The following is a 72,089-nucleotide window of genomic DNA, read 5'->3' as shown; positions in this document are numbered from 1 at the left end:
ATGTTCTTTATAATGAAAATTCACTTAACCTAAGCCCTCTTTTGGTATAGCAAAGAGCACTAGTCTCCAAACAAACTGGTAATTTGTACAAGTCCCTTATCAGTTCTGTGATACTTAGCTTGCAGCTGTGAGGTAATTCACAGTCCTTCTTCTTTCACAAAGTGAAACACACTTTGCTCTGGTTTAGTTTCAAAGCGGGGGGAAATCAGCACACAAAAAGTCAAAGTCAGTAAAGCAGTCCCGAAACACAACGATCAGATAATCCTCCACAATGGCCAAACCCACAGGCTGCTATTTATAGCAGCCTCACTAATTACCACAGCCCCACCCAACCACAGGTGGCCTCATTTTCTTTGATAATAATCTCTCAGTTGTTGTTGCCTATGCATCGCTCTCCGCATGCGTGGCTGTATCATTAACTCTTGTTCTGAATCCAAGGAGGAGCTAGATAATTGATCTCCTTCTGAGCTGTCTGCCCCACTCTCCTCCTCCCTGTCACTCATGTCTTCTTGGTCAGAGGAGCCTTCATCAGCAGATTCCATGGGGGGGGGGCAAAACAGGCCTGCAGCATGTGGATGTCTCCCCCACATCCACAGTCCTTGGGGCAGGAGCAGGGCCAGAGCTAACCACAACAAAACGTAAACTTGAAACTTGAATAGTGTGAGTGGTGGGTTCCTCTTAGCTACTTACTGGCACATTGTGTTTGCATCTTGAGTAATCGGGTGCTCGCATGCATGCACGCATGCACCCCCTAGCACAATTTTGCTTCCACGCATGCACAGGAAGGGGGAAAGTGCCAACGTCTCATGGGGGGGATGCTTGCGCATGCGCGATTTCAATGCTTTTTTGCTTCTGTGCAAAAATTTGAAAAAAAGATGACGCTGCGCGATGGACAGGCAAAGATGGCGCGGGAGACATCGCATAAAGCTACTCAAACATTGCACCCTAGCACACCGGTAGGAACCCACCACTGGATAGTTTGTATATTATTACAGATAGTCTTCGACTTACAATCATGCATTTAGTGAGCATTTAAAGTTACAGCCGCACTGAAAAGAAGTGCTTTATGATCGTTTTTCACATTTGTGACTGTTGCAGCATCTCTATGGTTACATGATCAAATTTCAAATGCTTGGCAATTGACTTAAATTGATGTTGGTTGCAGTGTCCAGGGTCATGCGATCATCTTTGGCAGCCTTCTCACAGGCAAGAAACCAGATTCACTTAACAAGCTTATTACTAACTGTAGTGATTCACTTAACAACTGTGGCAGGAAAGATTGTAAAAATGGGGCAAAACTATAACAACTTAGCAACGTAACAACATAACAACAATCTCACTTAGCAACATAAACTTTGAATTCAATTGTGATCCTTAGCCAAGGACCATCTATATCTGCATGTGAAAATAGATCAAAACCAAAAATCTCTGAGTCTTCGGAGAGGGGCAGAATTATTATTTTATTATTATTCTTTATTAGATTTGTATGCCGCCCCTCTCCGAAGACTTGGGGCGGCTCACAACAATAATTGAAACAATATAACTATGAAACAAATCTAATATTAAAAAATAAAACATATCTAAAACCCCAGCAATTAAAACCATACAACACAGACATACCAAACATAAAATATAAAAGCCTGGGGGAGGATGTCTCAATTCCCCCATGCCTGGCGATAAAGGTGGGTCTTGAGTAATTTGTGAAAGACAAGGAGGGTGGGGGCAGTTCTAATTTCTGGGGGGAGTTGATTCCAGAGGGCCGGGGCCACCACAGAGAAGGCTCTTCCCCTGGGACCCGCCAAATGACATTGCTTTGTCGACGGGACCCGGAGAAGGCCAACTCTGTGGGACCTTATTGGCCGCTTGGATTCGTGCAGTAGAAGGTGGTTCCGGAGGTATTCTAGTCCACTGCCATGTAGGGCTTTAAAGGTCATTACCAACACTTTGAATTGTGACTGGAAACTGATCGGCAGCCAATGCAGGCCACGGAGTGCTGCAGAAACGTGGGCGAAAATAATAATAATAATAATAATAATAATAATAATAATGATAATGATAATGATGATAATAATAATAATCTTAAAACCTGTCAGTCGATCAGTCAGTCAGTCAGTCAGTCTGCCTATCTGTCTGACATTTTCACTAAATGCCAAATGGTTTCTAAATCTATGTTAAAAATTGTTCTCTAACATTACAAAATGTAACAAAATCTAGGCATTAATAATAATAATAATAATAATGATAATAATAATTTAATTTATTTAATTTATTTATAATTTATTATATTTGTATGCCGCCCCTCTCCGAAAACTTGGGGTGGCTAAAACTTAATAAGAACATAGTAGATGTACTAGCATAGCAATTTTTATATATTTTATGGGATAGGTATTCTATTTTCCTCAAAACTATATTGTGGGGTACAGAATGCTAACTTTCATTGTAGATATTGTAGCATTTTCAGTATTGTGAATTATTTGATGACACTTTTTTATATTTATTTATTAAACAAATTTATATGGCAAATTTCTCCAATCTCTTCCCTCCACCTTTAAAGGGAGTATAGTGTGTTTTCCATGAAGTTACTGAACAATATGAACATCAGAGCTTAAATGAAAGAATTATTAGAGATAATGTAATTGTTTTGGAATTCCTTTGTGAGATAGAGTGGTAGTGGTAAACGCTTTGATTGCTTTGCTCCAAATGGGCATTATTGCTAGAAAGAAATAATTTGGCACTTCATTCAAACACAGTTATCAGTTAAGACTCCTTTCCCCCATGATACTATGAATTGCAGGATAATTTTTGGTTTTCAAAGACGACTTTTTTCAACCTTGAAGAAAACAATCAAGATCATTTGCAGGTTTATTCACTGTTAAACAGATAGTGGATAAAATGCTATTTCCATCCTGCCAAATGGCAAAATAACTTTTAGCAAACCTGTTAAATATGCGCTGAGGTAAATGTAAATAGTTGAAATGGTTGGTGCGTTCTGATTGGCTAAGAGTTTGACAGCAGGATTTTAGTGGGAAAAATAAAGTATAAAAGGAGTGCACTGGCACTGTTTATTCCAGTTGCGTTCTTACTTGAAGTCACTTGCAAAAAGAGCTGTCCTGCCTTTACAAATAAAAAGAGCTTTAAGAACTGACTGTCTCAGTATTTTTCAAAACCCCTGCACTTCCCACAGAGGGCAGTTGCTTGCTGGGACTGGCACATTTTGTGTGGCTCAATTTTGATAAGATCAGGCTTCCTTCTTGCCTTCCTGTGTTCATCTAACAGGGAGTATGCAGGCAGTCCTTGTTCACACTGTCTAGGTCCATGATGGAGAACCTATGACATGCCTGCCACAGATGGCACGTGGAGCCATATCTGCTGGCGCGCGAGCAGTTGCCCTAGCTCAGTTCCATGTGTATGCGTGTGCCCGTCAGCTGCTTTTTGACTCATGCAGAGGCTTTGGGAGGTTGATTTTGGCCTCCGGAGGGTCTCCGGTTGGGGGTGTTTTTGCCCTCCCAAAGCTCCAAGAAAGCTTCTGGACAAAAAATGGGCCTACCAGACCCACTGGAAGTCGGGAAACAGGGGATTGCGGAAGTTTTTGCCCTCCTGAAGCTCCAAGAAAGCTTCTGGGCAAAAACTGGGCCTACCGGACCCACTGGAAGTCAGGAAACGGGGGCATGTGCAGGGAGGTGGGGCGAGTGGGGGGCTTTGAATTATGGGTGTGGGCACATATGCGTGTGCGACAGTATGCACATGTACTATTTTGGCACCTGAGGGAAAAAAGTTTAGTTTAGTTTAGTTTATTTAGATTTGTATGCCGCCCCTCTCCAAAGACTCGGGGTGGCTAACAACAATAAAAAAAACCAATGTAACAAATCTAATATTAAAAAAGTAATCTAAAAAACCCCCAATTTAAGAGACCAATCATACCAACAAACATACCATGTATAAATTCTATAAGCCTAGGGGGGAGGGAGAAAAAATTTCCAATTCCCCCATGCCTGATGACAGAGGTGGGTTTTAAGGAGCTTGCAAAAGGCAAGGAGGGTGGGGGCAACTCTGATATCTGGGGATAGCTGGTTCCAGAGGGTTGGGGCTGCCACAAAGAAGGCTCTTCTCCTGGGTCCCACCAAATGACATTGTTTAGTCGACAGGACCCGGAAAGGCCAACTCTGTGGGACCTAACCGGTCGCTGGGATTCGTGCGGCAGAAGGTGGTCCCGGAGATATTCTGGTCCGGTGCCATAAAGGGCTTTATAGGTCATAACCAACACTTTGAATTGTGACTGGAAACTGATCGGCAACCAATGCAGATTGCGGAGTGTTGGTGTAACATGGGCATATCTTGGGAAGCCCATGATTGCTCTCGCAGCTGCATTCTGCATGATCTGAAGTTTCCGAACACTTTTCAAAGGTTCGCCATGACTGGTCTAGGTGATCTCCACATCCTCCAGCTTCCCTATCCAAGAGTAGGACTCTGAGGGTGAACGACTTCTGCAACTGTGGCACACAGATCTAGCCGAGACAAGGAGGCATCTTGACAGCTGCCCTAGAGCCATGCTTTTTAGTTGCTCCTTTGCTGTCCGTTCCACTTCTTCATCTCCCTCACCTTCCTAGTTCTCTTTCTTCTTCCCTGCTGGCTCCAAACCTCGGCCCTTCACTGAGCCTCAGCCTCTCCAGATTAGAGCTCTCCAGGGACCTGGTCTTTTGAAAAGAGGAAAGAATGAAAAAAAAAAGGGAGGGCAAGAAAGAAAGAGAACGAACCGAAGAATGAAAACAGACCCCAGGGGCAATAGTCCCTCGAGCCATCTCACTGCATTACAATGAATATGGACTCTATTAAGCTCCGTTCTGCCTGTTAGCGTTTCCCAGGGCAACAGAGCTCCCATATGGCAAGCATGCAGCAGATTAGGGTAGGCCTCTGGGTCTCATTGAAGACGTGGGGCTTGACTGGCAGTTGAACTCCCTCCCCCCTTCTCCTCACACTTGACACTGCCTGTGTTTATCTAAAGCGGGGTGGAAGGGTGGCATTTGGAAGGTTATTGTGCAGGGCAGTGAGAGATAGGAGGGGAGAATATCTTCTGGGGGGAGGAGGAGAGGAAGGAGGAACCTGGGTAGGGGGGCATTGGGAAAGAGGGAGGTGAGAGGTTGCTGAAGGAGGCAAGAAAGAGAGAAAGTTGCGATGGCGGTCACGGCAGCAGCAAACCCTTCATAAATATTCAGGAAGGATATTGAATAGGGAGAGGAGAAATAAAGCAGATGGAATTCATGTTAAAGAACAGTCTCAATCGCTCTCCAAAAACAAGAAAAGAGGACTGCTTTAAAGGAGCACAGGGAACGACGTTTATCCAATTAGCAGGGTTGTCAAATTGAATTTATACAGAATTGAAGAGGGGGGGAGAGGAGTGAAAATTAAGTGTGTGAGGTTGTGAGGGGAGCAATATCTAGAAGAAAGGATGTATGTAAGGAGAACTTACTCTTTACCGAGCTGCTGCAGTTTCAGATTATGGAGGAGCAGGCAGGATGAGGGGATGAGCTACACGTCCCATTTTACTATGAGGGTCTCTCTAGATAGGGTAGAATGATAGAAAAGGGTTAGCTTTGCTTTCTATTAAGGATTCTTTATATCTTGAGAATACTGTGGTGGATTTGGGGCTATATGTTAGAGCAGTGTTTTTCAACCAGTGTGCCGTGAGACATGGTCAGGTGTGCTGCGAAGCTCAGAGAGAGAAATAAAGCAAGAAACAGAGAAAAAAAGAGAAAGAAAGCAAGAGAGAGAGAGAGAGAGAAAGAGAGAGAGAGAAAGAGCAAGAGAGAGAGAAAGAGAACAAGAGAGAGAGAAAGAAAGAGAGAGAGAAAGAGAACAAGAGAAAGAAAGAAAGAGAGAGAGGAAGAGAGAGAAAGAAAGCAAGATAGAGAGAGAAAGAGAGGGAGGGAAGGAGAGAGAGAGAAAGACATAGAGGTAGGGAGGGAGGGAGAGAGAAAGAGCAAAAAAGAAAGGAAGGAAGAGAAAGAAAGAGGGATGGAGAGAGAGAAAGAAAGAGGATGGAAGGGAGAGAAAGAGGGAGAGAGAAATAGAGTGAAAGGGAGGAAGAGAGAGCATTTTTTTGTCCAAACGTTTTTTATCCCCCCCTCCCCCCGCCCCACTCAATATGCCCAGGGTTTCGTAAATGTAAAAAATGTGCCGCGGCTCAAAAAAGGTTGAAAATCACTGTGTTAGAGTGTGGATGAGACAAACCATCATTTATAAATGTTTCTTGGTGGCAGTACTTTCTAGCCAGGAGATTGCTTGGCAAAGAAGAAAACCAAATGCTGTCGCTTTAAATCAAGACTCTCAAAACTTAACCAGATGGCTGGCTGAGGAATTCTGGGAGTTGAAGTCCACAAGTCTTAATGTTGCAAACTTTGGAGACTCCTGTTTTAAATTGAAAAGCCTTTGGAAGCTGTTCTGAAGGAGGTTTTTAATTACAGAAGCAAAGTGACATTCAGCAGTGGATAAAAGGAAGGATTCTTATATGGTTCTATGTTTTTGAGGTTTTGGGGTTTGAGCAATATGGGCTTTGTTTTTCTAAAAGGAAAAGCCACGCTCACAAAATAACCCATGCCCACAGAACCAGTGGGGGGGGAATCACATTTAACCCTGGTTGAGCAGGTCATTCAGGAACAGGGGTTCTCAACCTGGGGGTCGGGACCCCTTTGAGGGTTGAATGACTGTTTCACAGGGGGCGCCTAAGACCATGGGGAAAGACAAATTTCCCATAGTGTTAGGAATGAAAGCTTCTATTATGGCGCCTTGGAACATATTTTTACAATCCAACCAATCAGGTGTTTACAGTGGGAGTGTTCCTCTGACCTTCCTGCCAATCAGCTTAAAGCTCTGTTGGGAGAATTGGTGCTAGACTTATGGTTGGGGGTCACCACAACATGAGGAACTATATTAAGGGGTCGCGGCATTAAAAAGGTTGAGAATCATTGTTCTCTAAGATTATGTAATTGTATTTGAAGCAGCGGTGGGTTGCTACCGGTTCAGCCCAGATTGGCGAACAGATAGTGGTGGCGGCAGGAGGCTCCGCCCAACCACCCTGGACGCCTCTGTGCATGTGCAGAAGCAGCGTGTGTGTGCATGAGCAAACCAGTAGCGACGAGATTTACAACCAACTATAGTTCTTGAGCGAGAAGAAGTTGCAGATCCTACCAATTAAAGCAGTGTTTTACAACCTTGGCAACTTGAAGATATTTGGACTTCAATTCCCAGAATTCCCCAGCCAGCGATTGCTGGCTGGGGAATTCTGGAAGTTGAAGTCCAGATATCTCCAAGTTGCCAAGGTTGGGAAACACTGAATTAAAGGATGCAATCTTTTCAGCTGCTGTGCTGCCCTATAAAACATCTTTCACCCTACGTTTGCAGAGGCCCTAACCCTGCTGACCTTTCAAAAGTTCTTAAGATATGAATGTGTACTTGGACATGCAGGTTGAAGTGTTAATGGGCACCAATCATGTGTACTTATTGTTTGTAATACTAGTTTGCATCCTTAGCCTCTATATGTGTTCCTGCGTTTTATATTATACTATCCGTATTATGTTTTATGTTGTTTTTAAATGTTGTAAACAGCCTGTAGAGTCCGTTTCGGAGTGAGCGCCACATAAATGCAACAAATAAATTAATAGACATTGTGAGATTGATGTCTATATAATTCCTATAAATATATAGCTGTAGTGAGACATTGGCTTTGTTTCCACAAACTAATAATAATATGTTTAAATTATTTTAGGCTTAGCTTTATGGGCAGAGCACTTCCTTTTTCCTGTATTTATTAGGAAAATTTATTTGGTTTCCCAATTCACTGTGACTTTGGGCAGTTTACTAGACAAAACTCTAAATGCAAAATTCAATAAATCCCATCTCCCTGGGGACAACAATGAAAGAAACCACTTTATGGGCTTTGTATCACCTTGGGGTCCTCAAGGCTGCTTGCAGAACCATGCCTTCTGTACCTTTTGAATGAGTTTCAAGGTGTTCTGCCGGCGTGTTTCAACCGCCCATAATTACAGGGTAATTAGTCCAGGAAGACACACACCACATGATAAAAGTAAAATCCAAAAGTTTTTATAAACAGAAAAACAGAAACAGCTCTCTTTTTAAATGTCAAAGAGATTTTCTGGTACACACAAGGCACAGGTTAAATGCAATCCAATTGCTCACCCAATATCTGGGAAATTGAGTCCAATTCTAAAGTCCAGAGAGTCCACACACAATCTTGAACAACACAAAAACCACGATCTTGACGAAACAATGGATCAGATAAACTGCCATGAGGCTAAAACACCAAGCTGCACTTTTATCTGTAGCACTAATTACAGCAGCCCCACCCAACCACAGGTGGCCTCATTTTCTCTTGTAATAATCCTTCAGTTGTTGTCTCCTATGCATCACTCTGCGCATGCGTGGATGTGTCATTAATTCTTGTTCAGAATCCAAGGATGATACAGATGATTGATCTCCTCCCGGGCTGTCTGCCAAACTCCCCTCTTCCCTGTCACTCATGCTTCCTTGGTCAGAGGAGGCTTCGTCGGCAGATTCCATCGGGAGCAAAACAGGCCTGCAGCATGTGGATTTTCCCCCCACATCCACCTGCACATTCCTTGGGGCAGGAGCTGGGCCAGAGCTAACCACAACACAAGGTGTTGGGCTAATCTTATCTTTGCAGGGATATGATGTTCCACAGGCAGGGAGCCACCAAGGAGTAGGTGTCCTTCAGGCCCTGCTATCTTTTTCTTTAATTTTTTCATATTTTTTGCTTCATGCACAGAAGCAAAACCTCATGAATCAAAATCTCACGAGGGGGCAATGTTTTGCTTCTGTGCATGTGCGGAAGTAAAAAATTGCCAAAATCTCACACACACATGCTTTTCCTCGTGAGATTTTGCTTCTGCACAGAAAGCAAAAAATACGAAAAAATAAAGAAAAAAGATGGCGGCACCCAAAGGACTGGCTTTTGTCACATTTTTCCTTCTGTGCATTTTTAGCTTCGTGTGAATGCACAGAAAGAAAATCACACTGGGGACGAATGCATGTATAGCACACACCGCACGCAAGACAACCCAAGCTCCGTGCGTGGTGCACCGGTAGCAACCGATAACAGCAATCCACCCCGGGTGACAGGTATGCAAATCATGATTTCCCAAAACCAAATAGGCCACTTCATTTCGACCAATTGAAGCTTCTGGATACTTTTTAGAAGCAACAGGATTCTTCCCATGTTCCATTGTTTTATTCATTTATGGTAACTTGTTTTCCTGCAGACATTTGTTCTGAACGAGATTGTACAACTTTGCCCTTTTACACTTTATTTATAGGATTCACAAGAATCTATTTTTACTTTTGGGATTTTTTTCCCCCACACACTTCCTTGCTGACAGTAAAGAACTGAAGTTGACAAGAGTTGAATAGCAAAACAGCAATCTGAAACATCTTCTTGAACTTCTAAAATCAGCCATAATCTCAAGGCAAGAAAGAAAGATAAAGGCTTTGGAATGGCTTCACAGTTCCCAGATTGTTATTATTGAAAATCTATGGGAGGATCCCAAACACGCTGTGCATGCAAGGAAATCTACAAATGGAAATATTACTTTTGTGAAATGTGTCAAAAGTAGTGATGGGCAAACACAACGGTGTTTGGGTTCAGCAAGTTCGGCCGAACCCGAACCCAAAAGGGGAATCCCAGCAAGAGATTCCAGGGGCGGAGCTTTGACGTCACGTATACCGGCAGGTTGCTAAGGATACCAAGGTAATCACTTCCTGGATTCCATGGAATCCAGGAAGTGATCACTTTGGCGTCCTTAGCAACCTGTCGGTGACGTCAAAGCTCCGAACGCCGAACACGACCCCGAACTTTGCCCGAAGTTTCAAAAAATTTTGGGTTCGTGTTCAGCATACTGAACACCGCAAAATTCAGTATGCACCTGAATTGTGCGAGTTCGGTTCGCCCATCACTAGTCAAAAGTAATGACTGAAAGCTGTACAAATGTTTGTACTACTTATTTTACTGTTAGATTATTCCGAATCTATAAACAATTTGCACATAAATAGTTGTTTAACTTTGTTACATGTAGACATTGTGTCAGATTCTATTCATATTGGAATTCATTGAAACATACTACTTGACCATAAGTATGTATACTTTTCATTTATTCTTCATTTTATCTGTTTTTATAAAGTTCCGTCAGTATTTGATGAAATAATTAACAATAACAATAACAATAATAATTTATTAGATTTGTATGCCGCCCCTCTCCGAGGACTCGGAGAGGGGCTCACAACAACAATAATACAGTATAATACAAATCCAATATTAGACTAATTTAAAAACCCATTATTACTAAAAACATTCAATTCTACACAATCACACTATGCTCTCAATCTATGTCTACAATATCACTGCACTTATTTTTTTAAAACCATTATATTTTGAGTAAAATACAATCCGATTTACAGATAATCTTAATTCATAATAGATTACACTTGGTGTTAAATCAAACGGGTATCATGTTAATGCTTAGTTTCAGATTTCTAATAATAATAATTAAAGAATTATTAAGGAAAAAAATCCAACCACTGAAATATTTTAAAAGTCCATTGATTTGAATGGAAATTTTAGAATGTATTAAACATGTTCCTTTGCTCTTTCTATAATTAATGGAACACATATTGAGTTTTCCATCTCTTGAGCTCCTGGTCCTTTTATAAAGCCAACTTCATCTCCTTTTCCTTATAGGACTCTAATCTGCTTTAGATAATCTATTTTTCTAACATGTAAAATAAAGGATATTATATGATGCTTTATACCAGTGGTCCTCAACCTTTCTAATGCCACGACCCCTTAATACAGTTCCTCATGCTGTGGTGACCTCCAACTATAAGTCTAGCGCCAAGTCTTCCAACAGAGCTTTAAGCTGATTGGCAGGAAGGTCAGAGGGACACCCCCACTGTAAACGCCTGATTGGTTGAATTGTAAAAATATGTTCCAAGGTGCCAGAATATAAGCTTTATTTCCTAACACCATGGGAAATTTGTTTTTTCCATGTTCTTAGGCGAGCCGTGTGAAATGGTTGTCCGACCCCCAAAGGGGTCCCGACCCCAAGGTTGAGAACCACTGCTTTATAAAGTCTGTTAAATCTCATTAGGAAGTATCTACTAATGTATCTCAAATGTTGACATCTTTGCAGTCTTTGGATATACCCCTTCAATCTTTGATCTTCTGTGGGTTAGTTACAGTCTCTTCATTGACATCTGTAGTATATCAGTTTGGGACCTTATTCTGAGTTCAGAATAAGTTCAGAATCAGTGATGCAGCTGTTGTATTCCCTGAGTACTTAGTGTACTTAATGTACTTCATGGAGACATGAAGATCCTTATAAAGGTAATCCACAATTTATGACTGTTTGATGCACCTCACAAAAGCTACTTATCATCTGATTTCAAAGCTATGACAGGTGTAACCCCCTTCACCCCATGGTCATGTGATCCTATTTTAGGCACTTGGCAGGTGTTGTGGTTGGCTCTGGCCCAGCTCCTGCCCCAGGGAATGTGGAGGTGGAGGCAGGGGAAATGTCAACATGTCCTCGTCCTGTTTTGTTGCCTGCAGAGTCAGGAAGTGCAGTTTCCTCGGACGAAGAAGAACAGGGTGGGGGGTGACTTGGAAGAGGGGGGCTTGGCACACAGCCCAGGAAGCCAATCGCCATTATGTTCAGTAAATTTGGATGAGGAAGTGTTAGACCCACGCAGGCGCAGACTTATGCATTGAAGAGAACAATTGAGGAAATATTACAGGAGATAAGAGAGGCCACCTGTGTTTGGGTGGGGCTCCAGTAATTAGAGCTGCTGCTATAAATAGCAGCGTGCTAGTTTGTCCGTTGTGGAAGATTATCTGATTGCAGTTCTTCAGGATCGTGCCTCGCTGTTTCTGAACTTTGGGGATTTTTGACGCCTTTGACACCAAAGCAGAGTAAAGTGTGTTTCACTTTGTGGGAAGAAGGAGGGCTGTGACGTTTCTTCACAGCTACTAGCTAAGTACTTATGGACTGATTAAAGGACTTGTACAACCTACAAGGTTGTTTTGGGGAAGAGTGCTCTTTGCAATTCAAAAAGGGTGCTTTGTTTCTTTTGAATTTTGTGATAAAGGACATTGTTATGAATTTTCAAATTTGTGTGTGTCTGAAATTTGTACCCATGAATTTTCGGGAGGCTTCTACCAGAAAGCCCGGCAGAACAGCAACTGATTCACCTTTACGACTATTTATTGCATCATTTGGCCACATGACTATGATTTTTAATACTTTTGGCTGTTTTCTGATCAAAAAAAAGATCCCATTGGGTAAAATGGATTCACTTTATGGCTCTAGCATAACGACTACTGCAAAAAATGTAAAATTAGATCTGGTTATGTGATGACCTGCTAAATGACCACAACATATTACAACATATTACTGTAATTTAGGGCTCAATTACAATCGCGGACTACCTGTATTGCTTTTCTTTACTTCAAGGTTTATTTCAGTCCACACAGTCTAAACCAGGGGTCTCCAATCTTGGCAACTTTAAGATTTATGGACTTCAGAACTCTTCATCCGGCAAATTCTGGGAGTTAAAGTCCATAAGACTTAACATTGATCAGGTTCTAAACCAGTTAACCTGATAGCTTTGCTTAAAAGGAAAAACTGGAGTTATGTATTTAGTTCTAAGATCTTTTGTTCTGCCATATTCGAAATCCTGGTTAGAATGGCAATGTAACTGTCACTCCAGGTACAAATTCTTCATCTGGAAAAATAGCAACTTCCAGATATCTCAGATGTCATGTAAAAAGAGGTGGGAAAGTTAAAATTACCAGCCTTTGGATATGTACTAGGAATTAGTTCCAGTCAACAGAGTTCAACTTAAATCAGAATAAATATGCAATTTATGTTGCATATTTATTGATACAAGAGGGATTTAAATTTAGCTAACTTGTCCCAATGACTTTAATTAGGTATATATTTTTAATTATGATAGGGTTTTTAGTTTTTTAATATTAGATTTGTGCCATTATAATATTGTTTTTATCGTTGTTGTGTGCCGCCCCGAGTCTTCGGAGGGGGGCGGCATACAAATATAATAAATTATTGTTATTATTAATTATTATTATTATTTTATTAATGTAGTTAAATTTAGCATGTATCGATCAGATTTTAGTTTGGCATGTACATTGATAAACAAACAAACAATAATTGTCTGTTTAAAGTAGAGGTCTTCAAACTAGGCAACTTTAAGACTTGTGGACTTCAACTACTAGAATTCTCCAGCCAGCTATGCAGCTGGAGAATTCTGGAATTTGAAGTCCACAAGTCTTAAAATTACCAAGTTTGGGGACACCTGGTTTAAAGTGACCTATCTTAGGAGCTTCCTAGAATTTAGAGAATAGTAGTTCAATATACCTGTAGAACGCCTGTTGTAGAAACAAAGGCACCTGAGGGAATAGTCACTGACTTCAAAATTCTGGGCATACCCAGGTGACCTCTGCTCACAATTTTTATATATACATGCAGTGTAAGAAGTTAAAAAAGGAATGGGACATTCCCTGATCAGGCTTACTATTGACTATCACCAAGGTTGCTTTTAGTGGAGAAGGCTATCTCTAGGTCAAATGTTTTTGACCCCTTTCTTTTCAAGTAGATTTCTCTCTAATATTCTATTGTTTTTCTCTTTTTTTCTCCTTCTCTCTGTATAAAAAAAAGAGCCAAGGAAATATTTTCATTTGTATTTCTGTTTAAATCAAAATATTGTTTACAGTGATAGCCAAATAAAAAGGTAACAAAACTTGGCAAACAGTTGCATTCTGCTTGATTAGACATAGATTTATTTATAACTGAAAATATTAAGATATTCGATCGGTCGGATGAATTTTATTTATTATTTTATTTTATTTTATTTTATTTTATTTTATTTTATTTTATTTTATTTTATTTTATTTTATTTTATTTTATTTTATTTTATTTTATTTTATTTTATTTTATTTTATTTTATTATTTTATTTTATTTTATTTTATTTTAAACAATTTGTATGCCTCCCATCTCCCGTGGGACTCTAAGCAGCTCACAACAAAGATTAAAACATATAAATAATACTAAAAGCTCTAAAAAACAATCTAAAAACCATTTGAATCATACAGTTAAAAACCAATCATACCATTTATGGCTGGGTCTCAATGGTACACCATCAGATCAATGGCCCCAGGTCTGCTGGAAGGGCCAGGTCTTTACAGCTTTTCGGAAGGCCAGTAGGGTGGGAGTAGTCCGGATCTTAGGAGGTAGCTGGGTCCAGAGAGTCAGACCAGCCACAGAGAAGGCCCTCCCCCGCGGGCCAGCCAGCTGACATTGTTTAGCTGATGGGACCCGAAGAAGACAAACCCTGTAAGCCCTTATCGGTCACTGGGAGCAATGTGGTAGGAGACAGTCTCGTAGATAGTCTGGCCCTAAGATTTATATAAGCGATAAATACATGGTTCATATCTTGTATTCATATAGTAGATTATGGTTATGAAATCCTATGAGGAAAACTCTTTTTATGTATATTTAGCACTGGAGTGGTTTTTGGAAAATTGCTAAAAGCAGGATGTGTAGTAGGGCAAATAGGATAAAATTAATTAAACAATAAATGGGCAGAATTCAGGAATATTTACTGAAACAGGAATTTACTGTTAGTGATCAAAACAGTAGCTATTGACTTAGATTGATCAAAACAAAAAAAATCATCAAAGAGGACGCTCAAAACAAATGTTCTAAATACACCGCTCAAAAAAAAAAGGGAACACTTAAACAACACAATATAACTCCAAGTAAACTTCTGTGAAATCAAACTGTCCACTTAGGAAGCAACACTGATTGACAATCAATTACACATGCTGCTGTGCACATTCAACTTTGTCCAGAACAAAGTATTCAATGAGAATATTTCATTCATTCAGATTTAGGATGTGCTATTTGAATGTTCCCTTTATTTTTTTTGAGCAGTATATATTGTACTATTGTAAAATTCTTAAATATCTGAAAATGGTTTTCGTACAAATAGTCCTTGATTTATGACCGGTCATATCACATCTGGATCTATCTGGGTGGTACTTAGGACCCAGATTCAAAGTTCCAATGGTCATTTCTATCATCACATAACTGCATATCAGGTACTCCATAACCACATAGCATTTATGGATGCTTGCAGCATCCCACGGTCACATAAATGCATCCTATGACAGCTTTGCAGAAAATAGACATTTACTTCCGATTTATATTCATAATGAACTATTAGTTCACTTGACAACCACAATTCAACCATAATGATTTGCTTAATGACCATCTCAAACAGTTTGTAAAGTTAGGTCAGTCATGTAACTGATCTGTTTTACAATATCCTGAATTACTACCGTGATCGGCAGGCTCTACGAGACTACCTATAGCATTTTGTTAATTCAACAAATGTTTCTTGCATACATACTTATAAATCAGAATCATCATGCTAATATTTTTTTCAAATTTTGAATTTTAGGCTATTCTTTTTCAGGATAAACAACACTGTGCAAAAGAAATTAAAGCTAGGAGATAGAGGAAGAAAAAAGCATTTAACTAGATACAATACCCAATAATATACATTCATTATGTTTTTCCATACTTTTTTATTCTGTAAGCCATCTTTACTTCCATTGTATTGATAAACCACACCAGGTCTTCATTTTATTCTTTAAACTTTGAGGTTTAATCACAACTTTCCTGGGCTCTCTTTATTTTCCTTCATATATTTCCTTTTGCAATTATTGTACCTCTTTTACACTGATTCCTCTTATTTTAATCAGTATTATTTGTTCTAAATAATATTCATATTGTTGTATCACATGCAATCCCACTAAATTCAGTTTTGTGTTTCTTTTGACATACCCCCAAATCAGACAGGGAAATAATTAGGCAATAAAAAGTGAACGAGGCATTCAAGCAGGATAAAGTGATTTCAGAGAAACTATTTGTTTTTGCCGTTACTAGAGAAGATATCTGGCCTGTATTGACTTTCTCAAGAAGAGAATTAAAACAGTTAAAGCAAATTAAGTTTACAAGAGGAGATATTACAGAACAACTTGAAATACTACATAGTTAGAAAGCACCAAGCCCTGTTGGCATCCACTCAATAGATCTTAAAGAATTCAGATATGAAATTGTTGATCTTTTAGCAAAAATTATCTAACCCTCAAGTCATGCTCAGTGTTGGAGACTTGGAAGATAGCCAATTCAACAACAATAACTTTAAAAAAAAGAATCTAGGGGGAGATTTAAGAAAATTATATTGATTGATTGATTGATTGATTGATTTTGTTGATTGATTGGATTGGTATGCCGCCCCTCTCCATACACTTGGGGCGGCTAACAACAATGATAAAAACAGCATGTAACAATCCAATCCAATACTAAAATAACTAAAAAAAAACTTATTATAAAAACCAAACATACATACAGACAAACCATGCGTAAATTGTAAAGGCCTAGGGGGAAAGAATATCTCAATTCCCCCATGCCTGACAGCAGAGATGGGTCTTAAGAACTTTATGAAAGGCGAGGAGGTTGGGGGCAATTCTAATCTCTGGGAGGAGTTGGTTCCAAAGGGCCGGGGCTGCCACAGATAAGGCTCTTCCCCTGGGTCCTGCCAAATGACATTGTTTAGTTGACAGGACCCGGAGGAGACCCACTCTGTGGGACCTAACTGGTTGCTGGGATTCGTGCAGCAGAAGGCAGTCCCTGAGATAATCTGGTCCGGTGCCATGAAGGGCTTTATAGGTCATAATCAATACTATGCCAGTCAGCTCGGCCATCTAAAGATTTGAAGTAGCCATGTAGAAGAAATCTTCCTTGCCAAAGGAAAATCGGTATGGATTCTGGAAAGATAAATATTGCTTCACAATGGATTAGTTTTTTTCAGAGTTCAACAGGTATCTCAATTGAGGTAATGATGGGCTATGAGCTGGAACGCTGAATTGCGCTCGCTGCCACAGCTTGTAAATGCTTGCGGAACCATCGTAATTTTGCTTCTCCACCTCCGTATGCAATTTTGCTACCTCCACAGATGGAGAAGCAAAATCGCGCTGCCCACCCCCCCAAGCAATTTAGCATTCCGGCTCATAGCCCACCGCTGGATAGAGGTAACCTATTTGCACTACATATTTGAATTTTAAAAAAAAACAATTGATAGATTTCTTCATTAAAGAATTTTAAGTATATTTAGCAGCTATGGAGTCAATGGAGAGGAGCGACATACAAATTTAATAAATAATAACAATAACAATAATAATAATAATAATAATAATAATAATAATAATAATAGGACCTAATTTTTTAATGGATTGGTAATGAAGTAAAAAAGAAAAGATTTAAACATAAATAAACAATAGGAACAAAAAGATCCATTTCCTTAGTGAAAAGAAACAAGTAGAGCTTTTGAAGAATCTGTCCTGAACCATGAATATCTGTAGGAGGAACAAGAGGCAAATGACAAAATGTATTCATAACATTTTATACAAATATGTAAGCACTGGAGTTTATGATGCGATACATTTTGTCAACTTCATGCTATCCTGGTTGGGAACAGTTCTTTTTAAATTTTTAATCAATGATTTCAACCAGAGATATGCAGCTGTTTGTACTGAAATGGAAAAGATGTTTGGGAGGGGGTTAAAGCGCATGCACACACACACACACACACACACACACACACACATTCTTTATATAATGATTGGATTAAATACAGTTGATTATTAATTCTTACATTGTTAGCTACTGTTTCCTTTCATTGTATTTCAAATTGGCAATGCTGGAAGACCACACACAAGTTGTGGTCAGCAATACAATTCCCCTACATTTTGTTTAATACATTGTTTTATTTTATCTCTTCCTTTCCTATTCAGGTTGATCCATGAAGTTGAATTTCTATTATTAAGTGCTCTGTGATAGCTTATGGGAACTCCGGCTGGTATTTTTTGGTCCATATTCCTCTGCGTGGGATGACAATGATACCAGAGGGGGAAAGACTAATTATTGCTATTCTGTGTTTGCTTTTGACATCTGCTAACTGCATTACAAATTTGGGTGAGTATTTCCCCTATTTTTTTTATCTGTGCAGCTGATCATTTTCAGGTCCTTGATTTTATTTGTATTTTTTTGTTTGCAATTTTAAAAGAACCATGGTTTTATGTTTTGATACTTATGAATGTCTACTGTTGCATACACTGCCTATCACTTAATCAATTTCTTATCAATTTCCTGACTATTCTGCCTATGTATAATTAATTTGTTTACATTCATTAATTACTAAATGAGCTCCTCAGTGAGCAACCAAACACATTTTTTCTAATTCAAAAGTATTAGTAATCTGATTGTCAAATGGGGATGACAAAATGACAAGAGATTGTCAGTTTATTATTTGATTTTATTTGATTTTGATTTTATTTTATTGGATTTGTATGCCGCCCCTTTCCATAGACTCAGGGCGGCTAACAACAGTAGTAAAACAGCATATGACAATCCAATATTAAAAGAGTTAAAAACCCTTATTGCAAAACCAAACATACATACAGACATACCATGCATAAAATTGTAAAGGCCTAGGGGGAAAGAGTGTCTCAGTTCCCCCATGCCTGGCAGCAGAGGTGGGTTTTAAGAAGCTTACGAAAGGCAAGGAGGGTGGGAGCAATTCTAATCTCTGGGGGGAGTTGGTTCCAGAGGGCCGGGGCCGCCACAGAGAAGGCTCTTCCCCTGGGTCCCGCCAAGCGACATTGTTTAGTTGACGGGACCCAGAGAAGACCCACTCTGTGGGACCTAACTGGTCGCTGGGATTCGTGCAGCAGAAGGCGGTCCCTGAGATAATCTGGTCCGGTGCCATGAAGGGCTTTATATGAACTGTTCTGGGGAATATACATAACATTGCTTAAAAATAAGATACTGAACCAAGGTTTTTGGTATGATAATACATATTTACTTTTACTCCTAGTTTGCTTACATTAACATGAAAGCAAATGTAATTATTGTGGAGCAACATGTTCTCCGTCTCCCAAAGATTTAGAGTGGACTCATGTGTAAAGTTGATTGCTTAAGGACAGGTGAGACGCAAAACAATGGAGTAGGAGATGGCTGAACATGCCAGTATTTACTTGCATAGACATTCAGCATTACAGTATTATTTAGATTAGGATCATATATATCGGAAAGTTTAGTATTTCAGTAGATGCTTTCACATTTTCTTGCCAAAAAAATGACTAGCTCTTGAATGCCATAAAGCCTTAAACTTGTAATTTCTTGTGCAGGGAAAGTCAAATAGCTAAGTAATTAAAGTGGAAGTAGCTGATCTACTTTATCAGGACTTTACCTGTCTTCCTTTGCAGGTGATTCTCTTCATGTCTCTGTCCAACCTGATTCTATTGTCCAGAAGCATGGTGGCTTGGTGACTCTGGGGTGTGTGGTTGAGCCTTTGGGAATAAACGTTACTTGGAGACTGAATGGAAAGGAGCTGCTTCAATCAGATGATAATGTTCTAGGAATCCATATTGATCAAAGATTGCTCACCATTGCTGCCTTAAACGATCACACAGTGGGTCGATACCAGTGCATAGCCCGCATGTCTGAAGGTGTTGTTGCCAGTGTTCCTGCCACAGTAACATTAGCCAGTAAGTAGTTTTGAATGTGTTTTTGTCAAAATATGTCCGTTTGTTTGTTTGTTTGTTTGTTTGTTTGTTCGTTCGTTTATTTATTTATTTATTTGGATTTATATGCCGCCCCTCTCCGAGGACTCGGGGCGGCTCACAGCAGTATAGAAAAACAGGAAACAATAATAACAATCCAATTATACCTTAAAAAACAATCTTAAAATTCTAATTAAAAACTATCAATATCATTCATTCAGCAGTCAAACTAAGCATTCATCGGTCAGGGGGGAAGGTCTAAGGAACCCCAGGCCTGGCGGCAAAGATGAGTTTTTAAACTTTTTCAGAAGGCAAGGAGGGTGGGAGCAGTATGAATCTCTGGGGGGAGCTGATTCCAGAGGGCCGGGGACCCCACAGAGAAGGCTCTTCCCCTAGGTCCTGCTAGCCGACATTATTTGGTCGATGGGACCCTAAGGAGACCAACACTGTGGGACCTCACCAGTCGCTGGGATTCATGCGGCAGAAGGTGGTCTCGGAGATAATCTGGTCCTATGCCATGTAGGGCTTTATAGGTCATAACCAACCCTCTGAATTGTGTCCGGAAACAAATTGGTAGCCAATGCAGTCCCCGGAGTGATGGTGAGATATGGGCATTTCTTGGAAGGCCCAAGACTGCTCGCGCAGGTGCATTTTGGACAAGGGAACATAGTTATATTGCTGTAGGTGTTAGATGAAATTGGCATCTCTTAAAGGAAGAATTTAAATTCTGTCCTTCAGTTGGATATTGATGTCCATATCACAGTGATGGTGAACCTTTTTTTCCTTGGGTGCAGAAAGAGCTTGTGCATGCGCTATCGTGCATGCGTGAGTGCATGGGGAGGGCAAAAACAACTTCCCCCATCGCCCGCTGGAGGCCAGAAATGACCTGTTTTCCAACTTCTGCTGGGCCCAGTAGGCTCGTGTTTCGCCCTCCCCAGGCTCCAAAGGCTTCCCTGGAGCCGGGGGAGAGTAAAAACACCCTCCCACTTCCCCCCAGAGGCTCTGTAGAAGCCAAAACGCCCTCCCCGAGCCTTTATGCAAGCCAAAAATCAGCTGACCGGCACACACATGGACATTAGAGCTGAGCTAGGGCAACGATTCACATGCCAGCAGATGTTTATTTATTTATTTATTTATTTATTTATTAGATTTGTATGCCCCCCCTCTCCGCAGACTCGGGGTGGCTAACAACAGTAAAAAAGACAATATAAACAAATCTAATATTAAAAGTAATTTAAAAAACCCCAATTTAAGAAAAACCAATCGTACATACAGATATACCATGCATAAATTTTATAAGCCTAGGGGGAAGGGAATATCTCAATCCCCCCATGCCTGACAATAGAGGTGGGTTTTGAGGAGCTTACGAAAGGCAAGGAGGGTGGGGACAACTCTGATATCTGGGGGGAGTTGGTTCCAGAGGGTTGGGGCCGCCACAGAGAAGGCTCTTCCCCTGGGCCCCACCAAACAACATTGTTTAGTCGACGGGACCCGGAGAAGGCCAACTCTGTGGGACCTAACTGGTCGCTGGGATTCGTGCGACAGAAGACGGTCCCGGGGATATTCTGATCCGATGCCATGAAGGGCTTTATAGATCATAACCAACACTTTGAATTGTGACCGGAAACCGATCGGCAACCAATGCAGACTGCGGAGTGTTGGTGTAACATGGGCATATTTGGGAAAGCCCATGATTGCTCTCACAGCTGCATTCTGCATGATCTGAAGTTTCCGAACACTTTTCAAAGGTAGCCTCATGTAGAGAGTGTTACAGTAGTCAAGCCTCGAGGTGATGAGGGCATGAGTGACTGTGAGCAGTGACCCCCGGTCCAAATAGTGCCACCTGTGGCACCCGTGCCACAGGTTCGCCATCACTGCCATATCAAAATATGGCCTTTGTCAACAATGCTTATCAGATTGGCCAGAGGAAATGTGTGTAAACAGCAATATATAACAATGATAATCTTAATCTGTAGGAGGACAGATCCAAGTTGAATATTAGAGGAGAGGGGGTGGAAACTTCCAGAAATGGGCAGTTCCTGTACTGAACATGGTATTGGATTTGATAGTCTAAATCAGCAGCCCCCAACCTTTTGGGTACCAGAGACTGGTTCTGTGAGGAGATGTTTATACGTGGGCTGGAGAGGATGGGATTTCTCATGCTGCCTGCAGCCCAAGGATGGGACTTCACTTGTTTGCATGGTCCAGTTTCTGGCATGCCACAACACCATGCTTGTGACCAGGGATCGGAGGTTGGGCATCTCTGATCTAAATGGACTCTTCCAATTTTAGGATTTGATAAAAACACTTAGGTTAGATTAGATTAGATTTATTGGATTTATATGCTGCTCCTCTCCGCAGACTCGGGGCGGCTCACAACAATGGTAAAAAAACCAGTACATAGTAACAAATCTAATACTTAACAATCTAAATTACAGTTTTAGGTTAAAAATCCAAAAAAGAAACCCCAATTTATAAAAAACAAGCACACAATCGAATCATACACAAAAACTACATGGGCAAGGGGGAGATGTTTCAATTCCCCCATGCCTGATGGCAGAGGTGGGTTTTAAGGAGTTTACGAAAGGCAAGGAGGGTGGGGGCAATCCTAATCTCTGGGGGGAGCTGGTTTCAGAGGGTTGGAGCCACCACAGAGAAGGCTCTTCCTCTGGGTCCCGCCAGACAACATTGTTTAGTCGACGGGACCTGGAGAAGGCCAACTCTGTGGGACCTAACCGGTTGCTGGGATTTGTGCGGCAGAAGGCGGTCTCGTAGATGTCCTTGTCCGATGCCATGTAGGGCTTTATAGGTCATAACCAACACTTTGAATTGTGACCGGAAACTGATCGGCAACTTAACTGTAAGAAGGCCTTGCAGAATTTAGCTCACATCAAAACTTCCAAATTTGGGTTATGGCCATTGCTCAAGAGTTCTGAGGAACAAACCTGCAGGGTAAATTCTTTTTACCCGCATTAATGAATTGACAAACTCTTCATGTAGTCTGTTTCAGAAATAAGAGGAGTTCTTTTGGAAAACAGAGGGGAGGGGAAGAAAGAAAGAAAATTTGTTTGAAGGAGATATGTTTGTAAAATGGGGCCTGATTTTATTGCAATGCCAAAAAAATATTGGCTAGCTATCAAAATATTAATCAGAAATGAAATGTTTAGGCTGGGCTGGGATAAAAAGGGAGAAGCACAATAAGAGCGAAAGAGCAACTCTAATGCTCTGTGGGAGAGGCCCACTATTGGACTGAAGCCTTTGGGGGATTTGGACTGAGCTCTGCTGCTAGATTAAGTTTCGAAGAACATGGTCTCCACTTAAGAGAAATGTAGAAAGTGCTGCTTGCTCTGCCTCTTAATGCACTTATTTTGCTTATGGGCCTCCCTAGTGGTCATTTTATAAATCTGGAAAAATAATAATAGATTAGAATACTTTCCACTTCTGTTTGCGGAGTTACTCTCAGATTTTTGTAAGAGGAGTTTTGTGCAAAGGTGATACTTCTTTAAAAAAAAAAAAGGTCATATTTATCCCAAATATTGCAAAGTATTTCATCCATGACTCTGGAGTAGACATGCTGCAATTAAACCATTCAGTCTACGGAGAGGGGCGGCATACAAATCTAATAAATAAATTAATAAATAAATTTAAAAAGTATCACTTGAGCTTCAACTTCGCCACATCTGGTCTCAAAAGACAGTTAAGCATTCATGTCACTCATTCATTCTAATTAAATTGTGTGCACCTCTCCCTGCCTGACTTTTGAATGTTCTCCTGTAGGTCTGAAATAAAAGGCAGAATTATGAACGATTTTCTAAAGGTTACATTGTTTAGAAAACTTAACAGAACCAGCTTAATTCCATTAATTCTTTCAGGACTTCTTAAGTGTAACATTACCACCAAAGTGTAACCATTCTGGGCAACCATTAAGTTATGTAAGATACTGCCTCTTAGCTAAACTCTGGGATTCCAACCCCAAGGGGTATAGTCACACATGTGATAAGGAGGCAATGTACGTGTTCCGTTTTCCCTGGAAACAACAGCAAATTCTTTTTTTTAAAGAAAGTATAATCTTTATTGAAGATAAATAGGGAAGGGGATACATAAAGAAAAAGGACTATGCAAATATTGGTACAAATGTATATGAATTTAGAGTACTGTATACAGTTATAAATCAAAATGTACACGCTTACATATATAAAAGGAAATAAAGCTAAAAGAGGCAAAGAAAGGAAAAGGGCAAAGGAAAAAGAGGAAAAATAAAAAATAAAAGAAAGAAGAGATAAATTCATATCCATAAATTTATCAGATGTCATAAATAGTGTCAACATATCTGTTGACCCGATTACTCTACAGCTTTTAAGATCTTTACTGTCAGTATAGATGAAAGTTTTGGGTTTCTAAACTTGAGTTAGAGTTTAAATTTTGTCATTTTGAATTTGTTCATAATGATAATAATAATTAATAATAATAATAATTTATTAGATTTGTTCATCCTTTTATCAATGATTCATAATGTTATTTTATAAGTTCATGGGATAGTAGTTTGGGTGAAGGGTAGGAGGATCATGATGGAGTTGTATGTTGTCTTTTCTACAGCCAAATGTACAAATTCTATATACTTTTCTGGCAAGAAAGAGGGTTCAGATAACTGAACAGGAGAGGAAGAAGGGTGATAATGAGGAAAGCTGTAGATGGTGTTGTTGCCATCTTTGAAATGGAAATAAATTCTTCCTTTATCTTCCTATACACCTAAATCAGTACAATGGAACCATCTAAAGCAGGGGTGCCCAAACTTGGCAACTTTAAGACTTGTGGACTTCAACTTCCAGAATTCAACAGCCAGCATAGCTGGCTGGAGAATTCTGGGAGTTGGAGTCCACAAGTCTTAAAGTTGCCAAGTTTGAAGACCTCTGATCTAAAGAAACTGTGGAAGTTTCAGAAGTGTTGTGTGTTTCAAAATAAGACCAGCTTGGGGCACTTGCCTGAAAATAGTTTCCACAAGCATTGGTTTTTCTAATTACTGTGTAAGCAGTTTGAAACAATTGCACTGTGTCTTGTCAATGAAGTTGGCTTACGCACCCAAATCTACAAAAGCTGAGAAAACCAGAAATTGAATGAAGAATAACAAGCGTAATGAAATACACCTGCCTGATGTCAGTTAATTGTCTGAGCACACTCCTGCTGAGGTCTTTGTGGGAGCTGTGAAGTTTCCCAAAGACAAGGCTTTGAAGTTATTTGGGCACTTGCTTATTATGTAGCCTGCAGCTCCACAAATACGGCAATTTGTAGCTGATTCAGAGGTCTGAACTTTAGTGGTCCAAGTCTTGGCTAGGTGTCCTGTGGCTTCACAGTAGAAAAGAAACTTAGTTCTCTTCTGTGATGTTGACAAGAATCTTATTCTGGTCCTATTACTTGGGTTCTCTGATGTAGTCATCTATGGAGTTCTTGTGGGTGGCCGGGGACACCTTAGCATTTCCAATTGCCCACTGATCGATATTCAACAATGGAAAAGTTCTTCCAAATTTTCTAGTGGATGAAATCTGCTAATCTAGAAATCTAGTACAGTGGTACCTCTACCTAAAACTACCTCCAGTTATGAACTTTTCTAGATAAGAACCGGGTGTTTAAGATTTTTTTTTTTGCCTCTTCTCGAGAACCATTTTCCACTTACAAACCTGAGCCTCCGAAACTTTAACCAGAAAAGTCAAGGAGAAGCCTCCATGGGGGCCTCTCTAGGAATCTCCTGGGAGGAAACAGGGCCGGAAAAGGCGGGGGGAGGCCACTGTGGGGCCTCTCTAGGAATCTCCTGGGAGGAAACAGGGCCTCTACCATCCCTGTGGTTCCCCCAATCGCACACATTATTTGCTTTTACATTGATTCCTATGGGAAAAATTGCTTCTTTTTACAAACTTTTCTACTTAAGAACCTGGTCATGGAATGAATTAAGTTCATAAGTAGAGGTACCACTGTACTTGGATTTCTGTTAAACTATCTCTGACAGCTTAATTTAATAGTTTCTATTGAACTACATATTAGCATTCCCTGAATAGTTTCATAATTGCTCAAGTTCTGATGTTTGATATATTTAAAATATGATAAATATTTGTTGAACTATAATATGTGATGTGTCTTCAGTAATATCCCTTTTTCCCAAGATGAATTTTATTATATTTGAGAAACTAGCATAAGACTAGTTGGAAGTTTGTAGTTTTCTAACTACCAGTATATAAAATTTTAGGTAATTGGAATAAATTCCATTTTAAATATTTGAAATTTGAAAGCTATTGCATCTCAAAATTTCCTGAAATTAATGCAAGTTCAGGCAAGACATGTATGGGAAAGCTTCAAGGAATTCAATAAATACCGGTATATAACTGATGTATTTATCAATACCCTTAAAAGAGGCCAGTGTAAAAAGAGCTGATTCTGAAGATAATATTCCATTTTGATTCATACCAAGGGAACATTCCACTGCATCGGTATGGTTTGAAAACATTGGCAGCTGTCTTTAATGCTATGCTAAAATTTTACAGTTGTAATTAATCTCTTATTAATTCTGTGTACAGTTATAATAGGATAGTACAGTTCTACATTCTGAGGCTCAGATTTGAAAGCATCCCCTCAAAACAATATTCAACTCAACATTTTATTTCCTTTCACAAAATACCAATGGGCAATGACCCCTACTCAGAATATCTTAGGGGACCTATGTGTATTTGCAGCTGTCTTTTCAATGCCAACAAAATTCCTCATTCTTCATTTTGCTTCTGCGAGGGCCTCTAATCTAAGTCCCTTGATGCAAGTTTTAGCTCCATATTGAAAAGCCATTTTCATCTCTAAAATTGTTCTAAATATAATGACAAATGACAATTAAAAGAAATATATGTTATTCTGACCAAGTAGATGCTTTGATAAATCAAGAATTTCCAGTGTGGGATGAAGAGGTGCATATAGGCAGGATGAAGAAATATGTATGAAATAAGAGTGGTTATGTTAGACAGGGTGAATGGAAGAGGCAGACAGAAGTGAAATCAGGGAATTATCAGGGAAATCAGCAGTTTGGGAAATATCAAGGAATTATCAGGGAATTTGTGAAGAAACCCCAAAATAAATCAGGGGGGGAAACCAAACTCTATTAAAATGTTTAACAGTCAGGGGAAAATCATGTAAAAGAAAAATGGATCGTGCTCCCTGGCAGAGTCAAGCAAAAATTAGCATAACTGTGGCAACAACTTGCTTCCTCAGCTACCAGTATTTCTCCATGGTTTAGCCGTTTGGTATGACATCATCTACGGCCGCATCTTAACTAGATCACAAGTTACAGGGAAATGTCAGGGAATTTCAAAATGCTTTCCTCCTGGACACCCTGAGTCTAGCAACTCTAGCCAATCAGCAGTCAGTATTTTCACTTCAGAATGGAGGACCTGAATTAAACCTATGTGCTTCAGTCTGAGAATGTGTGTAAAGGTGAATACAAGAAAAATTATGTACTCTGATAAAATTCAGTTTAGATAGACTTGCAAATATCTGGATTGTCTTTGGTCGTAGCATTTTTATGGTATATCAAGATAATAGTCATCTATAGTTCTTATATTCAGAGACTGAGTCCTTTGGGATTGGGCGGCATAGAAGATGAATGAATGAATGAATGAATGAATGAATGAATGAATGAATGAATGAATGAATGAATAGTCTACAAAAGTTATAGAATCAAATAGTGTTGCACAAGAACTCTTAGGCAAAAAGAGCAAGGGAAGGTTTAAAAAGATGTAATAAACTTCAAGCTTCCTCTTTCAATAGTATCACAATTTCTTACAAATATCTATCCTATGCTGAAGGCCATTTCAACCAGAGATTTATATGTGAATACCATCAAAAACTAAAACAAATTATTTTTATTTCTTTATTTATTAATTTTATATGCTGCCCATCTCAGTAGAGTAACTCTTGATAATGTTTAAAGTTTAATGGAAGCCATGCAGAAAATCCCCTTATACTGTTTAAATGCTGTTTAGATGGAGGTTATGGTGGAATTTCCTATTGTAGGAGTTTATTTTATACTTCTAAGATTATTTTATTATTGTGAAACTATTGTTTTCGCTTCCTACACCCACAAATGTCTGCTAATTGCAAAAATGTAAATTTTCTTTTGCAAAGGAAGTTTTCAAATTGTATTGCAAAACTCTGGAACGGTTCTCTTTTCTCATGGATTTAAATACTTAAAAAGAAAACAAATTGTTGTTGTTTTTCCTCTTTTTTTTTTGCCAGTACGTAATTCTGAAATCTTCACAATAGTTGTACGGCTCAACTATTGCTGTGATGAATTTGGACCACCAGGATGGACATTTTTTTTTAAAAAAAATTCCAGCTCACATGTTATTGATCGGAGAAATGTGTGCTACAAGCAGCCAAGCTCTATCTTTACTTTTTTACTCTCCGTTCTTATCCTACTTTAAAACTTTATGGCATTAAAAAGGGGAAATGAGAGAATAATTCCAGCACCCGTCTCTTCCCAAACACCATTTTCACATTAGGAAGAGTGGAAACTTTTGCATAGAAGAATTAACTTTAATCTATCTGCAGTATCCCATGGAAACAGCTCTCTCTCTCCTAAATTTGACTTTAAAGGATTAATTATTTTAACTGAAGTTTACCTCTAAGGTCTTCTTTTGTTTTTCATTTAGTAATCATTTTTAGTTGTACAATGCCAAGACATTCTTAAAGTATTAAACATGTTTGCTGCAAATCATTTTTATGTCTTTGTTAAGCTTTTACCCTCCCTCTTTCCATGAATCCAGGCTCTAACACTGAAATAGTCTCCTGACAGCTAATACGTTTTGCATTTTGGAAGGTTTTTTGCTATACTGCCAAGGGAGCTGTTTTTTATTTTAAAATGTTTTTGAAGCAATCTTGCTTTAATTAGCCTGTTTGAGAAATTTCATGTCACTTTTCCATGAGCGTGGGTGGGAGAACCTTGGAGCCAGATCTGTCTTTTACTGCTGGAGAGCTGATATAAATCCCAGAGAATAAAAACAAAATTTTCCACTCTCCCATTCTGCCAATAGAGACTTGCAGTCTCTTCTGGTTTCTGCTGTCCAAACACCCTAACTAAATACTTGCCCTGAGCTAGTCCAACTTGTGATAGTAACACCTTATTATTTTTCTAAGGCATATGAAGGGGAATCTAACTCAAGTGTTATAAAATTTCCAGGCGAATGGGCCAGGTTCTCCAGCTATAAAAACAAGGAAAAACTACTGATTTTAAAAATGTTTAATTTTTGGAAGGAATTCTTTGTTTTCAGAATACTGAAAACGGAATAGAAAATGGTAACTTCAATAATACTGAGTTTTGTTTTCACAGCGATAAAGTAAGGAAACAGCTGATGCAGAGTGCCTCTTCAGTGTAACTAATATTAAAATATAAAGTGCTTTGAAGTTAGTAATCCTATGATTTCAATTTGGAACATGGAGAAACACTCGTTTTGCACGAAGTTCTGTTTATAGCTTGTTTCTCAAACATTTTTGAACTTACATTTTCCTGTTCTAAATATATAACTAGCATATGGCAACTTTCAACCAAAGAATTATCATTTAATCTTCAGATTAATGTTCAGTACGCATAAACCCTACAGCTGCAGGCAAAGTTCTAGGAAGTTATACAGAACCTAAAAATTCCAAACAGACATCAGAAGGCCAGTACAGGAAATATCTGACCCTCACATAGGAATAGGGGTTTTTTTGAGCTCTTGTTTTATTAATTTTCAGTTAAGTGTTGCTATCAGACAAAATCAATGTAGGCTAGTCAGATATTTAATATCCTGCTGATCTATTGCATTGAAGCATACAGTCGCTGCAGTCATGATTTATAGTAAAGGTTTACCTTTATCTTCAAGCATTTCGAGTGCCAGATTTTATGAAACAAAGTGCTTACTCTAAATGCAACAGCTGTTTTCAACATTTAAAGCTTTAGCTCAAAATGCTTTAAAATATATCAGATGTACTATGCGGCACACATACAAAAAACATTTTGCCCAATTAGTCTGCGGAGATGGGAGGCATACAAATCTAATAAATAATAATAATAATAATAATAATAATATATGCTTGAAGCATTTCAGAATATTTACTTACCTTGTAAGATGCCCTGGGTTTATGGAGAAGCGGGGCCTAGAAATCTTATTCCTCATCATCCTCATCCTCATCTATTTTATAATCCTTAGGAGAAGAATGTATTCTACTAAAGTTTTCTAAATAAACAAAATGCACAAGGTCATTAAAGCATACTAACTACTTTATTTATTTATTTATTTATTCATTCATTCATTCATTCATTCATTCATTCAATCATTCACTCATTCACTCATGCCCTTCTTCTTAGACTCAGGGCGGCTTACAACACGTTCGCAATAGCACTTTTTAACAGAGCCAGCATATTGCCCCCATAATCCGGGTCTTCATTTTACCCATTTCGGAAGGATGGAAGGCTGAGTCAACCTTGAGCTGGTGATGAGATTTGAACTGCTGACCTGCAGATCTAAGCAGTCATCTTTAGTGGCCTGCAGTACTGCACTCTACCCACTGCACCACCTCGGCTCATTATTATATATATCATTACAGTTTGCTATCTACAGTAATGTATCTGTTTTATTGGAAAAATGTGCATAGACAATGATTTTGGATTCCCTGGATTAAACTAAATTAAGAAATGTTTATTCAATAATTATAGTTACAGTGCTTTGTATATATATATTCATTTGTCCTACTTTTAGAATTCCTTGTTTCTTCTAAAATTTTGCTGTAATTTTAATAGATCTCAAAGACTTTAAATATGATGGCCAGCATGTAATAGAAGTGGATGAGGGAAATACAGCTGTGATTGCATGTGACCTTCCTGAAAGCCATCCGAAAGCCCAAGTTCGCTACAGTGTGAAGCAAGAATGGTTGGAGGCCTCTAGAGGTGAGTTGTGATCGATGGTGGAAAGAGAAGCAAGTGAATTAATCATGCTTGCTTACTTACTTACTTACTTACTTACTTACTTACTTACTTACTTACTTACTTACTTACTTACTTACTTACTTTATTTATTTATTTATTTATTTATTTATTTATTTATTGCATTTGTTTATTGCATCTTCGGAGACTCGGGGTGGCTAACAGCAATAATGACACAGCGTACAATAATAATCCAATACTAAAAAATGATTAAAACCCCATTAATATAAAAACCAAACATACATACAGACATACCATGCATAAAATTGTAAAGGCCTAGGTGGAAAGAGTATCTCAATTCCCCCATGCCTGGCGGCAGAGGTGGGTTTTAAGCAGCTTTCAAAAGGCAAGGAGGGTGGGGGCAATTCTAATTTCTGGGGGTAGTTGGTTCCTGAGGGCCGGGGCCACCACAGAGAAGGCTCTTCCCCTGGATCCTGCCAAGCGGCATTGTTTAGTTGATGGGACCCGGAGAAGACCCACTCTGTGGCACCTAACTGGTCGCTGGGATTCGTGCAGCAGAAGGGGGTCCCTGAGGTAATCTGGCCCGGTGCCATGAAGGGCTTTATAGGTCATAACCTACTTTATCCTACTTCAGCCCAGACAATCTGCAAATAAGTGGATTCCAGTTTTTAAAATTCTAAGCAGTTGACATGCTGGCTATGGAAGTCAGCGCATTTGAAGACATCCAAATTAGGGAAGATCGTTCTGTTCTTCTAATCAATGTTAAAATCCCCCTATGTTTTCTTGTTTCTCAGTTGTTCTGAGCTTTAACAAGATACTCTAGGTCAGCAATGGCAAACTTATGGCACGGGTGCCACATGTAGCACGCACAGCCATATCTGTTGGCACACAAGCCTTTGCCGTGGCTCAGCTCCAATGTGCATGTGTGTGCCAGCCAGCTGATTTTTGGCTCACAGAGAGGCTCGGGGGGCATTTTTTGCTTCCATAGAGCCTCCAGGGGGATAGGGGAGGTCATTTTTACCCTCCCCCGGTTCCAGGGAAGCCTTTGGATCCTGGGGAGGGTGAAACAAGAGCCTACTGGGCCCACCAGAAGTTGGGAAACAGGCCATTTCCAGCCTCCTCTTAATAGACAACTACTTGAGGGGGAAGCTGTTTTCGCCCTCCCCAGGCATTGAATTATGAGTATGGGCACTTGCTCTTTCAACACCCGAGGAAAAAAAGGTTTGCCATCACTGCCCTATGTTTTCTTGTTTCTCAGTTTAACAAGATACTATAGGTATTATACACAAGACTCCATGGCTACACACACTTCTGTCTATTATCTAGTAGCAATTTCATAACTTTACCTCTTATATTTATCACATGATGTTAAACATAGCTTGTAAAAACTATACTTAACTACCAGGAAACTTTAGGAATGAGTGGATCATACCATACTTGTATGTCTGATGTCAAGGGAAGGAATAATGAATCTTAGAGATGTTAGATACTGATTATTGAGTCATTTTTTAAGCCACGTTTTGTTCCATTCCACCAATCCACAACAGATATATCAGATAACAGGAGGAAATATTTTAGTTGGAAATAAGTGTGTGAAAATATTGAAGTTGGGAATTTGACAGCTATTCCTATCACTTCTTGGCTGAACTGCATACACAGAGTTAGATGCAAGGTCTGGTAGAAAGATCAATATAATTCCAATTAAAATATATTTAAATATTCTGTTTTTTTTAAAAAGAAAGATCACAAAGTATTTTAAATTTGCAAGTAGTTGACATATAGATTAGATAAACCTTCTGAAACTTCATATTTTATGGTGTTCAAAACTTTAGTAAGTTTTAATGCATTTTTCCCAATTTTATTTTCCTTTTAGTTTACTTTGAGGCAAAAGTTATACATTGCCACAATAGTGTGAGAACTGTTCCACTATGGCCCATTTTAAAAGAAGCATGTTTTAATATGATATAGACTGCTTTGTTCCAGTTCTAAGCCATATTTCTCCATTTAATGTTGTCCGAGATTTTCAATTTAATAGGTAATTCAAACAACTTTTTTCTTGGTGCAATTTATAGCAAACTTAGCCAAAAGATTTCATTTTCTACCCATACCATGGTAGAACTTGTGAAATAGAGATGGTTCTTTTTTCAGAAAATAGTTTTAAATGATTTCTTTATCTTAATAGACAACTACTTGATCATGCCATCTGGGAATCTTCAGATAGTCAATGCCAGTCAAGATGATGAAGGCACTTACAAATGTGCAGCCTACAACCCTGTCACCCAAGAAGTAAAAACATCTGTGTCTAGTGAAAGACTCCGTGTGAGACGTAAGACATTATTTCTGAGTATTTGTATTCTTTGGTTCATGTTCTGCCGGGCTATCTGATAGGAGCCTCCCAAAAATTCAAGGGCACAAATTGCAGACACACACATGTTTGAACATTCAAAACAATGTTCTTTATCACAAAATTCAAAATAAACTAAGCACTCTTTTTGTAATGCAAAGAGCACTCGTCCCAAAACAACCCAGTAGTCTGTACAATTTCCCTTAAGCAGTCATTAAGTACTTAGCTAGTAGCTGTGAAGAAACTTCTTCTTCCAACGAAGTGAAACACACCCACACACGTTGCTCTGCTTTGGTTTCAAAGACGTGAAAAATCAACAAACAAAGTCAAGAAAACAGCAACACACGATTCCTGAAGAACTGTGATCAGATACTCGTTCACAATGACCAAACCCACATGCTGCTATTTATAGTAGTAGCCCTAATTACTGGAGCCCCACCCAACCACAGGTGGCCTCATTTTCTCTGGTAATAATCCTTCAGTTGTTGTCTCCTATGCATCACTCTATGCATGCGTGGATGTGTCATTAATTCTTGTTCAGAATCCAAGGATGATACAAATGATTGATCTCCTCCTGGACTGTCTGCCAAACTCCCCTCTTCCCTGTCACTCAAGCTTCCTTGGTCAGAGGAGACTTCATCAGCAGATTCCATTGGGAGCAAAACAGGCCTGCGGCATGTGGATGTCTCCCCCACATCCACCTGCACATTTCTTGGGGAAGGAGCTGGGCCAGAGCTAACCACAACAGTTCAAAGCTGTTAAATGATGGCATCCCTCATCTGTAAAGGTTTCTTTTTGTTAACTTGCAAAAAAGGTCCAAGTTTTAGATCTTGAGTGATAAAGTTTTAAAGACGAAAGATGCTGAAACGTTATCATTTTGTTTAGTGTGTTTTTAAGAGACAACCTTTTATTTTGGCCAGTCCTGTTTTATAATTACTTTGCTTTATCTGATTTTGCATTAGGCTCAACAGCTGAGGCTGCTCGTATAATTTATCCCACAGAGGCCCAGACCATCATAATCACCAAGGGCCAAAGCCTCATTCTTGAATGTGTGGCTAGTGGGATTCCAACTCCACGCGTTATTTGGACTAAAGATGGTTCCAGTGTCTCTGGCTACAATAAAACTAGGTTCCTTCTCAGCAATCTTCTGATAGATGCAATCAGTGAGGAAGACTCGGGGACTTACAGCTGTATGGCTGACAATGGAGTCGGGAAAGCTGCAGCAAGTGTCATTCTCTACAATGTTCAAGTATTTGGTGCGGAAAGTTGTAACTTCTTTTCTATTTTTGTTCTAATAATGGTTGTATGGATTGTATACTAGCTGTATCTGGCCACGTGTTGCTGTGGTTCAGTCTGGTTTGTCTGATTTGCCGACTGTAGAACATGCAACATACAGTGGTACCTCTACCAAAGAATGCCTCTACTTAAGAACTTTTCTAGAAAAAAAAAAGGGTGTTCAAGATTTTTTTGCCTCTTCTCAAGAACCATTTTCCACTTGCAAATCCAAGCCTCCAAAACTGTAACCGGAAAAGGCAGGGAGAAGCCTCCGTGTGGCCTCTCTAGGAATCTCCAGGGAGGAAACAGGGCCTCCACCCTCCCTGTGGTTTTCCCAATCACATGCATTATTTGCTTTTACATTAATTCTTATGGGAAAAAATATTATTTATTATTATTATTATTTATTAGATTTGTATGCTGCCCCTTTCCGTAGGCTCGGGGCGGCTCACAACACAATAAAACAGTTCATGACAAATCTAATAATTTACAATTTAAATATTTTTAAAAACCCATTATTTAAGCAAACATACATAAATTGAATTAAATAGGTCCGGGGGAGATGTCTCAGTTCCCCCATACCTGATGACAAAGGTGGGTTGTAAGGAGTTTACAAAAGGCGAGGAGGGTAGGGGCAGTTCTAATCTCTGGGGGGAGCTGGTTCCAGAGAGTCGGGGCCGCCACAGAGAAGGCTTGCTTCATTTTACAAACTTTTCTACTTAAGAACCTGGTCACGGGACAAATTAAGTTCGTAAGTAGAGGTACCACTGTGTAATTGTCCATGTGAGAAGCAATCCATGTGTAGATCAAAAGTGTAGATCAAAAGATTGGCCTTGAGCTTTGTTGATGGTGATTGCAAATGTCACTCGAATCGGGAATTGCAATCTCTTAAATTGAAATAGCATATCCATTGGAATCATAGGAATGCGAGGAATGAGATCATCTTCACCTTTGAAAGGTCCTGTCAAGGCCTTTGCGTGTTGAATAGCAATTTCAAAGCAGAATGAGCAAGTATGGAAGTGAAAGAATTCACCTACAGCTTCATTGCTGCTGATTTTACCTGTCACAGGTGTGACATCTATATAATAGTAGGTATATAAAAACACGGGCATATTCGAATGCAACGTTGTGTCAACATTTCAAAGCAATCAGTGAAGAAGGTCCTGTTTTAAGCACCTGCATGTTTTAACCTGTTACAGGTGTGACCTCTGGATAATATAATAGTAGGTATATAAAAGTATATAAAAACATGCACGTATTCGAATGCAACATTGTGTGAAAATTTCAAAGCTATCGGTGAAGGTCCTCTTTTAAGCACCTGTATGTTTTTATCTTCAGAGGTGAGACATCTATATAATATAGGTACATAAAAACACGTGCATATTTGAATGCAACATTGTGTCAAAATTTCAAAGCAATCGATGAAGAACTTTCGGAGATTTAAGATTTTGAACAAATGAACATTTACATTTTTATTTATATAGATTTCAGACAAAAGCTTTTCATTTATAACACATTAATTTGAATTTATTTACAGAACAGAACATTGGACATAAACACCCTGTCCAAAATCTGAAATTCTGGCCTTGAATTCGATTTTATTATAATTTTCAGAGCATTTCTAATTTCTCAGTTTGTTGGCTGGAGGGGAGTCATTGCTCACAGTCACTCATGCCCTCATCACCTCGAGGCTCGACTACTGTAACGCTCTCTACATGGGGCTACCTTTGAAAAGTGTTCGGAAACTTCAGATCGTGCAGAATGCAGCTGCGAGAGCAATTATGGGCTTCTCCAAGTATGCCCATATCACTCCAACACTCCGCAGTCTGCATTGGCTGCCGATAAGTTGCCGGTCACAATTCAAAGTGTTGGTTATGACCTATAAAGCCCTTCATGGCACCGGACCAGAATATCTTCGGGACCGCCTCCTGCCGCACGAATCCCAGCGACCGGTTAGGTCCCACAGAGTTGGCCTTCTCCGGGTCCCGTCGACTGAACAATGTCGTCTGGCGGGACCCAGGGGAAGAGCCTTCTCTGTGGGGGCCTCGACCCTCTGGAACCAGCTCCCCCCTGAGATTAGGATTGCCCCCACCCTCCCTGCCTTTCGTAAACTCCTTAAGACCCACCTTTGCCGTCAGGCATGGGGGAACTAAAACACCTCCCCCTTGCCCATGTTGTTTTGTTGATTGATTGACTGTGTGCCTGTTTTTTATATATACTGTTTTTTATGAGATTATTAATTTAAATTGGAACTGGATGGGTGGGCATTGGATTTGGTATTGTGTACTGTACTGTTTTTTATTATTGTTGTGAGCCGCCCCGAGTTTGCGGAGAGGGGCAGCATATAAATCCAATAAACCTAAACCTATTGAAGTGGAAAGGAAGTGTTTCTCTGGTACCTCTCATTAATTCCCTTGATTTCACAATATAAAGCCATCCTTATCACTTGAGAGGCACTAACTTGTAAAATGCACGAATACTGTATGCAAGTATAGGGGGCCATTGTCTGAAATCACTTTTTATTAGTGAGTAATCTAACACAGTTTAAGCAATCATGACATACAAATAGCACCATAAGTCTATAAGTAAAACTACTTATCTTTTACAACTTTGTCAGGGCCATACTTCATAGAGATCTCTACTTCAGAGATAGCCATTCTTTCATTGTTCTTGAAATCACTGATGGTATAATTGTATCTCTGTTTCAGAACCTCCAGAGGTTAGTATGGAACTAGCCCAGGAGACCATCGCTTGGGGAGAAAGTGCAAAGTTTACCTGCAGAGTTCGAGGGAATCCGCGGCCTTCAGTGGTGTGGTTGCGCAATGCAGTTCCCCTGTTTTCCAGCCATCGAATGCAACTCTCTCCTAAGGCTCTTCATCTTTCCAGTGTAAGACCTGAGGATGAAGGAATATACCAGTGCATGGCAGAAAATGAAGTTGGGAGTGCACAAGCTATGATACAGTTCAGGGTGTCCCAACCAGGTAAGTCTCTAGTAAAGGTTAAGGTAACAAAACCATCTATCTATCTATCTATCTATCTATCTATCTATCTATCTATCTATCTATCTATCTATCTATCTATCTATCTATCTATCTATCTATCTATCTATCTATCTATCCAGCCAGCCAGCCAGCCAGCCAGCCAGCCAGCCAGCCAGCCAGCCAGCCAGCCAGCCAGCCAGCCAGCCAGCCAGCCAGCCAGCCAGCCAGCCAGCCAGCCAGCTAGCTATCTGGGTGGCTTACAACAAAATATCATGTAAAAAAAAACAATATAAAAACAATTTTAAAAACCCCTTAATAAAACATTCGGACTTATTGTGGCCAGAACTAAAATGTGTATCATTTGCTCAATGGTCCCAGACCTGCTGGCAGAGCCAGGTCCTCAATGCTTTCCAGAAGGCCAATAGAGTGGGGCAGTATGGATCTTAGGAGGACAGTTGGTTCCAGAGAGCCAGTACCGTCACAGAGAAGACCTTTCTCCGTGGTCCTGCCAATCAACACTGTCTAGCCAATGGAATAATCATCTTTGAGATCCGTCTCTCCTTGTAAGACTAAGGGGAGACAAAATAGTTTTCCAATACTTGGTCTTGGAAGATGGTGTGGTCTAGGGAAGGATAAAAGGTAAGGACAAAAGCCAGTGGGTAGAAGTTTTCCAGTGGGTAGAAGTTTTCCAGAGAGAGTTCCAAATTCAAAATAGAAAGTCTGTGAAAGCGTAAAACAGCCGGTATCTTAGAGTTGTGGGTTTTCAATTTTTCAAACAAAGATTTGACCATCTGTGAAACCTCCAGTGTCCTGGAAACCTCCTCCTTCCAGGAAACCTCCTCCTTCCTGTCCTTTGATGTTTTCTTTTTCAGTGTTAAGCTCCTTACTGTTTCCATTCCTGATTTTGATTAAAATCAAATTAAAGGGAAATATTTTAATGCATGCTGAAGATTCATGTGACATTAAATTTTTGTTCTTGATTATTGAGATCAATGAGATGTAAAAAAAAAATTGGCTGGATTTGCCAAAATGTATGTTTTGCAAGGGCTAACCCTGGCCATTGTCTTCTTATATGCCAGAATTACGTCAGATACCACTGCAGGGACCTGTTGGAGATTCAGCACAATCCGCTACATCATCTACTAGGTTTACCAATAGCGAAAAAATTCCAAAAGGAAAAGCTGTTCTTTTGAAACCAAAACCTACAGCATCTGTCCAATGTACTGCAAAAGAACTGGCTTCTCCAGCTGAGGCCCCGGTCATACTTAGTTCTCCTCGAACAACCAAAACTGATGGATATGAATTGTTGTGGCGACCACGGCATGATAACAAAACACCTATCCTCTATTACATTGTAAAGTATCGCAAGGTTAGCATATTCCAATTAATTTTTTATTTGACATCTGAATTAATAGCATTATGGAAGGATAATGTACAGTGATCCCTCGATTTTCGCGGGTTCAAACTTCGCGAAACGGCTATACCACGGTTTTTCAAAAAATATTAATTAAAGAATACTCCGCGGGTTTTTTTCTATACCACGGTTTTTCCCACCCGATGACGTCATATGTCATCACCAAGAGTCACTTCTCTCTCTCTTTCTCTCTCTTTCCTGTCATTCTCTGCTTCAATCATTTTCTCATTTCTCTTTTTTCTCCCCTTTTTTCTATCATTTCTCTCTCTCTCTACCTTTCACTCTCCCCCCCTCTTGCTCTCTCTCTCTCTCTTTCTCACTCTCTCTCTCCCTCTCTCCTTTCTATCTCGCTCTGTCTGTTGCTCTCTCTCTGTGAGAACGCCTGCCCCGCCTCTCCTGCAGCCCCCTCGCTGACAGCTGGGACGAAAGCATTCTCAGCTAAGGGACTACGAGAGGGGCGGGGCGGGCATTCTCAAAGCGCTCAGAGCGGCTAGCGGCCGAATGAGGAGGACGAGAAGCCATACCCGCCAGCGCTGCTGCAGGAGGACCCATGCCCCAAGAAAGCCGGTGAGAGGGGTGGGCAGGGGGTAGCAGTGAGGAGGCCAGAGGTGCCGGGGGGTGGGGGTGCCAACATTCAAAACAATCTTTGCTGGCCTCCGCACTTTCGTCGCTCCCCGCCCCCAACTTCAAGCCCAGCTCCTTGCGCGGCCTTGGAAAAGGGTGCGCGGGGGTAGTTTTTGGCTGTCCATAGCCGAAAATGGTGTTTTTACTTCCGCATATCTACTTTGCGGAAATTCAACTTTCGCGGGCAGTCTGGGAACGCAACCCCCACGAAAATCGAGGGATCACTGTATATATGTATATTATATGTGTGTATGTGTGTGTGTGTGTGTGTGTGTGTGTAGGTATACACAGTGAAGTGCTATTAAACTTTTTACTGCCACACTGTGGGCGTGGCTTATGCAGGACGCCCTGAATTTTCTTTCAACATCTTTCAGTGAAAATTGGGTGCGCAGGCGCGGAGCTCCATTTTCGCTACCCCACTGAGTCCTCCCCCCTGTCTGAGCAGTAGCCCACCCCTGGCTATACATATACGTACATGTATATTGTTTGGTCTGCTTATGTAGCATCAGCCTTTTCTTCCTGTTATAATGGACAGAAGTCTTGTCCTATGCACTGGTACTAAAGGTTATGGACATAAAGATTATGGACATTGTGAGTATCAACATAAAGAAACACCAAAACAAATCAAAAATATAAAAAAGATATATTCTATTTAATAACTCATATTCTGACAGCTTCCAGGATTATATATGCATAGAAATGGAAGGGAGAGGATACTCCTACGGAAGATGAAGTAATGAGGAAAATCATGGAGTGTGCTGAGATGGACATGATGACCAGGCGGTTAAATAATCAAGATGAATCTGATTTTTATAGAATATGGGAAAGGATTTATGTATGGTTTAATAAAAATAATATAAAATGATTGGAAGATAAAGAAACAAGTACATGATATGAAATTTCTTTCTTTTTTGTCTTTTTAATTTTTTTATTTTTTCTTTAAGAAAAGTTTAAATATATGAAAAAAAAAATCTCTTTTCTACTCTCCGTATTGATCTCATCAATTTTTAGTGTTTTTCTTTTTCTGTATTAGAAAGACTTCTATATTGAGCGGGGCAATTGTAGCCCCTAAATATGTTAAATGTATGTTTGACCTCACCTACAAAAAGATATTGACAAAATTGAACGGGTCCAAAGACGGGCTACAAGAATGGTGGAAGGTCTTAAGCATAAAACGTATCAGGAAAGACTTAATGAACTCAATCTGTATAGTCTGGAGGACAGAAGGAAAAGGGGGGACATGATCGAAACATTTAAATATGTCAAAGGGTTAAATAAGGTCCAGGAGGGAAGTGTTTTTAATAGGAAAGTGAACACAAGAACAAGGGAACACAATCTGAAGTTAGTTGGGGGGAAAGATCAAAAGCAACATGAGAAAATATTATTTTACTGAAAGAGTAGCAGATCCTTGGAACAAACTTCCAGCAGACGTGGTTGGTAAATCCACAGTAACTGAATTTAAACATGCCTGGGATAAACATATCCTAACATATCCTAAGATAGAATACAAAAAAATAGTATAAGGGCAGACTAGATTGATCATGAGGTCTTTTTCTGCCGACAGTCTTCTATGTCTCTATATCAGTGTTTCCCAACCTTGGCAACTTGAAGATATTTGGACTTCAACTCCCAGAATTCCCCAGCCAGCAAATGCTGGCTGGGGAATTCTGGGAGTTGAAGTCCAGATATCTCCAAGCTGCCAAGGTTGGGAAACACTGCTCTATATGACTCCAACCACCACATTCTGGAGCGCAGTTCATGAGGAAACTAGTTAAAAGAGTAAATCTTACAGCTTCTTTCACCCATTCTCCTGCCTTTGGCAAATGCTCACCCCAGGGCTAAGGAAGAAGGAGTTACAAGACGGTCAACAGACACACAATGGGACATCCACGTAGAATGGAATGCTGGCTGCTTGCCTAGTGCACTCCTGCTTAAGAAGCCCCCCCCAAAAAAGGCCTTCAGTGTGAAATTGATTAGGATCTTGTTCTTGTGTACATTTTAGGAATGTGCTATATCAGTGTTTCTCAACCTTGGCAACTTGAAGATATTTGGACTTCAACTCCCAGAATTCCCCAGCCAGCGAATGCTGGCTGAGGAATTCTGGGAGTCGAAGTCCAGATATCTTTAAGTTGCCAAGGCTGGGAAACACTGTGCTATATGGTGGGCCACTGTGTGACACAGAATGCTGGACTCAATGGGCTTTGGCCTGATTCAGCATGGCTCTTCTTATGTTCTTATGTTCTTATATGGAGAAGAAAAATACCTCAGGAATACATGACTTATTTAGGCAATCTCTGCACTATGAGGAGAACAAAAAATAGGTCAGGATAATAAGTGCTAAGTGACTACTGGCAAATGTGACCAAGAGAGAGACGTTGTAAAGCTCATAAATAGAGGCATTGGTCACAAAGTTGCTTTTTCATCACTGTTGTAGCTGTGAATGGTCACTGTCCAAGGCAGTCACTAAATGAAGACCATCTGTACTAAAACGTATATAAAGGTTCAGTTTTTAAGCATGCCTTAAATACAAATAACATTGGCTACCAATATTACTATTAACAATATTATTGTATATTGTGATAACATTTTAATAATAATGTTGTTAATATCATTTATTTATTTATTTATTTTATTTTATTTTTTGTCCAATACACAATGAGGGTTTTAGTGGGTATATATCTATATACACATAGTAAAATACATGATGAAGGTTATAGAGGAGATACTCATAGTAAAATATATCTAAGAAAGAATAGAAAAGAAGATATAGTAATAGAACATATCAATGAAAGAATAGAAGAAGAGATATAGGAATAGAAGAAAGGTATAGGAGATATAGGAGAGCAATAGGACAGGGGACGGAAGGCACTCTAGTGCACTTGTACTCACCCCTTACTGACCTCTTAGGAATCTGGATAGGTCAACCGTAGATAATCTAAGGGTAAAGTGTTGTGGGTTTGGGGATGAAACTATGGAGTCCGGTAATGAGTTCCACGCTTCGACAACTCGGTTACTGAAGTCATATTTTTTACAGTCAAGTTTGGAGCGGTTAATATTAAGTTTAAATCTGTTGTGTTCTCTTGTGTTGTTGTGGTTGAAGCTGAAGTAGTCGCCGACAGGCAGGACGTTGCAGCATATGATCTTGTGGGCAATACTTAGATCTTGTTTAAGGCGTCTTAGTTCTAAACTTTCTAGGCCCAGGATTGAAAGTCAGTGTCTGCTTCTCCTGATTTATTTCTCTATCGATAGTTTATTTTTTATGAACTTGGACTTGCAAATATTGAGATTTGTTTATATTAAGCTTCTTCAACTTTTCAGACATCGATTTAAGCTTTCTTAATATTAGTTTGGTGTTACCCGACTTGATGCCCTAAAGATATGTAAAGCCCATAATTGCATGACATTCAAATATTGAAAAAGGTGCTATATATTCCATTGTGCACCTCCTGAGTTGCTTGTTTGTGAGATATGTGGCTATGCAATTTAATTTAATAAATAAACAAATCCACCTTAGCACACTCTTTTTATAGGCCTTTATGTGCCATAAAGCTTGCATGTCTCATTATTGTGCTTATTTTTTTATTTATTTTTTTAAACAGGTAATGAATTTTTCAGATAACTGGATAATCCGAGATGTCCCTGCTAGGCAGCGTCATTTGAGCCTGACAAAATTGGATCCAGGAAGTTTATATGAAGTGGAGATGACTGCTTATAATTGTGCAGGAGAGGGCCAGACAGCCATGGTGACTTTCAGAACTGGTAAAGAATAACTGTCTTTTAAAATGCAGCTGTTATAAAGTGATTGATTTGTCCTGATACTAAGGAGATCTTTTCCAGACTTTTTTTTTTAAAAAAAATGATCATTATTTACATTAAGGGGGGAAAAAAACAAATACAGTGGTACCTCTACCTAAGAATGCTTCTACTTACGAACTTTTCTAGATAAGAACTGGGTGTTCAAGATTTTTTTGCCTCTTCTCAAGAATCATTTTCCACTTACAAACCTGAGCCTTCGAAACTGTAACTGGAAAAGGCAGGGAGAAGCCTCCGTGGGGCCTCTCTAGGAATCTCCTAGGAGGAAACAGGGCCAGAAAAGGTGGGGATAAGCCTCTGTGGGGCCTCTCTAGGAATCTCCTGGGAGGAAACAGGGCCTCCACCCTCCCTGTGGTTTCCCCAATCACACGCATTATTTGCTTTTACATTGATTCCTATGGGGAAAAATTGTTTCTTCTTACAAACTTTTCTACTTAAGAACCTGGTCACGGAATGAATTAAGTTCGTAAGTAGAGGTACCACTGTACCATAAAATAAACAAAGACAAAAACAGAACACAACTTACACCGACATATAGATATCATCATTCATGATTACAGTTATATATCAAGTCTTAAACACTCAACAATTTACACATTTGCCAACCTTCCTGTTGACATTATTATTACAGCTTTTTTTTTAATTGGCCTACTAGTTTTACATTGCTATATTATATCATTGTTACCTAAATCTTAATCTTATTAATTTTAATCATATTACCTAAATTGTAAATTATCCAAGATTGATTGCTAGACAACAATTTTTCATTATTTTGGATATCTAGTAAATGAAAGGAATAACAAGATTGCTTACATTTTTGTATACTTTCAAATAGTGAGAAATTTGACTGTATTATATATATTTAAGCTTTTAAATATTTAAATAGACTGATGTACTTTTGATGTGACAAACTCCTCAATCATGTAGGTTGGGACTCCACACTGGAAAAAGCTATGTTAAATTTCTATGCAGTTATCTATCTTTCTATAAATATTTGTTTTGCCAATTATCAATTTTGATAGGTGTTTAATGATGTGTTTTGGATTATACATGTTGTGACACCAAATTCTGGGTGGCTACAATCCCTAAAACGATCTTACTTCTTCTAATGTCATGCCCATTTCATATGCAAAGTCTCTGTCTAGAAATGAATTCATCCAGGCAGCTTGCCATATTCATGTTAACTAAAGCGTTGCAATGCCTTGGAAGTTTGGTGAAGTTTATGTAACATCAGTAGCCACTTAATATAATTCTCCTTGGTTAATTATTTTTGTCTTGCTTAGGACGACGACCAAAACCAGATATTGTTGCCAGTAAAGAACAACAGTTCCCGAAGGATGATCCAAGCACTGGCGCTCAAAGTAGCAACCAATCAGATAATAATCGCCTATCCAGTGAGTCATCCCAGAATTGTAGTAATAATATTTTGGGGATCTAGAAGCCAGTTTATTTGAAGAAAAGAATTGGAAAAGACCAGACAGCAATATTGAAGAAACGTCAGAAACAAGACTATACAAATAACAAAAGAGAGAGTATTTATTCTCTCACTTGTCTCCAGCCCTTATTAGGTCATATCTCTCTCTCCAGAGACAGGGGGTTTTTTTGGCATGAAGTATTTCACATATTATTAGGGAACAACAGTTTTATATTTAAAAAAATATTTTTAACGAAAAGGATATTTGACAATAAAACAAACAACTGGAATTTCTAGATGTTCTGTGATATACCGGATTTGTTTACATGGGCTGGTTGAACATTTGATGAATCTAGGGCACCTATTGGTTATAAGTGGAAACTAAAAACAATTCTTAGTCATATCTTACACATTTCTGACCATAACCATCTGTTGTTACTAATATTCTATATTTTTCCAAAAGAACTCTACATTTAACACAATATTGTCCCAAAAAGATAAACAAAAATATGTATGTATGTATGTATGTATGTATGTATGTACCCGGACCCTGAATAGGAGATATATAAACCAAACTTTGTGATTCTCTTTATTCCCCAAATAAAGATCTGATTATCTAAATCCTTGATAAGCATCATGCTTCAAAAAAGAGCAAAGTAAAAAAGAGAAATTTATTAATAACTATTGATTAAAGATAATCAGTTGCAACTCATGTATGCAATTATTAGAATCCCCTATGTATGCCAACCATTCTCTTATCTCTCAGAGAAACAGATTCCCTTTCCTCTTCCAACACAAACTTCAAAAACAAACATCATTACTAAAAGCCAGGATAGAGTAGGGGTGAAATGCTATTGGTTTGGCTCGGTTCAGGCATACTGGTAGCTATGGGCGCCAGTGGTTCAGAGAACTGGTAATGGCAGCAGTGTGAGACTTCATCCACCTGTCCAGACGCCACCATTTTCTCTTTTTTTAACCCTATGCGCACAGCATTCTACACATGCACAGAAGGTGAAAAAGCATGCGCTCAAGTGGAGTGGGGCTGAAAAAGTGCACAAGTAGATTTCACCACTGGGATAACTGCTCCAAACTTGACTGCAAAAAATATGACTTTAGTAATTGAGTTGTCAAAGCATGGAACCCTTTACCAGACTCTGTGATGTCATCTCCTAACCCCCCAAATTTTACTTTTCGACTATCCACGGTTGACCTCTCCAGATTCCTAAGAGGTCAGTAAGGGGCGTGCATAAGTGCACTAGCATGCCTTCCATCCCCTGTCCTAATGTCTCTTTTATGTTTCTACTAGCTCCATGTATATGAACTCCATTATTCCCAATGATTATTGCTTCCATATTATTCCTAATGCCTTATCTTCTATTCTTTTATTGATGTATTTTACTATGATTATATCCTCCGAAACCTACGTTATGTAGTGACTAAATAAAAAATTAAATTAAATTAAATTAAATTAAATTAAATTAAATTAAATTAAATTAAATTAAATTAAATTAAATTAAATTAAATTAAATTAAATTAAATTAAATTAAATTAAATTAAATTAAATTAAATTAAATTAAATTAAATTAAATTAAATTAAATTAAATTAAATTAAATTAAATTAAATTAAATTAAATTAAATTAAATTAAATTAAATTAAATTAAATTAAATTAAATTAAATTAAATTAAATTAAATTAAATTACACATAAGAGAAACTGAAAGCAAAATAAGAAAGAAGGAAAGAACTCTGGGTAGAGATCAGTTGAAAGATCATCCATCAACAATGGACAGGCACTACCCCAAAATTAAGAAATGCTATTTTTCCAATTATAAAAAAAAGTTGTAAAAGCCAAATATCCTTCTCAAGGAATGGCTAACTTAAAAGACATTTGCTGCTCCTGTGCATTTGTTAGATTTGCTCCTCTTCAACAGTTTCTTGTTTATTTTTCAGTCAATATAAAATGTTCCATCACCTCAGATTGGGTTCAATTTAGGCACAAGCATTTCTTGAACAGATAAAGAACACATGAGCTCTACGAAACTAACTTTATGAGCTTCATGACCTTTACCAAACTAAGAAAGGAGAACGAGGAGTCTTTGGTACTAGACCAGAACAGAACAGAATAGAACAGAATAACAGAGTTGGAAGGGACATTTGAGGTCTTCTAATCCAACCTCCTACTTGGGCAAGAAACCCTACACCACTTCAGACAAATTATTATCCAACATTTTCTTTAAAACCTCCAGTGTTGGAGCATTCACAACTTCTGGAGGCAAGCTGTTCCATGGATTAATTGTTCTGTCAGGAAATTTCTCCTTAGTTCTAAGTTGCTTTTCTCCTTGATTAGTTTCCAACCATCGTTTCTTGCTCTACCTTAAGTGCTTTGGAGAATAGTTTGACTTCTTCTTCTTCTTTGTGGCAACCCCATGAAATATTGGAACCCTACTATCATATCTCCCCTAGTCCTTCTTTTCATTAAACTAGACATACCCAGTTCTTACAAACATTCTTCATATGTCCCCTCCAATCCCCCAAGCATCTTGTTGCTCTTCTCTGTACTCTTTATAGAGTCTCAACATCCTTTTAGCATCATAGTGACCAAAACTGAATGCAGTACTTCCAAGTGTGGCCTTACCCCAAGGCATTAGAAAGTGGTATTAACACTTCACATGATCTTGATTCTATCCCTCTGTTAATCCAGTCTAGAACCATGCTGGCTTTTATGGCTCATATTTAAATGGTTTATATTCTCTGAGCTTGTTTGTTTTCTTGCATATGTTTCATTATCCATCCAACTAACATCATAGGTGCATTAATGATTTGGGTAATGAAAGAAAATAACAAAGCTCAGAGAGTGCCAAGGCTCTTCACATTATCAAACTGGCTAAATTGCTTCCTTTATTCACATATTGGAGTATATCTCTCTTCTTTTTATGAGTGGTAATAAAAGGAAATAATTATTTTTTTTAAAAAGTAAAATAAAATAATCACTTGATGAAACAATTATAAACAGATTTTTATGAGGAAATTATTGATTTTCTATGCACAAATGCTGAATTTGACATTTTTAACACTAGAAGCAAATTACAGTGGTTTCAGCTTTACTCTTTCAATTTGAAGCTGAGATTAATTTCCTACCTGTGATATAACTTTCTTATTCTTTACAGCTCCTGAAGCTCCAGATCGTCCTACTATCTCAGTAGCATCTGAGACATCTGCCTATGTGACTTGGATCCCACGTGGGAACGGTGGGTTTCCTATTCAGGCATTCAGAGTGGAGTATAGGAAACTGAAGAAACTTGGCGACTGGATGTTAGCCAGGAGTGATATTCCCCCTTCTCGTCTCTCTGTGGAAATTAAAGACTTAGAAAAAGGTAGATTTACCCTTCCCAACATGCATATCTTTTTGTATGGGTAATCCTCGACTTACAACGGTTCATTTCGTGACTGTTCAAAGTTACAATGTCATCGAAAAAGTGACTTATGACCTTTTTTCACACTTACAATATTGATTGACTGATTGATTGATTGGACTTTTATGCCACCCCTCTCAGAGGACTCGGAGCGGCTTACAACATATAATAAAACAATGTATAACATTTTAGATCAAATTAATTAAATATAAAACCCATGCCATAAAAAGCAATCATTCCCATTCAATCAACTTTCAGCAGGGGGCAAGAATCTAATAGCCTCCAGCCTGGCGGTACAAATGAGTCTTAAGACTCTTGTGAAAAGCAAGGAGGGTGGGGGCAATATGAATCTTCAGGGGGAATTGATTCCAGAGGACCGAGGCCCACACAGAGAAGGCTGTTTCCCTAGCACCCACCAACTGACATTGTCTAGTATTAGTATCCCCTTGGTCACATAGGCCAGTGTTTCCCAACCTTGGCAACTTGAAGATATTTGGACTTCAACTCCCAGAATTCCCCAGCCAGCATCCAAGGTTGGAAAATACTGACATAGGCAACGGGTTCATATTTATGACTGTTGCAGTATCCAGGTCTGAGAAGCAAAGTCAATGGAAAAACCAGGTTCACTTAACAATCCTGTTACTAACTTAACAACTGTAGTGATTCACTCAGCAACGGTGGCAAGAAAGGACGTAGTGATTCACTTAACAACTGTCTCACTTAGCAACATAAATTTTGGGTTCCATTGTGGTTAAATGGAAGTTTTCTATCTGCGGCAAACCCGTGGCTAAAGTGGGAAAAAGCTGATAGCTAGTGATTGTTGGTTTGGGGTCCTTGATGTTCTATGAACTTGCTTGTTTTTACTCCCTTCCTGAAGGCCAAGAAATATCTATTCTTCAGTCTGCTTTTGGGGTTAAAAAAATAAAATAGCCATTAAGTACCTTTGAAACTTCACTAGCGTGTAAGATATGGTCTTTTTCATTTCATTCCCTTTTTCATAGGGTCTTTTCATTCAATAGAAAATGTTAATAACTATTATTATTTGACTATTAGGACAGACTTCATTACCTGAAGGAATAAAATGAACATACGGTGTATTTTTTTTACCTTCCAAAAGAGGGTAATTATATCTTCTTTTATATAGCAGACAATACTTTCAGAAAGCCACCTCAATTTTAAAGATCTGTAAAATATAATCTGAAATGTCCTATTTTAGTATTAAGTATTAATATTAAGATAAGGCAGCTGAGTTAAACCCTGGCTTAGTCATGTTTGGAGTAGATCTATTTAAATAATTGAGAGGAGTTAATGTCATTACATTTAAGAAAACTTTCTGGGATTAATTTACTGCCGTAATGTACATTTCTCCAATTCTTTGCTATTTCTATGGGTCAGGCACACATGCACAGAAATACACAGCAAACAGTGTATATCATCTGCTGTTTGGCAAATTGCTGGGAGGCAGAGGCCTTTTTTTCTTGATTTCCTTCCCCAAAACTAAGGTGCATCTTATACTTTGGTGCATCTTATACTCCCAAAATACTGTAGATTATTTTTTTTTTGCTATGTTGTTTACGTCAGTGGATTAAGGAAATGCCAGTAGAATATCCCCTTATATAGAGCGCTGGTGAGACCACATTTGGAATACTGTGTTCAGTTCTGGAGACCTCACCTACAAAAAGATATTGACAAAATTGAACGGGTCCAAAGATGGGCTACAAGAATGGTGGAAGGTCTTAAGCATACAACGTATCAGGAAAGACTTCATGAATTCAATCTATATAGTCTGGAGGACAGAAGGAAAAGGGGGGACATGATCGAAACATTTAAATATGTTAAAGGGTTAAATAAGGTTCAGGAGGGAGGTGTTTTTAATAGGAAAGTGAACACAAGAACAAGGGGACACAATCTGAAGTTAGTTGGGGGAAAGATCAAAAGCAATGTGAGAAAATATTATTTCACTGAAAGAGTAGTAGATCCTTGGAACAAACTTCCAGCAGACGTGGTTGGTAAATCCACAGTAACTGAATTTAAATATGCCTGGGATAAACATATATCCATTGTAAGATAAAATACAGGAAATAGTATAAGGGCAGACTAGATGGATTATGAGGTCTTTTTCTGCCGTCAGTCTTCTATGTTTCTATGTTTCTAATATAATGCCCAGTTTTCAGGAAGAAATTAATAAATATATTACAATGATCAGATGTCACTTCTCTAGCTAACATTTTTCTCAATTGCTTTTCGTCCAATCCTTTAGGCACATCTTACAAATTCCGGGTACGAGCATTGAACATACTGGGAGAGAGTGAACCAAGTGCTGCATCTAAACCTTATGTAGTATCAGGTTACAGCAATCGTGCATATGAGCGTCCTGTTACAGGTCCATATATCACTTTTACTGATGCCATTAATGAAACAACCATCATGCTAAAGTGGATGGTAAGCGTGAGACAGAAAACGTATAAGTAGCATGCAAAGATAGGGCTGTTTTTTAAAAACTGCAAGAGACTTTATCTAATTAAAATTGTGCAATATTTCTCAAAAGACAATTCTTGTGATGTTATTTTTATTGCTAATGCAAATCATGCGTTGAATAATGCAAGTTTAACACTTTAAATTTATCTGTTGCTGTATATAAAATGGCAATGTTTAGTGCTTTTAGACATGTGGGAGCTCAATTAACTTTCATGCTAATTAGCATGAAAAATATAAATTTAAGCAAATTGAATATGGAAATAAGTTAAATCTGAATACATAAAAACAATTAATCTTTTGTACTAATAATGATCCTTCAGCCTTTCACACCTATTGATTGATTATATTTTATCAGAACTTTTTGCAAGTTAATTGGTAAGTCAATTAATGTGTGAAATTTGAACGTACATATGGAGGCAATCCAGAAATAATAATAATTATTATTATTATTATAATTTATTAGATTTGTATGCCGCCCCTCTCTGAGGACTCGGGGCGGCTCATAACAACATAAACAGTGTACAAATCCAATTTTAAAAATCCAATTTAAAACCCTTATAATAAAATAAAATTATCACACAACCCAATCAAACCATACACCAACCTTGACAATTGGGGTGTGTGTTAGTTTCCCCATGCCTGGCGGCAGAGATGAGTTTTTAATAACTTACAAAAGGCGAGGAGGGTGGGGACAGTCCAGAGGGCCGGGGCCGCCACAAAGAAGGCTCTTCCCCTGGGTCCTGCCAGACGACATTGCTTAGGCGACGGGACCCGGAGAAGGCCTACTCTGTGGGACCTAATCGGCAGCTGGGATTCATGCAGCAGAAGGCAGTCTCAGAGGTATTCTGGTCCAATGCCATGTAGGGCTTTATAGGTCACAACCAACACTTTGAATTGTGACCGGAAATTGATCAGCAGCCAGTGCAGGCCGCGGAGTGTTGTTGAGACGTGGGCATATCTGGGGAGGCCCACGATTGCTCTCACTGCCGCATTCTGCATGATCTGAAGTTTCCAAACACTCTTCAAAGGTAGACCCATGTAGAGAGTGTTGCAGTAGTCGAATCTTGAGCTGATGAGGGCATGAGTGACTGTGAGCAGTGACTCCAAGTCCAAATAGGGCCGCAACTGGTACACCAGGCAAACCTGGGCAAACTCCCTCCTCACTGAAACATGGTGCTCTAATGTTAGCTGTGGATCGAGGAGGAAGCCCAAGTTGCGGACCCTCTCTGAGGGGGTCAATAGTCCCCCCCCAAGGTGATGGATGGACAGATGATATTGTCCTCAGGAGGCAAAACCCACAGCCACTCCATCTTATCAGCGTTGAGTTTGAGTCTGTTGACACCCATCCAGACCCCAACAGCCTCCAGGCACCGGCACATCACTTCCATTGCTTCAGTGACTGGTCATGGGGTGGAGATGTACAGCTGGGTATCATCAGCGTACTGATGATACCTCACCCCATGCCCTTGGATGATCTCACCCAGCAGTTTCATGTAGATATTGAATAGCAGATGGATTCCTGCCAGTTTGGAATGATTCTATAGAACCGGTAGCAGGAATTTACTCTCGCTTACCGAACTGGCAGTGATGGCCAGCTGGCCATGTCCCTGAACCAGCTCTCTTAGCAGTGAGTTTTCAGATTTGTGCATGTGTGGCACAGGTGGAACTGAATTGACAGCGAGGTAAATCAGAATCCACCCCTGAGGTAGCCTTATCTCAAGATTTGATTTATGGATGCCAATTAGATCCACGACAAAACCTCCACTTTTTTCCTAGATCCATCTTCATAGCTACTGTGCTCCAATCATTTAATCAGCAAATTCTAGAAAAGAAAGAACATATATTCCTTCTCCTGAATAAACAGTTTCCTTATACAGTGATACCTCGTTTTACAAACCCCTCGTCATACAAACTTTTCGAGATACAAACCCGGTATTTAAGATTTTTTTTGCCTCTTCTTCCAAACTATTTTCACCTTACAAACCCAAGCCGAGCCACTGGGATGCTCCGCCTCCGGACTTCTGTTCCCAGCAAAGTGCCCATTTTTGTGCTGCTGGGATTCCGCCGAGACTCCCCTCCATGAGAAACACCACCTCCGGACTTCCGTGTTTTTGCGATGCTGCAGGGGAATCCCAGTAAAATATTATTTTACTGAAAGAGTAGTAGATCCTTGGAACAAACTTCCAGCAGACGTGGTTGGTAAATCCACAGTAACTGAATTTAAACATGCCTGGGATAAACATATATCCATTGTAAGATAAAATACAGGAAATAATATAAGGGCAGACTAGATGGATCATGAGATCTTTTTCTGCCGTCAGTCTTCTATGTTTCTATGTTTCTAAAAACGGGTGCTTCGGCTGGCAAAAAGGGTGAGTTTTGGGCTTGCACACATTAATCGGTTTTCCATTGATTCCTATGGGAAACATTGTTTCGTCTTACAAACTTTTCACCTTACAAACCTCGTCCCGGAACCAATTAAGTTCGTAAGACGAGGTATCACTGTATTTATTCTATTAGAAGATTGGTTTTGAGAACTACCTCTGGGCTTGGTTTTGTTTATTTCATTTTTTTATTTTGCTGTTGTTTTTATAGTATATCCCGGCCAGCAATAACAACACACCAATTCATGGATTTTACATTTATTATCGACCAACTGATAGTGATAATGACAGTGATTACAAGAAAGATGTGGTGGAAGGTAAGAAATGATTATTAGATTTGATTTCACTGAGTACTTTTACAAGATGCCTTTGTTTACCCATTTGCTAAGGAACAGAATTGTTTATATAATAAAATGCATAGTCGTATAAACTAAGACAGATGATATTAAGAAAACAGTTTTCCTATCAGTGTTAAATAAAATATATGACAATTTGTAGATATGTAAGTGTGTGGTGGATATGGTGGAAACAAGGATATTTATGGGGATAGAAAGGAGCCTTGGTGGTGCAGAGGTTAGAGTGCAGCACTGCAAGCTGCTTCTGTTGATACTGGCTGTAGTTCACCAGTTCAAATCTCACCAGCCTCATGGTTGACTCAGCCTTCCATCCTTCCGAAGAGGGTAAAATGAGGGCCCAGATTGTTGGGGGTGATATGCTGATTCTCTAAAGTGCTTAGAGAGGGCTGTAAAGCTGTATATAATTCTAAGTGCTATTGCTACACAGAGGTGTAGTGAATAACATTGATGTAAATTACTGTTATTTAGTTTCTTTTCTTATCTCAAGCTTTATTTCTTTGTCTTGGATTTAGGAGTAATTTATTAGTCATTTCTTGCAATCAGAATAAAATTGCTTAGCCTGAAAGGGAATAGTGTGCTGGCCTGGATATGTATTTTCAAACAAGGGAGAAGAAATGTTTCATGGTTTTCACTGATTATTGTAGAGCAATGTTTCCCAACCTTGGGAACTTGAAGATATTTGGACTTCAACTCCCAGAATTCCCCAGCCAGCAAATGATGGCTGGGGAATTCTGGGAATTGGAGTCCAAATATCTTCAAGTTCCCAAGGTTGGGAAACACTACTGTAGAGTACAATGTTCATATTTGCCTTGATATCATAAATATCCATTTAGTGTAAAGGCTTAAAATGGAATGATGAGGAGAATAACGAAGTAACCATTGGGTATTGTTTTTGTTCAGGTGATCGATACTGGCATTCTATTAGCCAGCTACAGCCAGAGACGTCATATGACATTAAAATGCAGTGTTTCAATGAAGGTGGAGAGAGTGAATTTAGTAATGTGATGATGTGTGAAACTAAAGGTAATTAGTCCTAAAGAAAGAGAATCTAATCACTAAGTAATGTTCAATAATTTTGGAACATAAAAGTACCAAATACACTGTGTTGCTGAGAAAACAGTATAAAACCCAGAGTCTCAAAATACACAGAGCTGTTGGGAAAACAGTATGTATGTATGTATATGTATGTATGTATGTATGGTTTGTTTGTTTGTTTGTTTGTTTATTGGACTTTTATGCCACCCCTCTCTGAGGACCCGGGATGGTTTACAACATATAATAAACAATCTACAATATTTTAGCTCCAATTAATTGGATTTAAAAGTCTAAAAACCCATAAAAAGCAATCATTCCATTTGCTCAACATTTTCTCAACATGTTTCATTGGCCAGGAGGCAAGAATCTAATGGCCCCAAGTCTGGTGGCATAAACTAGTCTTAAGACTCTTATGGAAGGCGAGGAGGGTGTAGGCAGTATGAATCTCCGGGGGAGCTAATTCCAGAGGGCTGGGGCTCCCACAGAGAAGGCTCGCCCCTTAGGTCCCGCCAAATGACATTTCTAATTGACAGGACCTGGAGAAGGCCAACTCTGTGGGACCTAACCAATCTCTGGGATTCATGCGGCAGAATGCGGTCCCGCAGGTATTCTGGCCCTATGCCATGTGGGGCTTTATAGGTCATAACCAACACTTTGAATTGTGTTTGAAAACCAATTGGCAGTCAATCCAGACCACAGAGTGTTGGAGAGATATGTGCGTGTCTGGCCAAACCCATGACTTATAAAACCAACAAAGACAAAAGTTCAAATACATATGCATTATGTGCACAATTTGAGGTTCAGGAATAAGTTGCCATTGGTATTAGATGACAGAAAAATTTATCTAGACATTTCAGCCTAGTTGATGGGGGGGAAATGGCAGTATAAAACCCCAAAATGACATTTTAAAATATTTACGTATTAAAGATAAAAGATATGGTTTAATAGATTATGTTTCAGTAACTTGAAACAAATAACAAATATGGTTCTCTCTCTCCCCCCCCCCTTCTGATGGCCTCACAGAAGCTCTATTGAATAATATGGTTTGTAAGATGTGTGGCCTTCCTAATCTGTCTGGAACTAGTTATCAGCAGCCATAGCATTGGCCATGCTAGACACAGGACACAGATTTCCACTTGTTCAGTAAACAGACTTACAGTTTAATATCATTGAAGAGGAACATAATTACTAAGTGATCAGCACTTAAATATTAGCAGATTGGCCTACAGAATGAGAAGATTGAATCTGTGATGCAGATGTAAACTTTTAAACAGCAATTTATTAAGTTTGAGATATGATTTCTTGTTGTTGATCCTAGTAATGAATAGCAGAAATGGTTAAAATAGCAATCTACCCACCTCTTTGAGCATTGTGGTCTGAATATTCAAAACAAGAAAATATTCATGATCTGGGCATACAATGAAAAGGAGCATCAAAAAGGATGACAGTGTGGATTAGAAGTTTGACTGTCAGAGTAAGAAAAGGGGAAAGGAATCTCCAGACGTACACATGCAATTCTTGATTTACTGTGATTAATATATACAATAACATTAGCTTAGCAAACTATATTATAATATCATCTACGTGACATTTTCGCATATGTCCAAAATGTGATAATTTGAATCTGATCATTTGTGTCTGAAGTAAGAATTATTGGTTGAACTTTGTTTTCTTGGCTAAAGGGGGGACATGATCGAAACATTTAAATATGTTAAAGGGTTAAATAAGGTCCAGGAGGGAAGTGTTTTTAATAGGAAAGTGAACACAAGAACAAGGGGACACAATCTGAAGTTAGTTGGGGTAAAGATCAAAAGCAACATGAGAAAATATTATTTTACTGAAAGAGTAGTAGATACTTGGAACAAACTTCCAGCAGACGTGGTTGGTAAATCCACAGTAACTGAATTTAAACATGCCTGGGATAAACATATATCCATCCTAAGATAAAATACAGAAAATAGTATAAGGGCAGACTAGATGGACCATGAGGTCTTTTTCTGCCGTCAGTCTTCTATGTTTCTATGTAATCATATTTTCAGGGATCTTTTTATAAACACATTCAAAACATCAATATCATTTATATTCAGTTCTTCAACTTTTGCTTTCATGGAGTATCTGCATAGAAACATAGAAACATAGAAGACTGACGGCAGAAAAAGACCTCATGGTCCATCTAGTCTGCCCTTATACTATTTCCTGTATTTTATCTTACAATGGATATATGTTTATCGTCGTCTTCTGTGCTCTGCTCGCCGCTGCTCTCCAAGCGGGGCGCAGCGGCTGGGAGCGCGCGCCTTTTCTCCCCTGCGTGGATCCTGGCTAGCCGTCGCGCCTCTCTTGAAGATGGGGAGCCTGGCGACGCGCTGTTTTCCCCCACCGAGGACAATCGGGGTAAACTCTTTTGGTTGGGAACCAACCGGCCCGGTGCTCTTTTGGCTCTCTTGGGGTTTCCCCTTTGCCTGGGCAGAAGGAAGACCCAGGGAAGGTTCCTTTGGCCGCCCAACAGCTGATCTGCTCCGCAGCGCCTGGGCAACGGGGAAACTCCATCTTCGGCTCCTCGCTGCTTCCGCGCTGCGGAGCAGATCAGCTGTTGGGCGGCCAAAGGAACCTTCCCTGGGTCTTCCCCGCTGCCCACACGCAAACTCCACCATCTGCGCATGTGCGGCCATGGGAAAAAAAGGGTGCGCATGCGCAGATGGTGTTTTTACTTCCGCACCACTATAACACGGAAAATCGATTAGCGCGGGAGGTCTTGGAACGTAACCCCCGCGCTAATCGAGGGATCACTGTACTCCAAATGTGGTCTCACCAGCGCTCTATATAAGGGGATCACAATCTCCCTCTTCCTGCTTGTTATACCTCTAGCTATGCAGCCAAGCATCCTACTTGCCTTTCCTACCGCCTGACCACACTGCTCACCCATTTTGAGACTGTCAGAAATCACTACCCCTAAATCCTTCTCTTCTGAAGTTTTTGCTAACACAGAACTGCCAATGCAATACTCAGATTGAGGATTCCTTTTCCCCAAGTGCATTATTTTACATTTGGAAACATTAAACTGCAGTTTCCATTGCTTTGACCATTTATCTAGTAACGCTAAATCATTTACCATATTACAGACCCCTCCAGGAATATCAACCCTATTGCACACTTTAGAGTCATCGGCAAATAGGCAAACCTTCCCTACCAAACCTTTCCCTATGTCACTCACAAACATATTAAAAAGAATAGGACCCAGAACAGACCCTTGTGGCACACCGCTTGTAACCTGTCTCTGCTCAGAATACTCGCCATTAACAATAACTCTCTGATGTCTATGCTTCAGTCAGCTTGAAATCCACTGAACTATCCAGGGATTAAGTCCAATCTTCACTAATTTATCTATCAGCTCTTTATGTGGAACCGTATCAAAGGCTTTGCTGAAGTCCAGATAGGCAATATCCACGGCACCACCTTGATCCAACACCTTTGTGACATAGTCAAAGAACTCAATGAGATTAGTCTGACACGATTTGCCTTCAGTAAAGCCATGCTGATTTGGGTCCAATAAGTTATTGTTTTTTAGATGCTGATTTATCCTCTTTTTGAGTAGAGTCTCCATCATTTTAACTACAACTGATGTCAAACTAACTGGCCTGTAGTTACCAGCTTCTTCTCTACTGCCCTTCTTGTGGATAGGCACAACCCTGGCCATTCTCCAATCCTCAGGAACATCTCCTGTTAACAGGGATTGGTTAAACAAATCAGTCAGGGGGGTAGCAATGACAGATCTGAGTTCTTTAAGAACTCTGGGGTGGATGCCATCTGGACTCATTGCCTTATTTATCTTTAATCTTTCAAGTTCTTCTAAGACATCGGCTTCTAAGATCACTGGAGCTGAATCCGTACAGCTGGAAGCAATGCTATATCCCTCTATAGTATTATTTTGTAAGGTGTCTTTTGAGAAAACTGAACAGAAGTAGCTATTGAAATGGTCAGCGATCTCCTTATTCCCATCAATGCATGTATTATTCCCGGTACTAAGCTTTGTGATGCTGCAGTTTTTCTTTTTCCTATCACTAATATATCTGAAGAAGGTTTTATCCCCCTTCTTTACAGATTTGGCAATTTCTTCCTCTTTTGAGGCTTTAGCAGCATATATTATCTGTTTCGCCTCCTTCTGTCTCATTTTATATACCTCTCTATCAGCTATATTTCCAGACTCTTTATACCTCCTATAGGCAGCCTTTTTTTCATTGACTATAGCCCTTACATCATTGCTAAACCATAGCGGTTTCTTCTTCCTTTTACCTTTAGTTACTTGCTTTACATAAAGTCTTGTGGCTTTTAAGATGGCCTTTTTTAATACAGTCCACTGGGTGCTCGCTCCTGCCATTTTATCCCTCCCCTTTAATTCATTATTTAAATATTCCCCCATTGCATTAAAATCTGTTTTTCTGAAATCCAATCAGTTTTTACATCAAACCACAAACATAGATGGTCACTGCAACCTAAATTTTCTCCCACCTTGACCTCTGAATCCCAATTCCCATTTGTAAAAACTAAATCTAGAATATTCTCCCCTCTAGTTGGTGTCTTAACTAGCTGTGCCAGAGCTGCTCCTGTAAAGGCCTCTACTATATTCTTACTTTTGCATGTAAGGGCACTGGGGACATTCCAGTCAACATCAGGCATGTTGAAATCACCCATAACCACAATATCTCCCTTTACTGCCATTAGGGTAATCTCATCCACCATCTTGTTGTCATGTTCCTCAGATTGCCCTGGAGGCCTATAGATCACCCCCATTCTAATGACAGAACCGTCTTTATTTTGCATGCAAATCCAGAGGGTCTCCAGATCTTTACATGTATTTTGAATTAGTATTGTTTTTAGACTTTCTTTAACATAAATGGCTACTCCACCTCCCCTTCTCTCTATTCTATCCTTCCTATACAGTGTATATCCTGGTATGGATATTTCCCATTCATTAGAATCCTTAAACCATGTCTCAGTTATGGCAACCAGATCCAAATTATCTCTAGATATTATGGCCATTAACTCACAGAGCTTGTTGCTCAAGCTTCGAGCATTCGTGTACATTACCCGAAGAACATTATTTTCATTATTAGTTTGCCCCTTATCATCAACAACTACATCTATTTTATTTACAGCTCCCTTTTCATAAGCTTCCAGAAACTGATTTATCCTCATTGGTCGGGGACAGAAATCCTCCACATCTGGTACATCTCTGTCCCCTTTACCTAGTTTAAATGCCTGTCCAAAAAAGTTCTGAATTCCTCACCGAGCACCTGGGTACCTCTGTATGATGGATGCAAACCATCCCTCTTAAACAACTTCCTGCATGATTCAGATGTTAGTATAGAATAGAAACATCTTAGCATTTGAGTATTTAGAATATATTTACTTTAATTATGTATAGAACATTCACTTATACCGGTGATTATTATTATTATTATTTATTAGATTTGTATGTCGCCCCTCTCCAAAGACTCGGGCGGCTAACCTTGGTGAACCTTTTTTTCTCAAAGAAAAGGGGAAAGGAATCTCCAGATGTACACATGCAATTTTTGATTTACTGTGATAAATATATACAGTAACATTAGCTTAGCAAACTATATTATAATATAGTTCTATTAAATTTCAAATGGAACTCTATATAATTTCTTATCTGTTTCTCTCCCTCCCTCCTTCATGCAGTTTCTTTCTGCATGACAAGATTTGCTCCTGTTTTAGGGAAGAAAGGAGGATGGGCTTTTCAGATTCCAGTATACTTTTCAAGCTGTGTTTACCGTCTTTTCTTTGAAACTTGTTGTCTCCCCTACCAGCCAATTTTGAAATTTGTGTTTCACTGAAACTGATTTTGGTCCAAAGGAAAAGAAATGTAATTTTGAGACCATGGCATCATCCAGAACCTACCATAACTCATCCTTCCTCAATTGGAAATAATTACACATAATAATAATATAGCATTATGGGAAGTTTACTCTATCTCCCATCAGTATTTGTCCTAGGAGGAAATGAACATTTTTGTCATTAAAATATAAAGCAATAAATTACATGAAAAAGAGAAATAGAACAGAATAGAAAAGAAGGATGAGAAAAAAGTTTTGGCAGAAATAAATTGAAGAATGGAGAAGTCCTTAGTAACATGAGACTCTAATGATGCTTTTCATCCCTCTCTCTGAAGCTCGAAAATCATCAGGACTGCCTGGTCGTCTTCCACCATCTACAGTATCTACAATACAGCACCCACCACTCAATAGTGGCCATACTATCTTAGGGGCAGGAGCCATGGTGGCCCGATCCAGCGACTTATCATATTTGATTGTAGGTGTGGTGTTGTGCTCCATCGTCCTCATTATTGTGGTTTTTATTCCATTTTGCCTTTGGAGAGCTTGGTCTAAGCAAAGTAAGTACCTTGAAGACTTAAACTATAAATGTTTCTAGATATATTTTTTTCTGCATGTACAGAATGTACATGTTTGATTTGAAATTTAGTCTCTTAACAGGAATATTTTAAGCTATATAAAACCCCCAAATTTGATTACCTGCAGCTTATGCTAATAATAATCCAAAGTACCCTGACACCAAGGTGCCCTGCATTGATTTGCAAAAAGGGGGTTTTGTATTATTTTTCACAACTGCCAAGCAATATAACTGATTAGTGGTTATAATGCAATATTGCAGGCTAATAATTCTGCTGGCTGCCGACTGGCAGCAGTTCAGCAGTTTGAGTGTCAGTGGCTCAAGGTTGACTCATCCTCCATCCTTCCAAGGTAAGTAAAATGAGGACCAAAATTGTTGGGGGAAATATGCTGACTCTGTGAACTGCTTAGAGAGAACTGTAAAGTACTGTGAAGTGATATATAAGTCTAAGTGCTATTGCTATTGCTATCTGCATAGTTCCTAGATGGTACTGGTATATAGATGATGGATGAGATGATAGATGATGATTTATAGATGATAGATAGATAGATAGATAGATAGATAGATAGATAGATGGATGGATGGATGGATGGATGGATGGATGGATGGATGGATGGATGGATGGATGGATGGACGGATAGGTGGATGGATGGATGGATGGATGGATAGGTGGGTTTGGGTGGGTGGGTGGGTTTGGGTGGGTAGGTAGGTAAGTAAATAGATAGATAGATAGATAGATAGATAGATAGATAGATAGATAGATAGATAGATAGATAGATAGATAGATAATCAAAGTCTAACACAGAGTTCTTGTATGGCAATACAGGTATTCACTTAACAACTACAGTTGGGACTGGGAATCCATCCCTAAATAACACAGTTGTTATGTGAAGCATCACATAACCAAGGCTTGCAATTTTATTGCTGGCTTCTTTACTGATTCTGCTTTTTGGAAGCCAACTATGCACAACTGGTATAAACGGCCACCAGTTGCAATGCATCCAAATGTTGATTATGTAAACACAGGATATTACAATAATTGTAAGTGGAAGGGCCCTCATAAAGGTTCAGCACCTTCCTAGATGAAATGAAGATCTTTTAATGAAGATCGCTATACGGAACAATTAAGCAAGGATTGCTAGAAGATATAATCCAATGAATGGGGTAAGATGGGATATGACCAGGAAGGTAGATTTACCTGTTGGAAATTCTTTGTATTCTCTGCAGCATAGTCCCAGAATTCTCAATTTCATACTATAAGAGTTAAAGGGCATGCTGTGAGGAGGAAAGAGGAGAATCTACTTGTGGGTACAAACACAAACATCTAGATCCAGTCCAAATCTTTTGTTCACAGTTGATCTATATTCCCAATCTGATTTTTATATTTCTTTGTTTCAGAGCAGGCTATAGATTTGGGCTTTCCAGGAGCCGGACTGCTAGTACCATCTTGCCAGTATACCATGGTGCCTTTGCGCGGTGTTTCTACTCCTCAAGTTAATGAACTACATTATGCAAATGGTGGAAATGGTCATTTTCCTTCTGCTACAGTTGGATATTCCTATGTGAAATCATATGATTGCAATTCAGATGAGGCTCAACAGGTAAATTGTTCATCCATCTTTGAAAACTGTTAGATAACCTACTTTTCACGTCTCTCATAAAATTTTGGCTAGTATTCAATGTTGGATATTTCTACAACTGGTTTACCTTACAAAATAAAAGTCAAAGGAAATTGTTTGCCAGAAATATCATTTTCCTACTTAAATTAAATGAGGATTCAGTGATAAGCAAATAAGTTTTGTACTGTACAGTGTTCCCTCGATTTTCCCAGGTTCGAATTTCGCGAGAAGTCTATACCACGGTTTTTCAAAAATATTAATTAAAAAATACTTCGTGGTTTTTCCCCCTATACCACCTTTTTTTCTGCCCGATGATGTCATATGTCATCGCCAAACATTCGTCCACCTTTAATAAAAAATTTTTTTAATAAACTTTAATAAATAAACATGGTGAGTAATAATCTAAATGGTTGCTAAGGGAATGGGAAATTGCAATTTAGGGGTTTAAAGTGCTAAGGGAAGGCTTGTGATACTGTTCATAGCCAAAAATAGTGTATTTACTTCCGCATCCCTACTTCGCGGAAATTCGACTTTCGCGGGCAGTCTCGGAACGCATCCCCCGCGAAAAGTGAGGGAACACTGTGCTTAAAGAAATATTGAATAGTTGATTAAAATCGAACCTTTGAGTTTATAGCTGGAGAAACAAGCCCCAAATTCACTCTGTATATAACTAATAGAATATCTATTTGCATTCTAAAAGGCACCAACATAAAGTTTCAGTGGATATTTCCAGTTTTACAAGTCAGTTTAATTTTTATAATGCTGGATCCAATCTTATTGCTAAATTCTGAAAATTGAGTGCCTGCTGCATCACTTCTTAACTTGGTTGACCTAAACTGACATGACGTCTAATCCTTAATCTTTCTCTGCTATTTTATTTTTATGCGCTTATTTTTCTTTCTTTTCTTAGCAAAATGAAACCAATGCTTTTCTGCAAGGGAGAGCACTACAAAATGGAATCAATCTACCTGAACCCCAAAGGTATGGTTTATTTCTGTGGGATATTTTTCTCTTTGGTTTGATGAACAATGGGATATTATATTGAGCAATCTTTTTCTCTAAAGTCATTTTTTAAATGTAGATTGAAAAATTAAATATATTGAAAGCATCATTTGATTTTTCTTCTGGTCAATCTACAGTCCTGGTTTATGATTAGCCAAAAAGTTTTTTTTATATCAAAGCAAAAAATATAATTAGAATTGATATAATTAGAACATATTTGATTATGGGAATCAGTTTGGTGTGATTTGTTGACAACTACATGTTTTCTCCAGGATAATTCTTTAGCTATTGTTGGATCAAGGTGATGCCGTGGATATTGCCTATCTGGACTTCAGCAAAGCCTTTGATACGGATCCACATAAAGAGATGATAGATAAATTAGTGAAGATTGGACTTAATCCCTGGATAGTTCAGTGGATTTCAAGCTGGCTGAAGCATAGACATCAGAGAGTTATTGTTAATGGCGAGTATTCTGAGCAGAAACAGGTTACAAGCAGTGTGCCACAAGGGTCTGTTCTAGGTCCTATTCTTTTTAATATGTTTGTGAGTGACATAGGGGAAGGTTTGGTAGGGAAGGTTTACCTATTTGCTGATGACTCTAAAGTGTGCAATAGGGTTGATATTCCTGGAGGGGTCTGTAATATGGTAAATGATTTAACTTTACTAGATAAATGGTCAAAGCAATGGAAACTGCAGTTTAATGTTTCCAAATGTAAAATAATGTACTTAGGGAAAAGGAATCCTCAATCTGAGTATTGCATTGGCAGTTCTGTGTTAGCAAAAACTTCAGAAGAGAAGGATTTAAGGGTAGTGATTTCTGAGAGTCTCAAAATGGGTGAGCAGTGTGGTCGGGCGATAGGAAAAGCAAGTAGGATGCTTGGCTGCATAGCTAGAGGTATAACAAGCAGGAAGAGGGAGATCGTGATCCCCTAATATAGAGCGCTAGTGAGACCACATTTGGAGTACTGTGTTCAATTCTGGAGACCTCACCTACAAAAAGATATTGACAAAATTGAACGGGTCCAAAGACGGGCTACAAGAATGGTGGAAGGTCTTAAGCATAAAACGTATCAGGAAAGACTTAATGAACTCAATCTGTATAGTCTGGAGGACAGAAGGAAAAGGGGGGACATGATCGAAACATTTAAATATGTTAAAGGGTTAAATAGGGTTCAGGAGGGAAGTGTTTTTAATAGGAAAGTGAACACAAGAACAAGGGGACACAATCTGAAGTTAGTTGGGGGAAAGATCAAAGGCAACATGAGAAAATATTATTTTACTGAAAGAGTAGTAGATCCTTGGAACAAACTTCCAGCAGACGTGGTTGGTAACTGAATTTAAACATGCCTAGGATAAACATATATCCATTGTAAGATAAAATACAGGAAATAGTATAAGGGCAGACTAGATGGCCCATGAGGTCTTTTTCTGCCGTCAGTCTTCTATGTTTCTATGTTTCTATTCCGATGGTACACCCATTTCTGCTTTAATTAAGTTCCTCTACATTACTGCTGGTCATCCGATTCTTTTTCCTTCCACCTTGCCCAGAAATATAGCCTTCTCTAGAAAGTTACATCTTCGCATATGTCCAAAATGTGATAATTTGAATCTGATCATTTGTGCCTAAAGTGAGAATTATCGGTTGAACTTTGTTTTCTTGGCTAATCATATTTTCGGGGATCTTTTTATAAACACATTCAAAACATCGATACCATTTCTATTCAGTTCTTCAACTTTTGCTTTCATGGAGTATCTGCATGATTCAGATGTTAGTATAGAATAGAAACATCCTGGCATTTGAGTATTTAGAGTATATTTACTTTAATTATCTATAGAACATTCACTAATACCAGTGATAGTGAACCTTTTTTTTCTCAAGTGCATGCGCAGGTGCCCACATCCATAATTCAATGCCTGGGGATTCACCCTCCCTTTGGAGGCCAGAAATGGCCTGTTTCCCAACTTCTGGTGGCCCCAGTTGGCCCATGTTTTGCCCTCCCCATGTTCCAAAGGATTCTCCGGAACCATCTTCTGCCGCATGAATCCCAGCAGCCGATAAGGTCCCACAGAGTTGGCCTTCTCTGGGTCCCATTGACTAAACAATGTCGTCTGGTGGGCCCCAGGGGAAGAGCCTTCTCTGTGGTGGCCCCAGCCCTCTGGAATCAACTCCCCCCAGAGATCATAACTGCCCCCACCCTCCTTGTCTTTTGTAAATTGCTTAAGACCCACCTGTACACCAGGCATGGGGGAATTGAGATACCTCCCCGAGGCTTATATAATTTTATATATGGTATACTTGTGTTGTATGGTTTTAAATGATGGGTTTTTTAGATGTTTTTTAAAAAATATTAGATTTGTACATTGTCATATTGTTATTATTATTGTTGTGAGCCGCCCCGAGTCTGCGGAGAGGAGTGCCATACAAATCTAATAAATTATTATTATTATTATTATTATTATTAATTATTATTATTATTCCTTGGAGCCGGGAGAGGGTAAAAATGACCTCCCCCCCGCCCCGGAGGCTCTTTGGAAGCCAAAAACACCCCACATACACACAGAGCTGCTGTGCAAGCCAAAAACCAGCTGGCTGGCACACACATGCACCTTGGAGCTGAGCTAGGGCAACAGCTCGCGTGCCAGCAGATATGGCTCCGTGTGCCATCTGTGGCACCCATGCCATAGATTCGCCACCACTGACTTTTACTATTCAAATCATGTGTTTTACAATGCATAGAAATCTGGTCCTCCTAAGAAATAATTAGCGCTTTAACCCACAAGGAATAACCCTATATTAATTTGTAAGAATGCCTTTCATTTGGAATATCAACTGTGAAAGAGCATTTGACAATTTCTGTCTTACGTTTACTATCTGTATACATAAGAAATTCAGTAATTGGATCACTGATGTCCTCACATGATTCTGTCTCTTATATTTAGGCTTACTAGCCCTGGGTTAGAACACAGTTCTTTTCTCTGTGGTCTGCCAGATGACTCCATAAATCAACTGTTACAGCAACATGACAACTGCCAACACCAATACCACCAGCGTGAACAACTCCTTAGTCTCTGTCACTCGACACCGGAAAGAAAAATAGGAAATTCTACTATGGAGGATATGAGGAAATCTGTCTTCCATACAGGTCAGTAGCAGAGAGATCTGAGATATCTATTTTTAAATCAGAAGAAAAAGTATTCATTTCAAGAAGTAATGAAGAGCAGAATAAGAGAAGATTAGTGCACAAGATATTTCTATTCACACAGAATTCTGGGTTATACAGTGATCCCCCGTTTATTGCGTCCCCAACCATTGCGAACAGGGTACTTCGCGATTTTTCAACCCGGAAGTCAAAATACCATCTACGCATGCGTGCCCGTTTTTTCTATGGGCACGCATGCGTAGATGGCAACCGGCTTCCCTGGGTCTTCCCCCTCTTGCTGGCGTCAGCGAGGAGTTTCCCCACCGCCCACGCAAACTCCTCGCTGCCGCCCGCCCTTCGCCCGCCCACGCGGTTCATTCTCGCCGCTTTCGAGCTGAGTCCTGAAGCGAATTCGCTCCCGGACTCAGCTCGAAAGCGCCGAGAGCCAGCGTGGACAAGCCGTTCGCTAGCGCTGGCTATCGGCGCTTTTGAGCTGAGTCCGGAAGAGAATTCGCTCCCGGACTCAGCTCGAAAGCGCCGAGAGCCAGCGTGGACAAGCCGTTCGCTAGCGCTGGCTATCGGCGCTTTTGAGCTGAGTCCGGAAGAGAATTCGCTCCCGGACTCAGCTCGAAAGCGCCGATAGCCAGCGTGGACAAGCCGTTCGCTAGCGCTGGCTATCGGCGCTTTTGAGCTGAGTCCGGAAGAGAATTCGCTCCCGGACTCAGCTCGAAAGCGCCGATAGCCAGCGTGGACAAGCCGTTCGCTAGCGCTGGCTATCGGCGCTTTTGAGCTGAGTCCTGGAGCGAATTCGCTCCCGGACTCAGCTCGAAAGCGCCGATAGCCAGCGTGGACAAGCCATTCGCTAGCGCTGGCTATCGGCGCTTTTGAGCTGAGTCCTGGAGCGAATTCGCTCCCGGACTCAGCTCGAAAGTGCCGAGAGCCAGCGTGGACAAGCCGTTCGCTAGCGCTGGCTATCGGCGCTTTTGAGCTGAGTCCGGAAGAGAATTCGCTCCCGGACTCAGCTCGAAAGCGCCGATAGCCAGCGTGGACAAGCCGTTCGCTAGCGCTGGCTATCGGCGCTTTTGAGCTGAGTCCGGAAGAGAATTCGCTCCCGGACTCAGCTCGAAAGCGCCGAGAGCCAGCGCGGAGGAGCCGAAGATTGGGGGCGGGGCGGCTATTTTAAAATGTCGCCGCCGGCATGGGGGGCTTGCCAGCACCCCCCGGACCCCCAACCCGGGTTTGGGGGGCTGCTAGGAAGCCCCCCATGCCGGCGGCAAACAGCCGCGCCGCCCCCAATCTTCGGTTCCTCGCTAGCGCTGTGGGAGTAAAAACACCATCTGCACATGCGCAGATGGTGTTTTTACTTCCGCAGCGCTACTTCGCGAAAACCCGCTCGTTGCGGGGGGTCCTGGAACGGAACCCTCGCAACGAGCGGGGGATCACTGTATATGTATTAAAAAGTAAGCATTTGCAAGTGATAATCTATTAATAATCAGACTTGCCCCAGCACATTTATATTTCTTGTATTATTTATATTGCTAGCTAAAATCTGTATAACCTCTATTGTTAAGTTGCATCTAGAAAATGTTAAATGTTTCAATGGGTTTTGCCTCCCAAGGACAATTCCATCTGTCCGTCCATTACCCTAGGGGGGGAATCATTAACCCCCTCAGAGAGGGTCCGCAACTTGGGCGTCCTCCTCGATCCACAGCTCACATTAGAGAAACACCTTTCAGCTGTGGTGAGGGGGACGTTTTCCCAGGTTCGCCTGGTGCACCAGTTGCGGCCCTATTTGGACCGGGAGTCACTGCTTACAGTCACCCATGCCCTCATCACCTCAAGGCTCGACTACTGTAACGCTCTCTACATGGGGCTACCTTTGAAAAGTGTTCGGAAACTCCAGATCGTGCAGAATGTAGCTGCGAGAGCTATCATGGGCTTCCCCAAATATGCCCATGTTACTCCAACACTCCGCAGTCTGCATTGGTTGTCAATCGGTTTACGGTCACAATTCAAAGTGCTGGTTATGACCCATAAAGCCCTTCATGGCATCGGACCAGAATATCTCCGGGACCGCCTTCTGCCGCACGAATCCCAGCGACCAGTTAGGTCCCACAGAGTTGGCCTTCTCTGGGTCCCGTCGACTAAACAATGTCGTTTGGCGGGACCCAGGGGAACAGCCTTCTCTGTGGCGGCCCCGACCCTATGGAACCAACTCCCCCCAGATATCAGAGTTGCCCCCACCCTCCTTGCCTTTCGTAAGCTCTTAAAAACACACCTCATCAGGCATGGGGGAATTGAGATATTCCCTTCACCTAGGCTTATAAAATTTATGTATGGTATGACTGTATGTATGAATGATCTCTTAAATTGGGGTTTTTAGATTTTTTTAAATATTAGATTTGTTTCCGTTGTCTTTTTACTGTTGTCAGCCGCCCCAAGTCTACGGAGAGGGGCGGCATACAAATCTAATAAATAGATAGGTAGGTAGTGTTGTGGTTCAGCCTGGGACCCCTCCGGGAATGGCTGATTTGCTGTCGGCTTCCAGCTCAGAGGGAGAGGCTGAGGACCAGGAGGTGCAGACTGACGAGGAAGCGGAATCCCAGGCTGAAGAAGAAGGACAGCCAGAGTTCCACCAGGGGGAGCTCTCCCCAGCAAGCAGCCTGGATTCCCTGGGGGAAGATGCTCATGACATCATAGATATGCGACAAAGGAGAGCTAATCAGAGACGAACTCAATTGGCCAGGTATTTCCAGCATTAGAGGTCACAGCTGGGTTTGGGTGTGGTGCTTGGGAAAGGATAAAAGGCGGCCCCACCCTTCCTGGCTTGTGGAGTTTTATCTTGGAGATTCGTGAGACCTGTCTGTTAACTTTGGTGGCTACAATCCTGGTTTGTGCCTTGGACTATTGAAACCTTGGGGGGGGGGTGCCAGCAAGAAGCTTGTGAAATTGACTGGACATCAGGACCCTGTTGTAACGTATTGTAACCTGTCTGCTGTGAAGACAGGTTTTCCTTTGTGCTTATTTTTTCCTGCTATAAAATACTTTTGGGATTTTACCAGAGTGTCTGGCTGTTTTTTCAGTGGGTGTGGAGGTCTGGGAAAACCCAGACAGAACAGGTAGGTAGGTAGGTAGGTAGGTAGATAGATAGATAGATAGATAGATAGATAGATAGATAGATAGATAGATAGATAGATAGATAGATTCTTATATGTATGGCTGGTAGGGCCGCCTACATCTGAGAAGGCCACCAAAAACAGAAATAGATTCATCTGGATGAGAAATAACTGAAATGTTAACAGTGATTGTCAGAAAACGTTTACTAATATGTATCTTAGTAAGCTATAGAAAAGTAAATCAGATTTCTTTATTAATCAAATACCAGTGAAAATTACTGAAATTTATCTTCTTTTACCAAGCAGTTCTTAGCAATAATAGCCCATGTTTTCTCATGTATTATTTTTATCTTGTTTCCTCCCAAAAAATAAGCAGGATCTCAGTTCTTCACAATTTGGTTTCACTTCAAAATATACTGCTCAAAAAAAATAAAGGGAATACTCAAATAACACATCCTAGATCTGAATGAATGAAATATTCTCACTGAATACTTTGTTCTGTACAATGTTGAATGTGCACAACAGCATGTGAAATTTTTTTTTTTATTATTATTATTATTATTATTATTATTATTATTATTATTATTATTATTTAGATTTGTATGCCGCCCCTCTCCATAGACTCAGGGTGGCTCACAGCAATAATAAAAACAATGTACAATAACAAATCTAATATATTTTAAAAATATCTAAAAACCCCTTATTTAAAAACAAGACATACACACAAACATACCATACATAAATTATATAGGGTTAAGATGTCTCAATTCCACCATGCCTGACAGCAGAGGTGAGTTTTAAGAAGTTTACGAAAGGCAAGGCGGGTGGGGGCAACCCTAATTTCTGGGGGGAGTTGGTTCCAGAGGGTCGGGGCCGCCACAGAGAAGGCTCTTCCCCTGGGTCCCACCAGACGACATTGTCAATCAATGTTGCTTCCTAAGTGGACAGTTTTCAATTTCACAGAAATTTGATTTACTTGGAATTATATTGTGTTGTTTAAGTGTTCCCTTTATTATTATTTTTAGCAGTGTATTTTGAATAGAAGAGTCGGATAAAGAATGCAGTTTGATTCCTATTCTTTGTATTTTCAGATTCCACTTGCTGTCTTGGTCTCGTACCTGTTGAACACCCAGGGGGAACAGATTTATGCCAAAAGACAAAACATGTGTGGCCCACACATCCAGATGATGTTTCTTCAGGAGAAAGCTCAGAGAAATGTTTGAATAGCCTGCCGCTGCATAATTCCTCAGATACTTGTTCCAGCATCAGATAAGGAACAAGCTGCCTTACAAATATTATTCTAAACAGAGAAAAGTTTATTTATTTTTATATTAATTTTTATTTATATATTTATGCACTTGTAAATAGATGTACATGTCATTCTATAATTGCAGAGATGAATTATATCATGTGAAAATTACAGCAGGGAATAAATCAAGACCAAGTCAACCATATATATTTTTGTTAGATCAAGGACTTGAAAAGACAAGATTACTGCTTTATGTCTTAAAAGGGCATTGGAGTTGTCTTCATTTTCCAATTGCTAGAATTGTATTTGTAATGATGACATTATGGGGAAATCTTTTTCTATAATCGTGTTGAAAGATTTTCACTGCAGAATGCCAAATACAAACGTTAACGCACCATTTACCTGCATTAAAAATAATACATATACTACGTGCCAGTAATGAAAACAAAACAAAACACCATGCTTCGTAAATAAAGCATTTCTCCTTTTTTATTGAACTTGTTTTTGTAAATATGTTTGCTTTTTAAATCTTGATAACTGTAAAATGATCCCTACAGTTCTTTTAATTTAAAACGTTCACTGTACTAGGAATCAACAAGAGAGTGTCATTCAATAAAAGGAAGCCACATTTTATAAGTATTGTTCTGCAACAATTATACCTGTATATCAGTGCACTGACTAGAATACATTCTTGTCAATTCCAGAGTTTTTATTCCTCAAAAAGCTTTCAGTGGAAAGACAAGCAAATTTCTCCATATTATATTTAAATAACCTCTTTTAAAATTACTAGACCAGAAGAGCTCTCCACAACCTCATTACTGGATGTTTTTTCTCCTCTCTTGCTTCTCCACCAGAGAACACGTCAAGCTCTTTGGCAACTGTCACAAATTGAGAGTAATTATTTCCAAGCAAAATTTCCAGAGTGTTCTTTAGCAAGACGTATAGAGATGCCGTTACATGAATTCAACAAATAAGCTATTTAGACCCAATTTATTTCCAAAACATTCAGGTGGAGACTTCTTCATTTTTTTAAGCGTAAGGATCTTTTCTGATCACAGAAGAACACAGCTTAACTCCTGAGTTTTTATCAAACTAGGAACCAGTCATTATAGAGACCCTTATAGAGCTCAGGTTTGCTGTTATACCAATAGTGGGGAACAAATGGTCATGCTACCTGCCCTAAAAAACTGCAACCCGAGGCAGGGGGAGGGATTGGCACCCAAAGTTCTCTCACTTAGGGAGTTCCATCTAAGGCAGTGGTTCTCAACCTGGGGGTAGGGACCCCTTTGGGGGTCAAATGACCATTTCACAGGGGT

At 39.6% G+C, this 72,089-nt stretch overlaps 1 protein-coding gene across 1 annotated transcript; it reads left to right on the top strand.

Annotated features, from left to right (window-relative positions):
• The first annotated feature begins 17,970 nt into the window (after positions 1-17,970).
• BOC (BOC cell adhesion associated, oncogene regulated) lies at positions 17,971-71,270 on the top strand. Its single transcript, XM_070750034.1, has 18 exons — positions 17,971-18,144; positions 19,437-19,718; positions 30,544-30,690; positions 32,870-33,013; positions 33,994-34,287; positions 37,015-37,287; positions 38,367-38,656; positions 42,925-43,084; positions 44,422-44,532; positions 47,720-47,926; positions 50,226-50,407; positions 53,039-53,144; positions 54,084-54,206; positions 60,409-60,630; positions 62,046-62,248; positions 63,177-63,247; positions 66,209-66,411; positions 70,616-71,270. Exons 1-18 carry the CDS (start codon positions 18,060-18,062, stop codon positions 70,795-70,797), a joined length of 3,285 nt encoding a protein of 1,094 aa, XP_070606135.1. The 5' UTR covers positions 17,971-18,059; the 3' UTR covers positions 70,798-71,270.
• The last annotated feature ends 819 nt before the right edge of the window (positions 71,271-72,089 follow it).

The sequence above is a fragment of the Erythrolamprus reginae genome, chromosome 4 (assembly GCF_031021105.1).
Source record: "Erythrolamprus reginae isolate rEryReg1 chromosome 4, rEryReg1.hap1, whole genome shotgun sequence".
In the NCBI taxonomy this organism is placed as follows: Eukaryota; Metazoa; Chordata; class Lepidosauria; order Squamata; family Dipsadidae; genus Erythrolamprus; species Erythrolamprus reginae.
This window is presented reverse-complemented; position numbering and strand designations above follow the sequence as displayed.

Coding starts and splice junctions, on each gene's coding strand:
- BOC (XM_070750034.1), top strand. CDS start 18,060: ATGACAATGATACCAGAGGGGGAAAGACTAATTATTGCTATTCTGTGT. Junction 44,533..47,719: donor AGATAATAATCGCCTATCCA/GTGAGTCATCCC, acceptor TATTCTTTACAG/CTCCTGAAGCTCCAGATCGT. Junction 53,145..54,083: donor CAAGAAAGATGTGGTGGAAG/GTAAGAAATGAT, acceptor GTTTTTGTTCAG/GTGATCGATACTGGCATTCT.